Consider the following 72,089-nt stretch of genomic DNA (forward strand, 5'->3'; position numbering starts at 1 on the left):
ATTAGAATGAAAATTAATTTAAGCAATAAGCATTATAAATCTATGGCTGACATACATCGCAGGTTGTAGGAATTTTCAAAAGGTGATACGGTAATGGTTCGGATTCATCCCGAACGAATTCCTTCAGGAAGGGTAAGAAAGCTTCATGCTGAAAAAGATAGGACCATTTAAAGTCCTAAAGAAAATAAGCTCTAATGCATACATGTTAGATATATCTCTTGATTATGGCATAAGTAATGTATTTAATGTTGAGGATCTAACCCCTTTTCTTGAAACCAATTATTTTTCAGAGCCTAGCCATACTCTAACCCTGCAGGTGATATTTCTCCATTTATAGACATAGATACTACTAAAGAGCCAAAGTTGCCTTTGCCACCACCATTAATCCCACCCAATAAACCTAAGCAAATTGAAAAAATTTTGGATGATAAAACAACACACACACAAGATGGATTATATAAAAAATTATTGGTCAAATGGAAAGGCAAATCCCTATCAGAACGAAGTTGGATCTTAAAGGAAGAAGTTCTGTGCCTCAACCCATAACTATTCACCGAGTATCTTCATCAAAATTCTTTAGGGCAGAATTCTTCTCGACCAAGGGGAGATGATGGGGATCAACAATTCCCAAACATAACATTTGCTGAGATGATGTCACATGGATACATTCGCTGGGATAAAGGCAACTGCGCACCTTTACAAAAAAATGCATAACTTCATATACAAAGGCCCAAATAACTCGATTCCAATTGGGATGGAAAGAAGACTCCCATACCTTTCTTTGAGCATAGGGAAACACATGAAGTTCAAAATGTGCACGAGTTGGCAGCCTAATAATAGTAGTCATTCATCTAGAAATTTTGCATCATATGGACAGTTGTGCACCTTCACCAAATGTGCCATAACTTTCTCTTAAAAAATTCAAATGGAGTGGTTCAAAGTGTGTTGCAAAGAAGATTTCCATATTTTAATTTGGTATATGGTAGGTGAGCTAATTCAAAGTATTGAACATCTAAAAGGCTGAAGAATGAGACTATTTGTTTTGAAATTTCAACATTTTTGACTTTTTGGTTTCACTTTATCATATTCCATTCAAAACTTTATTATATTTTATTTACCTATGGTTGGAGGGTTGTTCCAACATCTCTATATATAGTTAGGCATGTAAGTTGTTAGGGACATCAAATATTTTGGATTGAATATTGTCTTGTGCTTAAGCTTTAAGCTTGTTCCCTCTTTGTGAGTGAGTGGTGAGAGACCACATCCCTTCTCCTTTGGAGATTGAGTGGTGAGAGGCCACGAAATTATCATTCTCCATTCTCCATTTTGTCATTCCAGTAGTTGTTGTGTGAGATTATTGCTTCAACAATCAAGCGGATCAATCACATCCCCAACTAGCGTCGAGAATCATCATTCGGGATATCGAGCAAGGTTCGAGTGTGTTGTGTATAATTTCAGTAAGCTCATTTTAAACACTTCCAAAATACGCCCTACATAGTCAATATAATATTCATATTTTCAAAAAAATAAAATAAAATCCATTGCATGTCTTTGAACAATCTTTGTAGACAAACTCTTAAAAGCCAAGAAGATTTCAAACACTTTAATGCTTGATTGTGACTTATTCTGAGGATATATAATTTGCATGTTTAGGCTTAATTTTAAGGTTTAAATCTACCATCTTTCAAGTGATTTTATCTTATCCTACTTGATTAGGTCCTTAAGGACAAGTCTACCTGAATCTCATAACTTTTGAATTTTCCACAACCTGTAGTTTTCGTATATAATTTATATTGTTCATTGTAGTTATAAAAGTCTCATCTTAAAGTGTATCTAGTGTGTGCACATTAATGAGAGGGTCTTTAGTAAGACTAGGGTTCCTAGAATTGTCCTACATCATAGTCAAATACTACTAATTCATTGATTAGGGAACCATTTAGAACCCAATATTATTTAAAGGTTATTAAATGCAAATAATGCCCCCTCAAATAATCAAAATACTTACTCGTTACTTAAAACACTAGATCCTAAAATATATACAAAAAAAGCTACCTTAAGGGCTAAATGAAAATTTAGTTTAGAAACAAAAACAAGCACTTTTGGAACATAAACAATGACAAACTAAAAGATTCCACATATGAAGAATTAAAATTAATCAAGTAGCAAGACAAAAGTAAAATAATATTAAAAGAAATCTTAATAACCAACTAAATTTCCAATAAACACTAAGACTTAACCTAACTCCAATAACAAAAAAGATTGGAAAAAACTAGAATTTAGGAACAATTTTTTCAAATTTTCTAATATTTATTTTCCTAAATTTTCCTTTTTTTTTTTTTTTTTTTGCAGTTTGAAATAAAAATTGTCGTTATTATTTTCTTTGGCTAGTTATTTTTATTATTTTTCCATATCAAACGCAAAGCAAATGAAGGGTCTGCTTGGAATCATTGTTGTTTTCTATTTCTATTTTTTGCACAATGAAGAAAATAGATTATAAAAATGCGTTTGTTTATATTACTAGTTTTCTATTTTTGTTATCGATTTTATGCTATTTGCGAAAAAAAATTGAAAATCTGGTTTTATGATTTTCAATTGTTTTGACAACTTGTTGCCATAAATTTTAATATCTTGAAATAGTTTTTTGATTAAATTATTCATTTTATATATTTTTAAATAAAAATAAAAATAAAAATAAAATGATCATATGAATTTCAATATAATTAAAATTAAAATATACATAAATTTTTTAAAAATAATAGTAAAGTTAATTACAAAATATTTTTACTATTTTTAGTTGTTAAGTCCAATAAAATTTATATTATAAAGTAAAAATTTGAAAGTATAACAATTAAATGAATAAATTATATTAATTTTTTTATTATATTATTTCTTGACGTTTACTTTTTTGTTACTTTATTATTTTAATCATATTTTTGTGATATTATTTAATTTAAAATAAAAATAAATATTTTTTAATTAAAATTTAATTTATTTTAGTTTTATAAATATCAATTAAATAAGTTGCTGATTTTTCGATTTTTAGTTTTAATATTTAATATTTAATATTTAATTTTGATTTTGATTTTTATAATTTTTGACATTCATACCAACAAATAAAAAGTAAGGAAAAAAGGAGAGAAAAAATGAATTAAAATAAAGTAGTAAATGACTGGTTGAACCGGTCCAGCACGGTTCGGATGGTGCGCGGGCGGCTAGTGGCGGGGCCTGCTTGGGGCTCCTTGTCGTTTTAAAAATTCAGAGGGGCAACATTGTAAGTCTACCAAAGGAAATCGACGCTCCTTGGGGCTTTTACTGGCTGCTACTCTCGCATACTGCCGTGAGAAAGAGAGAGAGAAGCAGCGGCGAACATAGATTCCCGGCGACGCGGCGGCGTTACGGTTGCTCAACGCGCGGCGGTTCCGGGTAAGCTTTTCCTTTCTCCGCTTCTCTTTCATTTTCTTTCAGTTTCGTTTTTCTCTTCTCTATTTTCTGTTATTGCCTTTAGAAACAAACAGCCCAGAACAATTTCATTTCTTTTTTACTCTGATCTTTCTTTAATTTCTTGGGAAACAAACAAATAAAGTTTCTAAAATTTTATTTTATTTTCTCTCTTTTCTTTATAGACAAACAGGATTTTTTTTTTCTCTTGTATTCTGTTCTCGCTAACCAAACTCTCTCTCTTTCTCTCTCTCTCTCTCTCTCTCTCTCTGTTTTTATTTTCCCTTATTTTTCCTTGAGTAGTAGCGAGTTAGAGGGTTTCAGACCTCTTACGGTTGCGATCTTTGGCCTGGCCTTTGTTGTAATCTTTTTGCGGATGCTTTGGTATCCATCGCCCATGATTAAGAGACTAGGGAAAAGATTAGAGGAGGGGAATAGGGCTTTTCTTTCTTTAGGGCATAGGATCACTCTAATTAGTGCTTCCTCTTGCTAATATTCCCATTTATTATTTATCCGTTTTTAGAATAACTACTAGCGCCGCTGTTAATTTGCAGAAGATTAAGAGAGAATTTGTTTTGGTTTGTAAGAGGGATAGCCTTGTTAGTTCAGAGGTGATCAGAAGGAAAATATTGGGAAAAGGAAAGAAATATGGGAATGATTCCATTTTTTCATGTTTGGTTATTAAAGAAAGTGAGAAAGAAAATAAAAAAAAAAACCAAAAGTTTTACCATGGGCAGATTGTATCTATTGTGCAAAAGATTTGTTTCTATGGACTGCTGCGTTTGGGAAAGACGAATTGCTTCCAAAAAAAAATTCTATTGATTCTCTCCCAATTGGTTGAGATTGCAAATCCCAAGTTTGTCTATGAGAGCGGATCTAATTGTATTAGTGTCTATAATTGATTTCTTTTGTGTAATACTAATCAATAGGGCCTCATTGGGTTGTTGCGATTACGGGTTGGATGTCTAATTGTCCGGGCGGTAATGATAGTATCTTGTACTTGAACCGGTGGCTCACTTTTTTTAATAAAATTTTAATTTTACACATACTTATTATTTTTTGGTTTTTCTTAATTTTTAATGATGTTAGAACGATTTTTATTTTATTTTAATGGTGTTAGATATAGAAAGAAAATATAGAAAAATGAATTTTTTTTTCGTTACTTTCCCCAAGCAAAATCCTTGATCCAAATTTGCCCTAAGAAATGTGGTTTCTAAGGGGAAACCTTGTTAATTGGAAACTGATTGTGGAGATTTTCCTTTTTTAGAGTCTTTTAACTCTTTATGGCATATGGTTATTACTAGTATGGAATGCATTGGAATGAATTTGGAGCCGGGGCCGGGGCCGGGGCCGGGGCCCGGGGTGGGGACACATGCAAGTCCCTGAAAGTTTGTTTCTTAGGTAGCTTGCCTTTTTCTTTCCCTTGCTCATCTTAAAGTGGTAGAGGTGATAAAATTCATTTGTAGGAGGATATTTAGCTTGGTGAGACATCGTTGGAGCTGTTGGTGCTGCACTTTTTATCTTCTGTTCATAAATTTCAGCTTTCTGTTTTCTGGAGGGGGTCTTTTTCTTGGGATTTCCGCTTCTTTAGAGTTTCAATGAAAAAAGATTGATGATTTTATTTGTTTATTGGATGTGCTGGACTCTTTTTTCCTACTTTGAGAGGGGGATGCAAGGCTTTGGATTGGGGATTCTTTGGCAATCAATTGAGGATTTGGTGACTCTTAAGAATGCTCATGATTTTTTGTTGGTGAAGTTTTGAGGTTTTGTGAAGAATGAAAGATAGAGGATATTTTGGAATTGTAAAGCATATGCTATTGTGGATACTTCGGCTCTAAAGAATTCTGGAATTTTCAAATACGAAATCTTCTCCAATTTTCATTTGAGAAAAAGTTACTTTTTTTCCCCTTTCTTTTCAAGCTTGCTCTTTCAGGGTTCTTTTTTTTTGGTGGGGGGGGGGGGGGGGGTTCCTGTCCAATATTTGAAAGGATTGCAAGGCAGCGTTGACATATATATATATATGTTTTTTTTTTGGAGAATATCTTATCCTCCTTTCCTTGTAATTGTAGGGGGTCTTACTCTACATTATGTGTCTAATATGTGATGTTTAGAGAAATATGGAGCAGCAACTAGACATGTGTTAGGGACCATTTGATATGACATGAAAAATTATAAAAAAAAAAAAATTAACACTAAAAATTTAAAATTACTGAGTGTCCTTTGGTAGGTACTTTCCTTTTGCAAGGCAGGTGAATTTTGTGTCTTGTGCTATTTCCCCCATCCAAGGTTCAAATAAGAGCTAACATATCAAGTGTGATTAATGGGTCATTTCGTATCATTGTTAAAAATTATGAAAGCGAAGATGAGAAAAGTAATTATTTCTTTTATTAATATATTTTTAGGGAAATATGGAACAATAATTAGACATGATCATTTGATATCTCAACGGAAAATTATAAAAATAAAAATAAACACTAAAAACTAAAAATTATTGAGTTCCCTTTTGATAGTTGAATTCCTGTTGCAAGGCAAGTTTTAAAGCAAGGCATGCTTTTTGAATTTTTTGCTTTGTACCAGTTCCCCCTTCCAAGCTTCAAATAAGAGCTAACAATTCAAGAGTAGTTAATGGCTCATTTGGTATCAGTGCCAAAAATTATGGGAAAAAAAACAAAAAAACAAAAAAAGGAATAAGAAGGCAACCTGTTTGACTGCGTTTTCCAAAAAGAAAACAAATAAACCTAATTGAATGCTTGCCCATTTTTGTCCATGGATAAAAGATTAATTAAAAGAAGGATATAATATTGAAAGTGCGTAAGAATACAAATGGAAAATATTATAATAGAATAGCAACAAAAATGACAAGCCTTAAGTCCCCCTAAGTGGGGTCGGCTGCATGAATCTTTCCCCTCCCAATTCACATGATTGAGGGCACTTTCCTTGACCAACTTAAGAGCTATTAAATCCTTCCTCACTATCTTATTTCATGTTAATTTTGTTCTACCTCTACCCCTTCTAATGTGGTAACAATAACTGGTTTAATCCTCCTCATTGGTGCACTATTTAGCCTACATTTCATGTCTAAACCATTTAAACCGCCCCTCTCCTGTCTTATCTTCTACCGGTGCTATGCCTAACTTATTGCGAATATGTTCATTTCTTAATTTATCCTTTAATGTTATATCGCTCATCACACTTTATCATTTGCATTTCGGCAACTTTTACACTTTGGGTGTGTTGTTTCTTAGTTGTCTAACATTTTGACCCATAAAGCATGGCTGACCTTATAGCCATCAAATATAGCTTTCCTCCTTAATTTTAAGGGTATTCTAAAATCATACAGCACACCTAGAGCACTCCTCCATTTTACCCAATCTACTTTAGCTCATCTTATTTGATTTCTTTTTCCGCTTGCATAATAGATCTAGGATATTTAAATCTACTAGTGTTATTAATTTCTTGATCATCAAATTTAGTCTTATCTTCAATATTCCTCCTTGCATGGCATAAATTACTGATGTAGGACAGATATTAGAATTTATATATATATATGTTTCTTGATTGAAGAAGAACAGCAGGAACCTGCGTGAGGGAGGGAGGGAGAGAGAGTCCCAATAAAGCAAGAAATTACAAAATAACCCTAGAGTACTTAAATGCACAAAATAAACCTAAATTGAATAAATTTTTGAAATCATACAGCATGCCTGGAGCACTCCTCCATTTTACCCAATCTACTTTAGCTCTATATATTACATCTTATTTGATTTCTTCCTCCGCTTGCATAATAGATCTAGGATATTGAAATCTACTAGTGCTATTAATTTCTCGATTATCAAATTTAGTCTTATCTTCAATATTCCTCCTTACATGGCATAAATTACTGATGTAGGACAGATATTAGAATTTATATATATATTTCTTGATCGAAGAAGAAGAGCAGCAGGAACCTGCGGGAGGGAGAGTGAGTCCCAATAAAACAAGAAATTACAAAATAACCCTAGAGTACTTAAATACACAAAATAAACCTAAATTGAATAAATTCTTGAAATAACAAGAGTTTTCCCAAATAAAAATATAAAAACTTGTATCAATATGAACGTCTAAAATAACAAGTCCTCCGAACAAGAAATCAATTTAATATTTACAAAAATATAAAAACTTATATCAATATGAACATCTAAAACTACAAGTCGGCTGAACAAGAAATCAATTTAATATCCAAATCTACTGGCAGCTCAAGCAAATATGCAATTTAAGATGATGGATAATGTTTCATTAGATTTGGTTGAGGAAAATGTAGAGGGAGAAGTTGTAGGTGATGGAGGCACAAATTTACTGGATTGAGGAGAAATAATCTCAAGAGAGAGAGAGAGAGAGAGAGGGACTGCAATTGATTTAACTGACTGCAATTGATTCAAACAATAACTCTACAATAACTTACATGTCCAGCACTTATACCCAACTAGAACACATATTTATGTAAAAGCCCCAATAAAACAAGAACTTACAAAATAAACTTACTTAAATACACAAAAGAAACTTAAATTGAATAAACTTTTGAAATAACAAGATTTTTCCCAACAAAAATATATAAACTTATATCAATATGAACATCTAAAATAACAAGTCCCCCCAACAAGAAATCAATTTAATATCCAAATCTACTGGCAGCTCAAGCAAATATGCATTTGGTTCATATTCTAAGATGATGGACAATGTTTCATTAGATTTGGTTTAGGAAAATGTAGAGGGAGAAGTTGTAGGTGATGGAGGCACAAGTTTACTGGATTGAGGAGAAATAATCTCGAGGATTTTCAGCCATAGGTTCCATAATTAAAGAATTTTCGGTAGACTCTGGAGCAACCAATTGCTCCTCACTCTTTGGGTTAGAAATGGAAAATTGAGGTTAAAGAGCAAGGTCATTGGCAGGCATATCTGTCGTAGTAGTTGGCAACTCATCTTGTCGTTCATTTCAAGTCTCAACTCTCAACAACCAAGTATGGTGACAAATCAAGGTCTATCTCTGGCCCAGAGGCCCTAACAATGTTTAGGTTCATTAAAGAGAAGTCTACAACCTCATTTTGAGAAGATTCATAGCTCACACCAACAGAAGGATCAAAAAATTGTGCACTAGCTATATGCATGTCATTTATGTGGTCATGATATTCTATTATGTGACAATTTGGATGGGCACTTTTGGTATTATCAGCAAGTTGAGTTTTCTCTTGAACATCTTCTGTGGGCCTAGGACTACCTTCTGACCATTGAGAAGATCCATGAGTCACGTCTACTGAAGAATCAAAAAATTGTGCACTAGTAATATGCAAAATCATTTATTTAGTCATGATATTCAGTTACACAAGTATTTGGCATTAACACTTTCGATGTTTGATCGTTTATCCTCAGCAATATGAGTTTTCTCTTGAATATCTTGTGAGGATCTAGGAATACTACGTGACCATGGAGAAATTGATCTAGAATGATGAAATTCTTTAAGATAGGAGGTGGTGTTATACGTTGGTGGCTGGAAAAATTTCTCAGCTTCCAAAGTCATGTGGTAAGCCTCAGATAGAGTAGTGGGTATTTTTGAATTTGCGGAATCATAAACTTTTTGATTTTATCCCTCAACCCTTTCTTTAACAAAACTACCATTCTAGGTTCCTTACTAAGAGCACACCAATAAATGAGGTCTCTAAATTTAAGGTAATAATCAGTGACAGTAGAAGAAAGTTGTCTAAGATTATGCAGTTGGTCCAGTAATTGTTGAGAGTTGCCAACAATGTGGGAACCACAGATACAGAATTTATTTACTCTTTTTTTTTCTTTTTTTCCAACCAGAGAGTAAATAGGGACTGGTGCAAACTCAAACAAGTACCAAAGAGATATGCAACATTAAATCAATTCATATGGAGTCCAAGTAGTGTAAGTCCATAAAATGTTACCAAAATGTCCTTGCTTTGACATTGTAGTTTCGAGATTTCAAATATTTCACTTCAACTTCACACAGATTCTTCAAGAACTATGCTAGCACACTGGTATTGTCCTCCAGAAATATGTACTAAGCAATCCACGATTAGTTTCTTCAATTCAACATCAAAAGCTCATGGGGGGAAACCAAGTTTCGCAGTAAAATCTTAAAACACAACAACTAGGCTTCAATTTGGATGTTGTCAGACCTTCAAGACTCTGAAATTTGCTTGAGCGCCGCAAGAATAGGCTGTATTTTGCCTTAGGAATGCGAACCAAGCTTGATACTTCAATATTCACTCAGAAAGCTTCAAAATATCAGGTAAAATCCAAATTCTTGAAGCTGGAAGCAATTTCTTGTGAATCTGAGCAAAACAGAGAAAGTTCAGCAACTTCTCCACGCGCGTGGCTGGCGCATGTGGCGCGTGAGCCGCCGTAAGGGCTCCTCTGGCAATGAGCTTCTGGATCGAAGCAGATCAGAGGATGGGGATTCCAGTGCGGGTGGCTGTGCAGAAAGAAAATTGCAGGAAATGGGGGATTTAAGGGGGAGTTGGCTGGAAAGTTTTCAGCCAGAGCGCGAGGCCACTCCGGTGATCGTATGGCAATGAAATTTGAGTGGTGGTGTTTCGGGGGTGTCCGAATTTGGTGGTAAGGGAGGTGTTGTGGTTTGGTTAGTGGAAATTAGGGTTTCGAAACCTAGTGCTATGACTGTAATTTCCTGGAAAAGTTGCAGGCTAATGAATGCTTCTGTTTTCTGGGATTTTCCTGTGACTACTGAGTTGCTATTGCAGCAAAGCCCGTTAGAGAATGCAGTCATGTGGTGGATGTGGTTTGAGTTTTTGGATGAAGCTTAATGGAGATTGTTGTAGGAGTTCTAAATCTGATGAAAGAACAGCAGTAGGGAAGTCTGGGACTGAACTGAATTTGGCTCTGATACCAATTTGATGTAGGACAGATATTAGAACATATATATAAGAACAGCGGTGAGAGACAGAATTAGAAGAGAGGTAAGAGAAGGAAGAAGAAGAAGAAGAAGAAGAAGAAGAAGAAAGGATGAGGAGAAGAAGAGAAGAAGGCGGGGACCTGTGTGGGAGAGAGAGAGAGAGACAGTGAGACAGAGAGGGAAAATGCAATTGATTCAAACAATAACTTGACAATAACTTACATGCCCAGCAATCATACCCACTACTAACTAGAACACATTTTTGCATAAACGCCCCAATAAAACATGAAATTACAAAATAACCCCTAAGGAACTTAAATACACAAAATAAACCTAAATTGACTAAACTTCTAAAATAACAAGAATTTTGTCAAACTAGAATATAAAAACCTAGATAAAATACGAACATCTAAAATTCTCCATTGGTGGTTCTCCATAAATTACATTTCATTTATTCTGTCTTTATGTTTACTGATCCTAAAACCTCTACACTCTAAAGCTGCTCTCCTGATGCAGTGGCAGCATCAAGGTTCTGCAGCCATGGGAGAGATTAGAAGAAATAGAAGAGAGGAAGGGAGGGGAAGGGAGGAGAGAGGAGATACCGGGAGCTGCCCCAGTAAAATAAGAAATTACAAAATAACCTCTAAAGAACTTAAATACACAAAATAAACCTAAATTGACTAGACTTCTAAAATAACAAGAATTTTGTCAAACTAGAATATAAAAACCTAGATAAAATACGAACATCTAAAATTTTCTATTGGTGGTTTTCCATCCATTACATTTCATTTATTCTTGTCTTTATGTTTACTGATCCTAAAAGCTCTACACTCCAAAGCTACTCTCCTGATGCAGGGGCAGCATCAAGGTTCTACAGCCATGGGAGAGATTAGAAGAAATAGAAGAGAGGAAGGGAGGGGAAGGGAGGAGAGAGGAGATACCGGGGGGGTGGGGGGGAGGAACTCATGTTCAATCAGTTCAAATTCATCAATAACTGCCTACATCATGGCTTTCACACATTATTTATAAGAAAGCCTCTAAACACATGAAATTAGACACATACCCCTAAAGCTACATTGCATTATAAACATACCCATACGTAATACAAATATTACAAACAAGCCCCCAAAATACACATAATATTATACTAATTAAACTAAATACATGATAAACTACTAATTACACCCAACAATTTCTTATCCCAATTCTTCTTAATTTTTCTCCAACATGGCTCTTCCCAAGGTCTTGCTTCTTGACCTACATCATCTCAATAGTTAAAACCTAGATTCTACTTCACTAATTTCATCAATCAAAAAACTATCATCTACAAACAACATACACCATGGGATCTTATTTTGGATATTCCCAATGAGTTCATCAATCACTAAAGTGGAAAGATAAAATCTTAAAGTAGAACCTTGATGTATACCTATTGTGACTGGAAATTCTCTACTCTCCTTCTCAGCCCTAATACTAGTTGTTACCCTATCATACACATCGTTAATAACATTGGTATACTAGGCATACACCCTTCTTTTCTAAAACGCACCATAGGACTTCCCAAGGTACTCTATCATAGGCTTTCTCTAGGTCAATAAAAATCATATGCAAGTCCCTTTTCTTTTCCCTAAACTATTCCATTAATATTCTTAAAAAATATAGCTTCTATTGCCAATCTCCCAAGCATAAAACCAAATTGATTCTCGAAGACCCTTGTTTTTAATCTTATTCTTTGTGCCAATGTTTTAAAAGGCTTAGTCAAGGAGGCAAGCGTGCTTGAAACGCCTTGAGGCTTAATCTAAAATACCAAAACCAAAAAGGCTAACGCATTACATACTGAAGCTTACACATTTTTACAAAAAGCACGCTTTTGCGCCTTTTTAGTTGAGGCTTACGCATTTTGGGTATGTGATTCTTAAGTTAGAATTGGTTAGAAAATTTTAACTAAGTGTTTGTATAAAAGGATTGTCATAATGTGAGTTTATTTCTAAAACTCTTGAACCTCAACCTTTCCAAAATGACTGCGAGTTGTATGATTGTATCTTACATCATGAAAATAGTTTGAACTTTGTAATGTTATAGCTATCTCTTGTCATGATTTATGTCATGTATTCAAGTAGCAATTTTTGAATGTCCAACAAGTATTTTGCGCAAAGTACATCTAGTTTTTCTTTTTTACATTATATTTGTGCTTTTCTTAATTTTTACTTTATTTTTAATATATATAATTTATTTAACATAATTTTGTATTAAAAAACAATTTCTCAAAAGGCTTACGCCCCAATGCCTTAAGGCTTACGCCTCACCTTTTAAGGGTTAAAATGCCTTGCCTTACGCCTTCGCCTTTTAAAACATTGCTTTGTGCAATTAGCCTTTCCCACAGTTTCATTGTAGGACTCATAAATTTAATTCTAGGGCAGTTATTACAATTTTAAATATCACCTTTGTTTTTGTATATAGGTATTAACGTGTTTTTCCTTCATTCATCTAGCATTTTTTTGGTTTTTATAGTAGTGTAGATTAGATAACCATATACTTCCATTATCCCCTCGACCTTGCCAATTTTCTATTGGGATGTTGTCCGGCTCTATAGGTTTCCTATTGTCATCTTTTTTAAAGCCATCTTAACTTCAGCGATTCTAATCTTGCAAATAAATTTCAGATTTTGTCTTTATCCTCTTTTGTTATTTCTAAGTTTAAGCTTCAATTTAGTTTTCATTAAACAACTTATTAAAGTATCTTTGCCACCTCCCTCTGATGTCATCTTCTTGAACCAAGACATTATCATCCTCATCCTTTATATGTTTTACATTACCTAAGTCCTTTCACTTTCTTTCTCTAGAAAGTTTATATATGTTCCCTTCCCCTTCTTTTGTTTTAGCATATAAATTATCATATTTTTAGTTTCACTAATGGCCTTTTTGGCATCTTTTCTTGCCTATTTATATTTCTAAGGTTTTCTATGTTTCTACAATTTTTCCAAGTTTTATACCAAATTCTTTGTCTTTATGGCTTTTTGGACATCTTGATCCCACCATCAATTTTCTTTACTGCTCGTCAATCTTCCTTTGGATTCACCTAAATCTCTTTTGCTATCTTTTTAATAGAGCTAGCTATCTTATTCCATGGAGTGTTCGCATCTATCTTATCCCCTATTGTCTAATCATCCTCTTTGATAATTATATATTTAAATTTTAATTTATTATTATATTTTAAACTCTCTTTTTAGTTTTCAGAGAACAATACTATTGTACATAAAGGTTAAAAAAGGTGAAAAACGTTTTTCTATTATCTTTAGTATTTTTTCAAAACTTAAAAAATTTATGGATACTTTGTTTTTTTTTATGTTAAATTTACACAGCAATTTTTTGTAGTCTTTTGCATTAAAAAGTGTGTACAATATGATTTAATCTACAAAAATGAATTTTGGTGCTATGGCAAAGGTTGGCACAACAATTGAAAACTATAAAATATACTTTTGGTTTTTGCCACAACTGAAAATTGATAATATAAACTGGAAGCTAGAAATGTGAACAGGCATGTTGTTGCTGCCTATATCGTCATGGTATTGCAATGAAAATAGAGCATAAAAGTGATACCAAACAACCTTAAGTTAACAATATTGTGACAATATTTTTCATGATAGAAAAAGAAGAAATATTCATTGATGAGGAAAGAATGTATAGAGAGGAGGAAAAGATTCTCGTATAAAAAAAGAAGGAACTAAACTAGACTAGAAAACAATCATAATGAACTGCCTTAAATCTATGAAGATCTGAGAAAGACAGCCCTTTAAAACTGCTAGCTGCAAAAAATATAGTGACATTTATGGTGGCAAAAAATATAAATAGGTTAAAAAATAAAATTAAAAAAATGCATTTAGAGTAATAAACAACACCTAGCTTCTCTTTTTCTACTTTGTTTTGACATTTATTTGTTGTGTTTCTCTAGATTAATTGAAGCTTGAAATTGGCAGCTAAATATTAGCTTAACTGAGGAGAGTGGGAAGCGAACCAGCTAGAGCTAGAGAGGTAAATAAATTATTCTTTAAATGATGAATTGATATATTGTGGGTTCTGCTTTTGTTTCATTTGTTGCATTTTTGACCATTTTGCTTGTCTAATGCATTATTTTCTGTTGTTGTGAATGGTGAACCTAAGTAGTGGTTTAGGGCATTGCGGAGTTGTTAGACAAAAGTATCCTTCATCACTGTGCTAGTCAAAGGATTCATGTATGGAATGTCAATCGACTTCGATATGTTTCGTGCGCTCATGGAAGACAGGAATAGCGGCGATCTGAATAGCACCGGTATTATCAGCATGAGGAGGAGTGGAATGAAGCTGAGAAAAACCAAGTTCACCCAATAACCCACGAAGCCATGTGATCTCAGAGCATGCGGAAGACATAGCATGATACTCATACTCTATGGAGGACTTGGAAACTCTGTCTTGCTTCTTACTCTTCCAAGAAATGAGTGCATTGCCTAAGAACATGCACTAGCCAGTAACCGAGCGACGAGTATCCGTTCATCCAGCCCAATCAGCATCACTATACCCTACCAATTGTAAGGAAGATTCCTTAGGAAAGAACAACCAGCGTGTAGAGGTGCCCTTCAGATATCGAATAATGCGGCAGACAGTGGCTAAATGAACTTGTCGGAGAGCCTGCATAAATTGAGAAATATTAGGACAAGTTATCGATAAGTAGGTCAAACTAGGGGTGAGCAAACGGTCGGTTCGGTTAAATTCGGGTAATTAACCGAATTAACCGAAAAATTCGGTTAATATAAACCATTAACCGAACCGACCGAATTGGCGAAGGACACCGAACCGACCCCGACCGAATTGCCCATTCGGGTAATTCGGTTAACCGATTTTAACTGAAATTATTTAAAATTAATTGTTAAAAATATAATACAATTATAAATTTTTTTTAAAACCAAATCCAACTTAATCAAATACCTTATTTATTAATTTTACTAATGAAAATAATATTTTACCATAGAACAAAGAATCCAAATAGGTTAATTAAACTCTTTAATGCACTTACATAAGCAAAATTTATAGTCATAAATTATATTTAAAATCTAATTAATTAGTAATTCGGTTAATTCGGTTAACCGAAATTTTTTTTACCCTTAACCGAACCGAAACCGATTAACCGAAATTTTGTAGAATTATAACCGAACCGACCGAACCGGGATTTTTACCCGAACCGAACCGACCAATTTCGGCCGGTTAATTCGGTTAATTCGGTTTTCACCGAATTTTGCTCACCCCTAGGTCAAACTCCCAACAAGCTGCCGATACAAGGATGGATCTGATAGAAGCTCTCCTTCCTTCGGATGAAGCTTAAGATTTACCTCCAAGGGAGTAAGAACAAAGTTAACAGATTGGAGACCAGCCAATGAAATCACTTCTTGCGTGTATTTGTGCTGGTGTAACAACATTCCAGTCGGAGTATGCTGCACCTCAAGGCCAAGAAAGTACTGCAGGGAACCAAGATCTTTTATGTGAAAAGAGGCCTTGGGATGCTGTTGTAATTGCTTTTAATTAACTTAGTATCAGAGCCAGTAATCACAATGTCATTAATATATACCAGAAGCAATACAATTCCTCTAGAAGTCTTGTGAAGAAAAAGAGAGGAATCAAACTGACTCTGAGTAAAATGTAAAGCAAGCAGGGTAGAGCGAAATTATCAAACCATGCACGCGGAGCCTATTTCAGTCCGTACAAGGATCGGTGTAGCTGACAAACCTCTGAGGAAGGTGTAGCAAACATGCTGGGAGGTGGAGACATATAGATTTCTTCCTTCAAATTGCAATGTAGAAAAGCATTCTTCACATCCATCTGCCGGAGAGACCACCCTGCGACGCTGCAAGTGCCAAGATAGTCCGCACAATAGTCATTTTTGGCAACAGGTGCAAAGGTCTCTTCATAATCAATACCATACTTTTGCTGGTTCCCAAGAGCCACGAGACGGGCCTTATATTTGTCTAGTGACCCATCAGACCGAAACTAGACTGAGTACACCCATTTACAACCAATAGGTTTGGCACTAGAGGGACAAGTCACAAGATCCCAAGTGTGATTATCTTGAAGAGCTTGGATTTCTTCTTGCATGGCCTGCTGCCAACATGCTTGGGTGGCTGCCTGGGTATACGAGTGAGGAACAGAAATAGTGTCGATAGTGGCAGTAAGTGAGGTATGAGGAAAACCAAACCTATCTGATGGATGTGTAACCCGAGTGGAGTGCCGAGGAACCGCAGAATTAGATGACGGATCAGTGTCTGGAAGGGGCGTTGAAGAAGGTGGAGGACATCGATGATACACCACACCTGGTTTAAATCGCTCAATAGAAGAAGACTCATCATCAAAAGCGGGAAGAAGAGTAATAGGAGTATCAGAAATACCCGAGACTGAAAGAAATATTGATTTTCAAAGAAAATCACATTACGGGAGATCCGAAATTTGTTTGCATGGTCTTTATAACAAACAAATCCTTTCTGAGTAGGACTATATCCCATAAAGGCACACGTGACAGACTGGGCTGCAAGCTTGTGACGCTCAAAAGGTGGTAGATGAAGAAAACAAACACACCCAAAAGCATGAAAGGATTGATACTCGGGAGATCTGCCAAATAATCGAAAATAGGGACAGTCATAATTTAGAGTGGCAGTAGGCAAATGATTGATCTAATAGACAATAGTAGATAAAGCTTCTACCCAGAATTTAGAAGGTACAGAAGAATCAATTGACAAAGTACGAACGGCATCAAAGGGATGACGATTCTTACGCTCAGCGACTCCATTTTGTTGAGGGGTATAAGGACAAGAACACTGGGAAATAACAGTGTGTAGGTCTAAGTTGGATGGGATTTGGGGTTGGGTTTTGAAAGGAGAAAGTATTTTGAAGATAATTGGGATTTATCTGGTGCCAAACAAAAAAAAAGGAATTCTTAAGAGAGATTCTAAAGTTGTTTAAAGTATATAGTGGAGGAGCCAATTGCTGAGAGGATTAATACTAGTAAGGATAGTAAGAGATTGGGGAATGTTTCAGAGGACGATAGTGTTAGCAGTGAATTTGAATGTGACAAGTTACCTTTTGGGTCAAATTTGGGATTAGCAAGGATTTTTTCCGATTCTTCTAATGATTGTCTTATTGATTTATCTTATGCGTTGCCTCCTCCTTTACAAGGTTTAAATGGAATTAATATTTTTGAGGATGATGCTTATAAAGAGGACCTGAAGGTAAAAGATGGAATTCTGCCTAATCTTCAAGAGTCTGCTGAGAAAGACAACATTCAAACTCAGAATGTGTTGGATAGCTTCGGCCTCACATTGTCTGATCATGGAGGAAATGAGGTTAGTCTCGATGGTGTTAAATCTAAGGCGTAGAAGGGTTAGAGAAAATCAGCAAATTTGAAGTGTTTGGTGAATTATGATGGGAAGGGATCAAAGAGGGCTTTCTTGGATAAGTTCAGCTTTTTATTTTTATTTTTATTTTATTTTTTACCATTTTTATTCTTTTCTGTTTGTTATTTTTCTTTAAGAGAATTTAGTATCCTTGCTCTGATTGTACACTCTCTTTCTTAATATGTATTCATTTATTATCAAAAGAAAAAGGTTGGATGGGATTTGGATCTTGTTAAGTTGAAGTTTAGAACACTGTTTTTATGACTAAATGATTTGGCCGTTTCCCTTAGTAGAGACTTCTCTTTGACATGGTCATTAAAAGCAAATTTGGTTTGCATGTGAATGGGCGGATTGCTAACTGGGGAGCCAGATGTTCTTAGGAGAGTCCTTGAAGGGAGAGAAGTATTGGGAGAAGTGTTGTCGCGGCTGTAAATTAATGCTAGATACTCAGAAAAGCTGCTGGATACAACCTAGAATAGCCCTTTTTTAAGATTCTAGAGTTGATCTAGAAAGAATACCAACAACTTAGCCCTTTATTAAGGGCTAATTTTTTTTAGGGGCTGTAAATCTGTCCAGCAGAAATTAAAACATAAATCTGCCAAAAATACCCTTACATGGTCATATGACTTAAAATAATGCTCACTGACCAAAATTCCCCCTAAAAAGAACATCAAAGATTCACAACTGAAAGAGAATCAGAAACATAGAAATAAAGCTAGAAGTAGGAAATGAAGCTGAGTCAAAAAGCATCAAATAAAAGATCCCTGTAGTCATCAGATCTTCATTGAGTTGATAGCGAGGTTGAATATAAAATTCATTTGACGAGGATAATGATCTTAGCGTATTTTTCAAATGTATTGAATCAGGATTGCAATATATGGGGAATTTTTTTCCCTTCTGCTTAAATGTGATGGCCAATCACATATCACAAACTGAAATATATGTGTGCTAAGTAAAAAAGAATGAAACAAAAGTGTAATGCACATTATTCACTCATGTAGCAGAGTGTGACCTGAATTCCCAAAAAAATCAAAGATAAGCACCTAAGAAATAACATGAAACAAAGTTGTTGAGCAAAAGTTACAGTTGAAACCACATTATTTCGAAAACTATTTGTAGTTCTTTTTTCTCTCAATATATATTTCTTTTTCAAAAATTCAAAAATTCAAAATTCTGTTCCTTCTAAACTGTCGAAGAAGAGAGAGATAATCTTCCTTACTGTATTTCCCCAGTCATAGTATAAAACATGGGTAAATATGGATAGACATGCATTTAATATTAGCTACAGTTTAAGTCATGCATTTATTATAGGTAGCCAAATAGCATCTTTATGTATTTTTCATTTCATGCATTATGATTACTTTCTGAATTTTCTGCAGAGGATTGAATTAATTTTTATTTCATCATTTAGTTTTTGTTGTCAAAAGCTCAAAGCTGAGGTTATCAGTGGGGCAATAGAGTGAAGGGACTTGGACATAGTACAGTTACGATGCTTCAAATTCGTCTTAGCAAGGGTGCATTATCTGAAAGTGGTGGTGGATCCAAGCCCTTGCCCGTGGAAACTGTGACGGTTGCATGCCCTGACCACCTCGTTCTTGCTGATCTTCCTGTAGCCAAAAGCCTGGGTTCAGCAACTGCTGCTTCCCTTGTCAAAATTGTGGGTCGCAGATCTCGTCGCCAGCTTGGTGAAAGAGTCCACTTCTGTGTCCGCTGCGATTTCCCCATTGCTATATATGGGCGCCTGGTAACTCTAAAATATTCACCATCACTAGAACTTATTGCGTTTGATCTCTTGCATTCTTTAAAAGTTTCTTGTTCTTCTGCATTTGATCTGATTCATGGAAATCAATGCAACAGTTCATAGGATATATTATTTCTTTTTCAATTCTGCTAGTTCAATTGTTATAGTCAGTTGTTTTTGTGCCCATAAAGTCACAAATGAACATGAGAAAATTAAGTGAGAATAGTATGGGGAAAATGATGTTTTGCGCTTTCTTTATGAATTTAATTTGCTTTTGCTAGACACTGCCAGAACTTGGAGAATTGGACTTTGATTTGGCTACCAGCCTATAAAGTTTACTGGTATAGATGAGCTCTTTTCCTCTTGCAGTCTTGCCTCTTCCCATGTTATATCTCTGTTGTACTTGTGCAACATAAACAAGCATAGCAGTTCATTGGGAAGGCTATTCAAGCATCAATAATATGCTCAGCAGATGATGTAGTATAAAGAACCATAGTTGATGCTTAACTTTTGAAGTGTGGTTGAGTCTGCTGAGCTCAGTAATGAGAAACCTATTCAATCTGGAAGGGAGTAAGCCTTTAACAATGAGATTCATGTTAATGAATTTGCTTTCAGTATATTGGCACTGTCATCTGCCATTCTTGTAAAACGTGAACTGTCAATTTGGGGTCGGTGTCTGCATTGTAGACTTTTCATGTCAGATCTTGGATATTTCCATACATGTTTTGATATATTTTTTTTTCTATTTGGACTAATTCAATTATTGCAGTTATACCTGGGGTTACGATTTCCTTTGCAATTGAAGGGAAAACCCCTTTGACATCAGGAATCTGATTGCCATTTTCTTTTTCGTGTATATTTTGTTCTCCGAACCATGTCATAACAAGTTCAAGTTCTTGCAGAGCCCTTGTGAGCATGCGTTCTGTCTTGATTGTGCTAGAAGTGATTCTATATGCTATCTGTAAGGCTATCTTTAATCTCAATATACCCATGCTATTAATGATAATTTTTGTTCATTGCTGCAATATATTTCATGCAACTTAAAGTGCTTTTCTTATTAAAGTTTTTTTAGGAATGCAAATCAAGTATGCATGTTATCTTGAGCCATTGTGTAAAATAATCAAGATTGACAACATCCTTTGGATTTTTTTTTTCCCTGTTTTGGTTTTAAATTTTTGGCTGCAATATATTGGAATACATATCAAATTGAATAGAATATACCAAATTAGTGAAGTTAATTACATTACATATGATTCTATGGAGAGGGAAAAAGAAGTGTCGGACACTCTACTTTGAAACATAATTGTCATTGTGCTATTTAGGATATTTGAGTTATATGTACATTATAATTTTTCTATATTTCAATTATCCAGAGTGTTGGCGGGATCATATTTGCTTATGAAAGACAGATCCAAGTGGTGTTGCGAGAAAGTTAAACTTGCATCAAAATGGTGTTAGATTATCACTTTATCTAAAAGCTTAAGCTGTTAGGTTGTGGGGCAACAATGTATATCAAGCTTTAACACTCCCCCTCACTTGCATCCCAATAGCACGTGGAGAGATAAACTCACAATATTAACACTCATCGCAGGGAATACAATAGGCTTTTAAATACCACACAATATATGTGGGCAACAAGACTATAACCCAGGACCTGCTGGTAATCAGCTCTGATGCCATGTTAGATTACCACTTTAACTAAAAGCTTAAGTTGTTAGGTTGTGGGCCAACAATGTATATCAAGCTTTAATAGTTTTAAAGTTTCATAAAAATGTAGATCATCTTTGCTTATGAAAGAAAAGATCCAAGTGGTGTTTCGATAAAGCTAAACATGCATCAAAATGGTTTTAACATTTCATAAAAATGTATTTTTCAAGTGAATATTCTGCTTTCATGCATGTAACTGTATATATTCTCACCGCATGATTTAATGTCTAACATGCTGCTTGGCCAACCATTTGGAATAGATTCTTGATGTCATATGTTATAGGATATAATGTGCACTCAAACTTGCATCTGTTTAACTGAGATGGATGGACCTATGTTCTAATTTGATGACAGACGGTTCAACAGAAAGGCTGGATGATGCATATTTTATGGCAACACAAAAGCTTATGGGTTGTGGGTAAGGATTTGTCTTGGAATTGAAAACAGTTTAAATTGGGATCATAAAGTAATGGGATTAAATACTGTTTCTTTTATTGACCTGAACATCTCAAAAGCTTCAATATCAAACTAGGGTTGGGCCATTAGGGAAAATAAAGGGTTGAAGCAAAATTGAAGTCAGTACATTTTTTATTGGAAAAATAGAGAATTTATTAAAGGAACCAAGGGGTCGCCAGCCAGCTACAAGCAAAAGAGGCCAAAAAAGAAAGGTGTCACCTGTGATACAATGTATAGAATCAGCCAAACCAGCTAGTAAGAGTGGTAAACCATCAATCTTTGAGGATTGTAAGTGATGTAGTTGTCTGTTTGAAAGCTCTTCTCTTCCTTTCCCCCCACAACTTAATGGGAGAGGTCATGCCTTTTTTCCTTTCATTGCTTGAATAAACGTCTCTCCAGGTTTAGATCTCTTTATCCACCATCTCAGCTGTTGTCCCAAACTACTACATTGTTGGGGAGATGAAAATGCATACTTACAAGAGCATACTTATTGCAGGCCAAACTGAAAATGTCAGGTAATTGAGTACTAAGTGGGTTGAGCTTGTCCCAGATCTCATGCCAAAAGAACATTGTCGCCATGACCAATTCCTAATTGAATAAAGGCAAAGAAGTCTTCCCAACCTTTCTTGATCCATTTCTAGGCACCTACATTGCAGGGTTCTGTAGCTTCCTTGAAGCAAGGCCATATGTTGATGTAATGACCTTTCTCTCACTCTGTTCAACTAATCCCTCCTCAGCAAATGGCTTTGGAGATTCATGAATGAGAATATGCGACTATGAGAGGGAGTTTTTATTGGAGTAAACATTAGTTGCTGTTTGCTGTTTCACAGAAACAGAAGATCTTAGGATCTGTTTCACAGAAACAGAAGATCTTAGGATCAGAGTTGCAATTTTGAAGTTTCAGAGATATAGTTGTAATGTTTTATTTTAGAGTTAGTTTCATTAGTTATTTGTAGCCTTGTAGGGTAATGTTGTCAAATTATATGCCCAGAAGTTAGCCACATGTTGGTTTTAGAAGTTCATCGAGTCCCAGTAGGATTTGCAAGTGTGTAGCCTACAGAAGGGTTTTAGCCTTCTGATATTTGATAGATGAATGAATTAGAATTTTTCAGCATATTGCTTTCTCTTGGCCATGTGGATTTCATGGTGGTTGCGAGTGAATTTCTCATAAGCCTTAGGTGGACACTCTTCCTCCTCCTATCATTCTTTTCTTCTCTTGGATTCTGTTCACGCTCACTGTTCACAGTATCCAACTACTACTTTTGTTCTCCTTGCAATAACTATTCCATCCTGTTACCCAATGAAATCCTTCAACTGTTAGAATAATTTCTTGCATTTACTATCATAAAATCCTAATTGCCTAACTGCTTGAGGATTTCTAAGATCTTACTCTCGTTGTTGCAAGAAATTCCAGCTACATGGAACATCTATTCCAGCCCTTTTTGTGATTAATTCTAAATGCAAATTTTTCTTTCTACCATGATTGCAAGCTCTAAAATCCCTTACACAACTCAAGCACTCATAAGCCATGTAGGCAGATATTTCCCTAATGCGTCCTGTGTCAGTTTGCCACAAGACCTATGGTTGAAACCATGTCTTCAAAGAGTGGACAACCTACCGGGGCCAACTGATTAATGCCCTAAAAAGACAAACTCCTTGCCAAGCCAGCTAATTGGGCTGGATCCAGCCGAACAATTGTTTCAGCTGTGGAGTGTGCAGAATAATAATGGAAAATTAAAATCAACGGGTAATTGGAGACTAATGTGAAATTATGTGGGATAGCAACAGAGTGCAGCAGAAACTTCAGCTGTTGGAGAAACAGTTCTTAGACTGCCTTTATGGAACCAATAAGTCAATTACCTGTAGCCTATAACCTACAGGTTTGATGGTAGAAGACGTTTGAGCTATGTTAGAACAAGGAGTGGATGATTGAAACAATGATATTACAGAGAAGGTATGTATTGAATTGCTTTCAGAAGTGATATCCTTAATTTTTCTATAGGATTGTTTTGATTTATATGGCATGATTGAAGAAAGTTGAGGTTAGCCAAGGAAAAACTTGTTGTTCATGCAAAAACTGTGTGGAAAATGCAAGAAAAGAAGCTATGCCATCGGAGAGGAGCAGCAGGTATGCAGGCAGAGAAATAGGTGCTGATGGAGATATATCTATCCCTAGACTTCCAAAATAGACCTACAGTAGTTACATTTTTGGTCATGGAGTATATGGTGAATTTTGATGAGCTTTCTTACCCTTGTGCTGAAGAAGATGAGAATCAAACCCTTTCTTACTTTAAAACTGGATTGATTCTTGAAATTAGGACTCTTCATCCCATAACTTTTTATGATGTTGAATATCCTTTCCAGAAGGTCATGAAAGTGCAGGAAGTTATGTACTTGCCACAACTGAAGAGTTTTGGATTCCGATATAGGGAGTACACTCTTAGAAGAGTTAATGATGCAAATAATCAAAACAAATCAGCAAACTCTTCTGCTGGATAACAAAGCAGCCAATGTGAGGTCTAATGTTGATCATGGTGGTTGTTTGTCCAACTTGAAAAACTGGTGCGGCTATTGATCAAGATGAGATCATGTGATGATTGGATATCTCTAATCCAGTTGAACAAGAATTTGACAATGACAATCCAAATGATAAATTCTATATAACGAAAATGATGGTATATATGTTAATGTAGTACACAGAGAATGTTTGCTCTCAAAGCTTCTGGTAAAGGTTGGTTGCAGACTATATATTCAATACTTGTTTGCATTGTGGAAAATTAGTATGTAAATGGACTTCTAATGTTGTTTCAAAAGGAGTTTGCTGAAAGATTGCAGCATAAATCTGAAAAGAAATCTGCTGATCTTGAATTTTTTTGATTAATGATGCTGTCATAACCCTTAACCATGGATATCTTGTTCATTTAGAGATTGGACGCTACTGGGATGAGGTTTGGTGTGCTGTTATTCTTCTGAAGCTGATACATGTTTTTCTAGGAAGGCCTTGGTTGTTTTATGGGAAGAACATATGCTGCTTCATGCTTAATGGCAGGTATGTCACCTTTAGTCCTCCGAATATTGTGGTCGAGTGTGCTCAATGTGCTGAAACAAAGAAAATCAAAGTTGAGTTGCTCATAGAAGACAGAGGAACTCCAGGGGCATTAGAAAAGGCAATTAAGGTGCTGGCTTTGACCGAAAATCCAAGCTGTTAAATGAAATAGATTTCTTTACTGAAAGTGTCTGTGAGATGGGAGGCGTTAATTTCAGAATACAAGGGATCCACCGACATGGCAACACCCTAGGGTGGCTTTGGTACAAAATGTAATGGTTTCGGCCCAACTCTGGTGAGTTGTTGTCCACTCTGACCCTTTGAGCTGTGCAATTTTTCCTCATAAAAGGCGCCTTCCAAAGTTAAAGCCTAAACCATCCTTATATAGGCGAGATCTCCTCAATACACCTGTTGTGAGATCATGACACTAGGTACTGTGCCACACAATGTGCCAGCAAAGCTATTAACAAGATTGCAATTAAGCAACAATTTCCTATCCCATGATTGGATGATATCCTCGACATGCTTACAGGCTCCACCTTCTTTTCAAAGACAAGATTTTAGGAGTGGATATCATCGAATATGAATCGAAGTAGGTGATTGATGGAAAATAACAAAGTAAAAATTTTGGAAAATAACAAAGTAAAAGATGGTCTATATGAGTGGATGGTCAGTCATTTGGATTAACCAATGTTCCAATTACCTTTTTGAGAGTAACTTAGGCACTTTTTTGTTTTATTGGCAAGCTTGTGTTTTGTTTTCCCAGCAAAGGGACGATTTATTAATGAAGGAAGAAGGCATCAAGGGGACGCTACCCAATTTATTGGCAAGCTTGTTATGATTTACTTTGATGATTTGTTTTATGCATCATAACATAGAGGAGCTTTTATACTATTGCTGTGAAGTGATGGAAGTTTTACAAAGTTTAAAAGCTTTCACCATCCTGTAAAATTAGAATAGTTGGACGTGTGAAGCTTCTACAGCCTAGCTTCATTCGATTGTCATTCCATCATCAATTTTTGCTCTGTTATGGCAACAATCACCTACTGCATGAAAAGGGGATGATTTAATTGGACAAAGGCTGCCACTTAAGTTTTTAAGCAATTGAAGCAGAGTATGAACCAAGCACCAATCTTGCGACTACCAGACTTCAATCAAGTGCTTGAAGTTGCTAGTGATGCCTCACCGATCAGAATTGGTGGTGTTTTAATCTGAGGGAAGCTGGATGCCTGCTACGGTGAAAATTTAATGAAGCTAGCCGAACACGATGTATACCATGAAGATGTTCAATTCATTAAGCATTGGAGGCAATACTTAAATGTAAGGACTTTATTCTATATTCTGATCATGGAGCATTCAAATATCTCCACTGTATGTGGGAAGCTTTCCTAGAAGAGTTACTTCTGTTTTAAAGACAAATCAAGTGCCAAAAACAAGTTGGCTTACAGGCTTATGCTTTTGAGACAGTCCTTACGGAGAGTCCATTCATTGGCTACATTTTTTTGTTGAAGATATTGGTTACAAACAGCTTTAGCAAGAATGTGCAACAGACCTTTATTTCTCCTGTTATTTATGTTGATTTTTTTGCTGGACAGAATGCATTCCATTCTCATTACATCTAACATGAGGGTTAATTATTTATAGGGACTTGTCTGTGTTCCTAAGAGATACATGGAGGAGGCATTGCTGATATTTTCAGGTGTGACAAAGCCATTCACATGATGGAGAAGCATTTTTATTGACCTGGACTTGGGGGATGGCTGCAAAGGTGATTCAATGGTGTTGTGTCTGTCAATTTGCTGAAGATGTCATGAAAAAGTGTTGGGTCTATGCCCATTAGCAATTATCAATTAACCGTGGTAGGATGAGTATGGCTTTTGTTCTGGGCTGCACAAGCACCTAAATGACACAGTTCTAATCTCGTTGCAGTGGCTGGTTTTTTAAAGATGGTATATTTTATTATGTGCAAAAGAATGTTGATGCCTATTTGGTTGCTAAGATTTTCTATCAAGAGGTTCTTTGTTACACTGTACACCACTTCCATTGTTTATGATCAGGATACAAGTTCACTAGCTACTTTTGGAATCATATAGATGTTGATGAGCGCTAATATGCATTCATCAGCTGATATTTTAGACTGCAGTATTCACCTACAACAGTTCTGTCAACTGTTCTACTGGCTCTTCTTCTTCTGAAAATTGTTTTGGGGGAGACTTGTTGATTTGATTGAGCTAGCACCAGAAGCTCACATCTGAAAAGATGCTAATGATATCACTTCACATTACTGAAATTCATGGGGAGGTGAAAACATGAACTACTCTCAGCAATGAAAATTTCAAATATCAAGCCAATTGTCGCCATCGTCATGTTGAGTTTCAAGAAAATGACCTGGTTATGATTCAAATTCAGCTTGAACGATTTCTCAAGGGACAATAGCAAAAGCTACACTCAATTAGCACCTCCCCCTTCAAATTCATGTAGAAAATTAGTGTAAATGCAAATGTTTGAGTTACCAGATGATATGGACATTAACATCTTTAGTGTGGAGGATTTGACAGTGTATCTTGGACATCATTCTGATGAGAGAGATGTTGAGCAATCAATTCGACCTTCTTTTGTTCAATGGTCAAGGAAAAAGTAGAGGATGTTATTGATCATTTTTTCGTTTTTTCTCATCTGCCTATTTTTATTTATTTTTATTTTTATTTTTTTTATTTTGGTTGTTTTTTTGGGGGGGGGGGGGGGTTCACCAGAAGTTCTTAGTCAAGTGGAAAGGTTGCTCATTGTCAGATTCAGCTTGGATAATTGCCTATGATTTGCAGAAATTTTTTTCAGAATTTTGTGCGCATTACATGCCTTTTAGAAATTAGCACATTCGATGGAGACGAAGCTTTCCAGACTGGAAGAATTGAAGGAAAATTAAAGTCAGTGCATGTGAGGAGAAAAAAATTGTTGCTGTTTTCTGTTTCTGGTGCAGATCTTTAGAGGCAGTCATAATTTTTTTTTACTTTCAGGGGAATCATAATTTTATAATCTTAATAATTCTTTTTTTCTCCAGTTATTTTTTGAGTAATTTCTAGGAGTCCTTTGGTGATGGTTTTATAGGTCCTTGCTTTCCAGACATGTTGAGTCCTAGTAGAATTGGCAAGTCTGGTGCATATATTAGTTTACAGTCTTTGGTTGTTTGATTAATGAATGAATAAAATTTTTCCCATATGATGCTTTCTCAGCCATGTGGATTTTGTGGTGGTTGTGAGCAGATTTCCCACAAACTTTAGGTGGATTTCCAAGGTTCTATCCTCCTCTTTTTTCCCCCCCTTGTCTCGGGCTCACTTCTTTTATACTGTTTACAGCATCTGAACTAATCTTTTCTTTCTTCTTGCAACTGTGATGATTTTTCCATTGCCCAATAAAAGCCTTCAAACCCTAGATTTTTTTTTTTTTTTTAAATAGCAAAAGAAATTTCTTTAATAGGGAAAGAATTTTCAAATAAGTAGAATAAGAAATCTCCCAAAAAATATGGTTCAAGCCAGGAAAAAAGCTGAAACGATGATGTTTCCTGGTTTTTCAATTGTAAGGTCATAATATCTATAAACTGCCAGAAGATTTGTAGAGTTCTACTCTCTTTGCTTCCAAATTTTCCAGCTACCTGTTCCATCAATTCCAGCACTTATTGGGATTAGACTCCAGTTAAATCTATCCCTAGTTGGCTTCTAAGCGGCAGTCCTAATTATTCTGCCGTAATTACAAATTTCTTGAATCCATTATTTTCCTTACCTTTAGAACTCCTAAGAAACATAGGCAGAATTTTCCCTGGTGTTCTCTATGACTTCCTTGGAAAAGAAAAAGACTTTCTAGCTTTGGAATTGCAGTTTGTTGGTAAGAGAGGAAAGTATGCATATTCCTAGATTTTGATACACTCTGTGTGGGCACCCAACATGAAAAAGAAACCCAAAATACAACAAGAAAGGGGGAGCAAATTGTTGTAACACTTTCAAAATTCTTTAGATCAGCATCTCAACCTAAAAATTGAGTAATATCAGGATATCTATTCATTCTACCCAAGGCAATTTGAATCAACAAATTGAAAAGTATCTAAAATCAGAAATAAGTTGTCTAAGCCCTTCAAATATGGTTAGATGGAGTGTGGTGTGTTTTGCGTCATGGTACGGGTGCAGGACAAGGTCTGAGCGCCCCTGGATTCCTGGTGGACTTGACAGAACAGCACTCCATCCATCACAAATACAGTTTTTCGGGGGTCTCAAGGCCTCTGCAATGTTGTGAACACTACAAAACAGAAAATATGAGATAAAAAGTTCTTTTTCCCCTTTCCACTGCTTGTGTTTTCTGTGCAGTTGTGAATTTTGTCCATTGTCATCCCTTTTGTAACCCATTATGTAGAAGTTATGGATCTAGCTCCTTCAGCTTCATTCAGATGGAGATACATATCCTGCCAAGATATTTGGTCCAATGTCATTAGAGCATAAAACTCTGTTTACTACCTTGTGAACCTGTGTGCTGCATGGGTTTTGTATTTTATAATTGATTCCTGTTACTGTTTTGATGGAATATAGAAATGTCCATTGGCTTCACTAATAGCTTTGAATCTATGACCCGATTGCTTAGGTTTTTAATCCAAAAAAAAATCTCATTGTTTGAAAGAAGCCTTTCATAGCAGGAATGAAAAGCATATAGCGTACCAATATGATACTCTGTTCACAATCCCAAGTTATAAGATGATTTTAGATGCACATTAATTGAGTACAAAGTTTCAAAGTGTGTTTAAATGTTAATATTGCTGACATATTTGCTTGTACAAATCTGTGTTCTCTCGGAAGTCTGTGGGTGTAGTTTTTGTTTGTCTCCTTGCTGGCAGTTATTTCCGAAAGCTCTCCCCTTGTTTTTAGCTGAACAGGATTGATACTATCAAGTGATTGCCAGCACTAATGATTCCCACATTGAATTGAGCTAGAAGCATGATCTTAAATTTTTGGGCAAAATATACTCAGCTCCCTTGAGGTTTGACAAAGGACAGAGACCTCCCCTAAGATTTCAAAAATTCCAGCAACGTCCCTTGAGGTTTTTAAAAAATGACACAAATATTCCTTGAGGTTTCAAAAATGTCATAGAACGTTTGCCAAAAAGACATAGACATCTCCTTAAAAAAATTGTCTTTTTGCAAAATACAATGGGAGGTTTGTGTCTTTTGCCCTAGATTTTTATGAAATTGTGAAGTTTTCATTGAAATTTCGACTTTTCACCACCCTTGAAATTAAAATGGCTGTCATTTCTGTCTTAGAAAGTTTCCTTCAAAATTTCAACAAATGATCTAAAATTTATTGATATTTCAAAATTTCTAGGAAATTTATTAAAACAGTATGCAATATGGAGCAAATTTTCTTTTGAAATTGAAATTTGAGGTCAAAAATCATCCAATTCTATGAATTATGTAGTTCAATTTTTGTAAAATTTGATGGAAAATTTCATACAAAATCAGAGTTTCATCAGCTAAATGATGGAGAATCATTTGCAGATAATTATAGGTGATCATATTTTGTTTGAAGATTAGGGATTTTGTTTCAAATTAGTAAATCTAGATATTTTAGAAATGCAGCTAATTTAGGGTTATTTTGTGTATTTTAAGTATTTCGGGTTATTTTTTAATTATTTGTTTAGTTATAATGTTGGGTGTAGAAGCCCTTTCCTGTATTGTATTACAGTTATTACATGTGAAATTCAGAATTATTTCTTGCGTTCCCTCTCTTTTTTGCAGCCCTCTCCCTCTTCTTATTCCCCTCTTCCTGTTTCTCTCTGCTGTTTCTCTTATCTTCTCGTCCGCTTTCTGTTTCTCTTCCTTAATTCTTTCTTTCCTTCAGTTTCTCTTACTGTCCTACATCAATATGGTATCAGAGAAAAATTCAATTCATCCCATCTCTTGTTGCAGATCCACCACTCAACTGCCACCATTGTTGTCCCATAGCCATATTTGTCACAATTCCTTCTATTCACTTCCAATTTTAGTCCCCATTGTCTTGTTGCAGTTCCACCACTCAACTGCCACCCTTGTTGTCCCATAACCATATTTGTTGCAATCCCCCTTCTATTCACTTCCAATTTCTGCCAACATCATTTCAGACCAGATAATTCCAACAATTTTTTAGCAAAAAAACCAAGGAAAATTGAAAATTTGAAGCACTGTTCATCATCTGCATCTTCCTCCAAAAATTACAGCTGAGCCCCTCAAACTAGAACACTTACTTCTAGGTATCATTGCACCTCTATCAACATTGAAGGAGACACCACTGAGAGGTATTCCCTAAAATTTCATTGTCATCCAATCACCACAGAACCCGCATGAGCCACCTGAAGCTGTTCCAGCCTTTGACCCTTAAAATCCTTAACTTCCTGGTATTATTTGTTCACACCATCACCACTGGAATCACCATCCCTCAATTGACCATCTTCCAGGAAAATCATAGTCGAAGGGTCACCATCAGCTGCACGCGTCCCTTATGTCGGGACACGCTCGTGAGAAACTGTCAATGCCGTCTGCATCTTTCAGTATTGCGATAAATTTAGGCACGGTATTTTGGATATTTTGTGATATTTTGACATGGCTTTGAGATACTTTGACCTATTCTACTTAAACTATCTATGCAAATTTCAGTGTTTTGAGGGTCTGCCAGCATTCAGATTAAGACCCAGCTGCCACATTTGGAGAGTTACTGTGGCAAATTAGTTTTCCTTCATGAAATTTTGAGAATGATCTGAAAAAATTAAAAAAATGTGATATATATTTTTGGAAGAAAATTAAATACTGGAAATACTGCTTAGAACTTTAATTTGAATTGAGGACATCATTTTTAATTCTTGATAAGACATTTACTTGAGAAAAGATTTATGGGCTTTCATGCCTTGCTTCAAGATTTCCATGTTTCAATACTTTTCCAAGTAAGAAATTCATAGATTGGCTGTTTTATCTTAATATTGTTTTGGTTTAGAATGAATAAAGTAGAGTTTTTCCATGAGTGGTATGCCTGTAAAATTGAGGTTAAAATTCTCTATTTTGCACTTGATTTGATGTAGTTGATAGCTAATATGAAGAAAATTATGTTTTGGGTGGGAAATAAGAAACAAATTTAGAAACAAAAGTATCCCTCCAAAATAAACGTTTTTTCTTGTTCTGCTGTTTCGATCACTAATCATCTGCTTCAGAGGTGAAGAACATTTGCTCTTTCACCCTGATGTGTGTTCTTTGTTTTTGGGCTGGGAAGACCTGTCATTTGTTTTTAGATTTTCCCTTTGACTGAGTTTCTAGAGTAACTTATCTGGTGTTTCTGGTGAAAATTGAGTGTCAATCTTCTTTAGTAATCAGTTGTCTTATTTATTTTAGAAGTGGGAAGGAGAGGAAAGTTCTTTGGGGATGTGCGTTTTTTGCAATTATTTGGTGTCAAAGTATCATATGATTAGGCTTTTAAAATTTACGTACTTAAAGGACTTATGTTTACCTTAATGCTAATCTCTTGGAAATTGACGGTGAGCTGATTATTTTATTGTTTCAAGTTAGCTGCACTGAAATGTCTCGAATGATGGTTAATAAGCTAAGCAATTTTCTCTCATGTTTTATACTTACTACGCAGATGCGATGAACGCATCCAGAAGATTCAGACCATTAAGATGATGGAGGGGATCTTCATTTGTGCAGCGCCCCACTGTCTCAAGTCTTTTCTAAAGAGGATTGAGTTTGAATCCCACATTCACGAGAGCCATGCCGACCTTCTTCACCCAAATGTGGAGAAAGAAGATGGGAATGAGTCAGAGGCTCACAGCGCTAAACAATCCACAGCTTCTGATTCCACAGTAAAAGTTCCACCAAGGCCTGTATTTTCTCCTGGTTCAAATTCCCAGCTCCAAGATCGTGAAGATAGAGCGCGTCGCCAGCAACCTAGAGAACCACCACTTCCCAGGTCAATGATGCAGACAAGGCCGTCACTGCCTTTTGGACAAGTTCAAAATCATCCGTTAGAATTGCAATCTGAAAACCGAGCCCAAGGCTTGGACAGGTCAGGCTCCCAGAACAACTTCCACCAACAAAGCTTTGAGATGCAGGGTGGGCTGCAGCAAGAATCTAGTCATTTTCCTGACAAACAGCAAGGAGTTTCACTAGAAACTGCAATTTCTGAGTACTCCTCTCAGCATCTTCAGCAGCCACTCAATTTTGCAGTGCCTATTAATTCAAATCCCCTATTTAGTTATCCTCCTGTCCCCTCAGAGGGTGTCCAATCATTTTATGGAACTCCCTATGAGATGGCGCGGTCAGACTCAGCCCCTGAGGTTGTCCCAGAGCAGAGTTCATTGTTGGGTTTTCCACCAGGTCCGCCTAGGATTTTGAATTCCTCGGAAAGCTATAGAAGGTCCTGGAATGCGGGATCAACTGTTTCACCTTTTGAAACTCCACTTGAGGGCCAAGCAATTGCTGATGGTTTATCGAACCCACCTGATTCTCAAAGGCCTGCCTTTTTCCAAGGTGATTATGGGCGAAGTCCAGCCAGTGTGTCCATGAACCCTCCCCACCCGTCTAACAAGGGGACTGAATCTGTGCAGGGTAATAATCCTATGGATCCCAGGGATGGCAAGGGTGTATTGGCACCACAGCCCTTGCCATTCCCACCACCACCACCTCCACCGCTTCCTCCTCACTTGTTACCGGCTAAATGGGGCAAGTTTTACTCTGGTGACGCAGGTCATGATGGGCAGGGCTTTGGGTGGGCGCAGCATGAGAAGCGGAATAGCTTTGGGAGTGGTCAGGACCAGTGAGGATGCTGGAGTTCTTGTTACTTAGCCATGTTGTATTAGTTGATCATTGCATTGCCTGTATTGTATATACTTTGTATTTCACTTCGTTGCTTTCTTGTCATGCCTACGTCTACCAAGTAATCTATGGAGATATCTTTTTTGACATGAAATATTATAATGTAGTTGCTATTTATGCATACATAAAACTTTTTCCTGCCTTGAGTTGGAGCCAACAAAAACAATAGAACTCAGACATGGGTATTTTTTCTTCACTTGCATATTTGCACCTCAATGCCATTCAAGGAGCTTTTTGCAATGCCATTTGCAGCTACGCAGCTGCTTTTGATACTGGAAAGTTGTTTTTTTTTATTGTTTTTGTCTTGGGGATCGCTTTAAACTATTTATGAAGAGGCGCTAAATTGAGAAAATATTTTAATTAATATGTAATAATGACGCTAAACTGGGAAATTATTTTAATTACAATGTTAATAAGTAATGAAATAACAAAGTGTTGAAAAATGTACAGATCATTTTGTGTATAAAATAAGGGTTGATTATTAATTTAATCCGTTACTATAATTTATCACTATAATGTTTTTATAAGATATCTCACCTAAAATGGTTTAGACCTAAAGCTATTTAATCTACAAGAGTGTATCGAATTGTCTTTTCACCAGGTAGGAGTATTCAGGGCAGTTTGCTTTTGGCTTAGGAACTGTAGTATAACTATCATGAAGGTTAGAAACCTCTAGATTGGTTTTATGAAGGCTTTTAATTTAGTGGATTGACATTGTCCTCTTCAATTGCTTGATTGCATTGAAACTCCAATGGCTGCTACTACTACTTCCAAAGGTGATATTGATTGTGCTGTTAGCATTAAAAACTCTCTTTTACTAATCTATAACTTGACTATCTGAAGTGTAATTCTATAAGAGATCTACTATGCTGACATTTCTGAAGAGGCTATGGAAGCTCTTATGTAAGTTTTGTCATTCTTAAAAGGGCATCTTACTATGAAACATTTGGGTTTATCTCTAGTCACTAAAAGAATCCTAAAAGCTAATTGTGAGATGTTAGTTGAAAGAATCTCAATTAGGATTCATTCTTGGCCTTATAAATATTGATCTTATGTTAGAAGAATTCAGCTAATTAAATTTGTTTTGCAGAGCATTTATGGCTATTGAAGAACTGCTTGTTTCCTTCCTAAGGCAGTTATTGCTGAATTGGAAAGGAAATTTAAAAGTTTTCTTTAGAGAGACGATGAGTGGAATTTTTATGGTTCAAAAGTTAAATGCGAAAATGTTTGCAAACCTTTAGATGAAGCTAGTTTGGGAATCAAATCGATTGATGACCAAGAAGATCTTTAGTTAATGTAATGGATCTCAAGTTTAATATTGATTTCTTTCCAATCATAGGAATTGAGGAAAGAATTTGTTGGAACCTAACTTCAAATGGAAAGTTCTCTTTTGCATTTTCTTGGGAAATTATGAGGAAAAAAATGAAGACAAAGTTATCTAGTCTAAAGCTATTTGGTTTAAATACCATTTTCCCAAGTTCTCATTTGTATCCTGGTTGGTAGTAATCTAGTAGACTCAACACTCTTGAGAAGGTTGGAAAATGAGGTGGAACAAATGATTTAAATTGTAGAGCTTGTTTAGTTGATATAGAGACAACAAATCATATATATATTTTTTTCTGCTAGTAGTGTTTTGTAAAAATTTACTTAACAACTAATTCTGGGTTTAACATTAATAGGTGGCGCAAGGTATTTTAGGGTAGACTTCTTTTAGGGTAAAAAAGATTCGAATAAAAGACATTTATCTTCCCTAAGATTTGGCAAAAAGATAAGAACCTTCCTCAAGGTTTCAAAACTGTCATAAACCTCCCCTAGTGTTTGTCAACAAAGCCATAGATCTCCTCTCAAAATACTTATTACAAAAAATTTATTTTTTAACAAAATAAAAGGAGAAGTGTCTTTTTGGCAAATCTCAGGGACGATTTCTGGAATTCTTGAAATTTTAAGGGAGGTCTCTGAGATTTTTGAAATCTCGGGGAAGGTCATTGTTTTTTTTGCCAAACCTGATAGAAGCGTGTCTTTTGCCCGAAAGATTTTGTTTTACAAAAGTCTACCTTATATTTAGTAGTCATTTGCAATGCCAAAAGGCCTAGAACGTGAGATCTTGATTAACATGCTGTATGTTCCCATAAATTTTTTTTTTACCTTAATACATTTAATATAAAAATTGCACAAGTGACCAAATTTCTATCCCATTTTTTTGTGGTTGAGGGATCGCACTTAAAAAATTTTACAATTTTGGGGATCGTCATTTCACAAGTAATAGATACTTTATAAGAAAATTTGTTTCTTCAAGGTACGTTACAGTGTCGTTTTCCTTAAAATGTTATTTGCCCCCACTAGATCGGTGTGTATTAAGTCATCAAATACGTTTTCAGGATACAATGAAATCCAAAATATAATATGATATCAGTTGGTGTCATACACAAATGAAAAATTGATCACAAACACATGTGAGCGAAATTCAATTCAATATTTCTTGTTATTATGTATATCCCAATCTTACATTATAAAATACAATCAATTATTCTAAGGAAATAATCCCCCTATAGAATAATATATAATCTTTCTACATTTATCCACTTTCCTAATTTACTCATCATTCACAAAGATACTTGGAATTTTAACACTGCCCCTCAAGGGATCATAGATATTAATCATCTCCAACTTGTTAATGAGATCATCGAAGTTCTATCGTGCCAACCTTTTATTAAAGATATCTGCAGTTTGTTCCTTGGTAGGTACATAAGTCATACAGATAGTTCCTTCTTCAACTTTCTCTTTGATAAAATGTTGGTCCACTTCTACATGTTTAGTCCTGTCATGTTGAATTAGATTGAGAGAGATACTGATGGTTGCTTTGTTGTCACAATAGAGTTTGATAGGAAATTTCACCGGGACCTGTAGTTTATCTAAGAGTTTTCGTCACCACAATCCTTCACATATTCCTTGAGCAACTGCCTTGAACTCAACTTCAGCACTACTATGAGCCACTACATTCTATTATTTACTTCTCCAAGTTACCAGATTTCCCCAGATGAATGTGCAATAACCGGTGGTGGACCTTCGATTTTCCACTGATCCTGCCCAACCTGCATCTGTAAAGATCTCTACTTCCTTACTTTCACATTTCTTGAAGAAGAGTCCTTTGACCGGGGAGCAATTGAGATGTCGAAGGATCTTGTACACAACATCTGAATGAGTTTCTTTTGGTGAATGCATGTGTTGGCTTACCACACTAACCGCAAATGCAATATTGGGTCTGATATATGATAAGTAGATTAGCTTACCAACCAATCTCTGATACCTCTCCTCTTTTGAAATTGAATCTTTTCCTAGTTTTGGTTCAAAATTATAGCTATGTACTAAGACTATCTGAGATAAATATATAATAAAAAGGGACCAATCCCAGAAATAGGAATGAAGTGTATAACCCTATTGGCGCAATTGCTTGATACTGATGTGTGCACATTAGATTTCCATGGTCCAATGGTCATCCCTAGTCTTCCATATGTCTTGTTGATGTCACATTCACCAATGCAATTGCTTCTTACTTAAATAATTAATGCAAAATTATTATTATTATTTTAATCATATTGTGTATTCTGCAGTAAAAAAACTGTGTGCTTAATTGGAATACCAAAAAGGTTAGTTTGATTTTTCACTCTAATTTAATGTTTTGTACAGTGAATTGGAATGAAATGAAGTAGGATGCCAGTAGAATGGAATGAAAAATAAACACCTAAAATTATAAATATCAAGTCCATTTAATTGCATTGCATTCTTGCATACCAATCAAGGGAAATTAATATGCGTGAGTTATTTTCCATTCTATTGCATTCTTGTTTATCAAACAAATCATAAGAGAAAATGCTGTCAAATTTAGCTTAGAACAGGATGGCGACTATTAAGTACCTATTTTTAGAAGATTAAGAATCAATAATACATTATTGATCGATTTTGTTAGTTGGAATAGGCATGATGAGATGCTAACTTTGACAAACCAAAATGTGTTTTTACCCAATTTTATTATACAAATTATCTGCGGAATCAAAAGTTGGAATGGCATTGCAGTTTTGAGAGCCAAGACATATCTTACTAGCATAAATGTTCAGGGGGACAAGCTTACACAACCGCCATCACAAAATCAACACTCTCCTAATTTCCCCTCTAAGCACGGCGCAGGGATGGACTCCTTCAGGTTCTCCAGCTAAAAATCCAAAACTTTGGGCATCCAAGCGATATATCACAAAAGGGAAGAAAAGTATTTCAAAATTTGCAATCTCCACTCTTCCACACCTCACAACGGCTGTATCAGGCCAACTCTATACCCACTTTCCAACAGCAAATAGATAATAAAGGGGTCAGCTTAGTTTTCTTTTTTCCAAGATCCACTTTCTAATCTTGCCGAAACACTCCACGTCTAATCTCACATACAGTTGCTGTAGTTTGCAGTAACCCAGCATCACATGTCTGTCAATATGATCTTCATACCTCTCATAGAGTGCTGGAACTGTGAGAACAATGACAAGGCCTGCCACCAAGCAAACAATGGATATCTGAACATTAGGGTTGCATCCTGGAAAATCCCCTGAAATCCACCCCTACTCATAATATGATTGAAAATAAGGTGCCATTTGGAACTCCAAAAACATGAAAAAAAGAGAGAGGAAAATATGAAGGAATTTGGGAAAACGAGCAAGTAAAAGATACAGCAAACTAATGAACAAAAGTTTTGTTGTATATGACATTAGCCTTTGAACTTTCTTAATTTTCATGAATAATTGAATAAATTTGAGATAAAGAGAGAATACAATTGAAACTTGATTTCCATATAATTATCTTTTCCTTTTCTTTTCTCACAAAATCCTTTACCCAAATGGAGACCGAAAAAGAATGAGTTTATTACTCAAATTTGTCCACTTCCAATGTCCAAGGACTACTCCTATCTTTGCACCATCTAAGAAAATGAGCACTAAATTCAGTGAATATTGAAACTTACCGGTGTAGCCCAAAGTAAGGAAGTCAGTCAAGCCACCAACAAAAGAAATCAGCCACAGGCATGCAGCTACTTTACAGAACATCTTTGAATCCTTACCCAGGGCAATATCCTGGGAGACTGAGAGAAAGGCATTTGTGCGATTTCGGATGAAAGCTGCAACTTCATTTACAATTTCTTCTGGCAGATACAAATCTGGTAGAGGTGGAGCAGGTCTGTTCACGCACATTTACAGGAAAAGATAGCTATTAAAGATTTAAGGTGAAGCTACTGCTGATATCTTTTGGCATAAATTTCCTTCAAGGATCCATATCATAGCGATCCAACAATAACCAATACTATTAGATATCTAATGCAACCCTTCCATCTACCAGGAATCACCCTAGACTAACCCATGAAAATCACATCTTGCAAGGGTAACAGCTCAGAATTGTACTAATACCCTCTTAAACATCAAGTACTTCACATTACATTGGATGAAGGGGGAAAAGAAACATTAAGTTTCGAGCAGATCGGTTCAAAGCTCCTACAATATCATTTACACATTCACTATTAATGAGAGGGATGAGTATCCATCTCTAAGCTTGTTTCTTTAAAATGCGTCATGGGCACAAACATTCTTCAGCAAATTATAGTGCTTCAATATTATGGTAAACTGTAAGACTTCTTATAATGCAAAGTTTTTACCGAACAATATCACCAAGACAGAAAATGTCACACATTTTTCAATCAATTCTTGATGCACTACCAAAATCCCACAGGGCACACTAGAATCTTAAAGTGAGCATACAAAAGCAAAGCCTAATGAACAACAATCAATATCAAATCCTTAAAGAAAGAAAAATGAATGAATAATGAATATTTACATCCTAAAGCATTACTGTGTTTTGCTAACACTGTGTTCGTAAGCATGGAGTTTGTCTTCTTAATTTGGAATTATGTGATTTGGAAAAAATGCAATACAAAAAAATATTGGGATCTTTCGAATTCCACACAATTCCACACCCGAGGCTTGAGCCCCATGCTCCCAAACACAGCACTAGAAGTAATTCAAAACAGATTTATCTTGAATAGAAAAAATTGTCAACCACATGAGAATCAACATAAGGCGTTTAAAAGGATACCTATTAAGAATGGCTGCGGATTTGGCCCAAAGAAAAAGAATGACAACTAAGAGCAGGAGAACTCTAGAAATCAGTGACAGCAGGGTATAACCAGATCTCTCGAACACCACCCAAGCAGCGAGTGTTACTAGTAGTATACCCAGAGTCAGATTCTTTCTCCTCCACAGCATCACATCTGCAACTGTATCAACAACAAACAAGCATCAATCTCTTAAACCCCATAAACCCCAAATCCATTCCGCTATTAAATCACAAATAGTCATCGGATCGAAGAGAGTTCCGCCGCGAATCAGCAGAATGAAATTTTTCTTTAAGAAGAAAAAGCTCCATAAAACCCCCCACATACACTAAATTAAATCAAATCAAATCCAGCATTATATAATCTCGACAAAACCAATTCCATTGACAAAATTGAAAACCCAGAACATATCTTATGAACTGAAGTTACTTATTCAATCCAACCTCCCCAATTTACTAATAAACTTGAGTTTGATAGCTCAAACTCGGATTCAAACAAAATAACCAGCATCGAAAATGCGAGAAAATTTCAGACAAATTACTAATTGATCATACCAATTCCACCTCCGAGGAGCTCATGAATAGTTCTCTGCCTGTTAAACAAACGATCCGATGAACCCATATTGAAGAATACGAGAACAGAGTCTGCAAGAACTCAAACTAAGATCTCTTCCACCATCAAAACCTCTGCAGATTTGAGATGATCCGACGAAAATAAAGCATTAGCCTTTCCGCTGGCCTTCGTCCATATAATGTAGTTGCTTGAATGTAAAGAATGGATGCATTGAAAGTTGAGTTTGGTGGTCTCAGGTTCCAGCCTAAAAGGTAAAACCACTCATTGCCGTCTCTTCTCTTCTTTCTCTCTCTTGTGTTTTCTCTCCCCCACCCAAAAAAAAGTGAATAAAATAGAGAGGAGAAGGAAAAAGAGTGAAAATAATAAGAAATTCATTCATTCATTTCCTGGTTATTCCATGGCTGACTGCTCCTCCCCTGCACGTCTGCACGTGTGTGGACTGTTTTTTTTTTAATTATTATTATTGTTATAATTCCTGGCTTCAATTTCAATGGGCTGCAGCATGGATTTGTTCTTTCATTTATTACAAGATAGTCATCTGCCTGTTCGAATTCATGATCATCGCACGTTTACAAAGTTGGACTAGGATTGTGTTGGAATATTTTCTAAAATAATTATAAGGAGCATTTAATATTAAGTGAATTTGTTCGAAAAAGTCATTAATAAATAATAAAATAAAATAATCTCTTAAAATTGATTAAAAGATAGTATTATTGTATACTTTAGTGCTCCTTGACATGGGTTGTAGGGCGCTAGTGGCGCATTTATTTGACACATAAGTACTTATCATGTTTGCACCTTTGCAAGATCATGACTGTGGATTATGATCGAATGACTTAAAAATAAATCAAAACCGTATAAATAATCTAACGGTCAGGGCGCGACCAAGAGACCTTGGAAATGCGACCAGGTCTTCTGAACATGAAGAAATAATTGGTTTTCCAAAATGTGCTGACCAATGCTCGACCAGGGCCCAACCAGGTCGATGCCTGGTGCGATTTCAGAAATCTGTTTTGCGAATGAACAGATGCAACCTTTCGGAAAAGGTATAATTCTATCTATTTAAAGACAGAATTCACTCCAAGAATAACATAAAAAATTCGTCACTCTCCCCTTCTCTTTTCTCACATAAAATTTCCACAATTTATATCTTTTTCAAATCTGGGTTCTATTTTCTATAAAAATAGAATTCCAGAAATTTATTTTAGATTCTTCTAATGGTGTTTGTGATCAGTTTTCGTTTGTGTATAACACAAATTGATATTAGAATTATATTCTAGGCTTCATTGTATCCTGAAAACGTATTTGCTGACTCAATATACACTGATCTGATGGGGACAAATAACGTTTTAAGGAAATCGATATTGTAACGAGTCTTTGAAGCGTTTTCTATTCTGCAAGATTTCTCTAATTAATTCATACAACTTTTTCTTATTTGTCACGCCAATCCATTACATTACAAACATACCACAAATAGCATTTTTTCATTATCTTTTTTCTTCAACCTTCAATTTTAATAGGGGGTTGGTTTTTCTTTCTTCCTTCGAACGTGTAATTGCTTTCCGACAATAGACCCTTCAACATGATATTTATAACTCATCAATTACAAAATACAATTTAACATTTTGATCTATACAAGAAAATGTTCAAATATGAATTTTGGTCAAATGGATCTTATACTATTTTAACATGACATATTCTGATTAGTAGATTGCAAATCTTATATCGTTTCTCTTAAATATTTTTTGATTTGATTAATCATTCAACTTACCCGTTTTGCGCATGATTTTTGAAACGTATTCTTATCATTTAATTTGAATATTACAATGCATTTATTTTATAAAAATGATATTGACATTCTAAAAATACCAATTGCACTCCATCACTTTTTGCTCATATAATGAAATGATGAAATTGTTTTCCCTTTTTTTTGGCCTTTTCACTTGAAAGTGAAAATTAAAGGATAAAAATAAAACTTAAGTGATATAATTATTATTTATTATTTCAATTATAAATGTAGAGTATTAATAATAATTTTTGGAGTGTCAATAATGTCTCTTTTTTTAATGGGTGAACCAACTCACTTGAGAACATATAATTTCTCAAACCAAAAACAATGCTGTCAAAAGGACAAACATGCGTTGTTTATATTGATTAGGCAAATCAACTCAGCATGATGAAGGCCAAAAATGTTTAACATTATTATAATTTAATTAAATTTTTATTAGTTCTATTCTACTTTCGCCTCGATGTTTTGGGTTTATTTAGAATCTTAACTAAGCAGTAATAAAATCTCCCCATTTATTTCAAAATTAGAATCTAATGTGTAGTAGCAAACTAAGTTATAAGACCCCAATAAAATTAAAAATATCCTACAAAAGATGTTTATGCTTTTATTTCATTACTCTTTCATGTTGCATCAAATAATAAATCCTTAATCCTTAACTGGATCCCAAAATACCATTTTCTTCAACTTTTCATTTCACCAAACATTTATTGTAACGACCCGAAGAACAATGATATTTAAATAATAAAGAGGGAGGAAAATGGAAACAGTAATAGAAGGAGGCAGTCGACTTCATTGACGAACGCTTTGCGTTCATCGACGACATTGCATTTTGGAGGTGATAATTCTAAGAAATTTCCTAAACCTCATCGACGAACACAGGGGTTTCGTCAACAAGGGTTCTTCAGGATCTCGTTAACAAAGTTCCATATCGTCGACGAGAAGATATCGAGAGAGGATTTTTGGAAGCTTGAAATTCGTTGACGAGGGTGCAGATTCGTCGACGAACTTTCTATAGGACTCGTTGACGAGGTGACGTGTCTCGTCGACGAATCCGACTCTATAAATAGCTGAAAGTTAGATTTTTATGTAGAAAATTTATAGAAATTCACTCCCCCTCTCTCTCTCTCCTATGGCTCCACCTCCATCTCTCTTCGATTTCGGCCTCGTCGTTCGCCGAATCGACGATTTGAGGCCACCACGACGCTCCTGAGGAAGTTCTCTCCAAGTTTGCTGGAGCGGATCGTCGATGGGACAAAGTTGAATTTCATCCCAAATTCAGGGTAAGGTCTTTTAAGCAAAATTTGGTTTAGTAGTAGCTGTAGGAAATGTAATAGACGTAGAAATAATGATATTTTGTTTTGAAATTTATGGTTTTCAAGGTGTTGAGTGGAGAACCCTGCAACTGTAGGACCCTTCATAGTAGGAAGATTTTAGCAGAAATCGGGTAAGGGAAATATGCTATGCTAGATAGTACTAGTATGATTACAATATGAAATATATGTTTTTATCAGATTATTATTTCACAGCAGGAATTTATATGGTGTATCAAATATGTTTAAAATGTTTTAAATTACTGTGTGGCATGAGAATATGGATATAGTACAGAAATATGTTTTACAGTCTTTTTAGAATTATGTTTTACAGATTATACAGACAGGGAATATGTTTTATAGTATTTTCAGAATACCTTGATTATACAGTTTTTAGTACCATGACATACAGTTTTACATTTTATTTCAAAAATACAATTGATACAGATATAGTTTATCACAGCGTCATAGTTAATACAGATATTACAGAATCATGGTAAAATATATAGATTGAATATAGTAATGTATTATTTAGTATTTGACCCTGATGGATCAGATAGTAGAGCACGGTATCGTTGCTATATACAGATATTTAGTATAGAGTGCAACCACCTATTCAGATAATACGTGGTATGTAGGTCGATCAAATGCCCAGGAGCGGACTGGCTCTCCATTAGATATGGGTTGAGGAAGGTTGATCAGACTGATGGAGTATAGTGGTTTATTCCTAGTTGGCCAGCTAGGATAGATCCCGTCTTCGGGCCGCACAACCCTATCATGAGGGGTTAAATCATAACATACAGCCATCGAGGGAAGTTTTCAGCTATTATATGTATATACAGTTTTACAGTAATAGAGGGCGTACTTATGTATAGTAGAAGTATTATGTATAGAAACCTAAAAATGCAGTTATGTTAAGCAACATGGGATGATGGTTATTATATTATTTGTACTATATTTTCAGATTTAGTTATATGTGTTTATATAGAAACAGATCTTCTCAGTATTGTAACTCATTTGCCACACACTAGCAATAGCATATATCGTCTTATTGAGCGTTGACTCATCCCATTACTTTAATATTTTTAAAATGATCCAAGTAGGCGAGCAGATCAGACTCGCAGATAGAGGGGCTTTAGTACTACCCTATTAGTAGAGTGAGTATTTTTTAGAGTAATAATGTTTAGCCCTAGCCTAATTGAGGGCATTTTGGGTAACAGTCTTATATGTATATTTTGAGGAACCTTTTACCACTTTGGTATTGTATATTTCCTGGATGATGTTTATAGGGATTTCGCTTCTCGTTGCTTAGGTTGATGGTTTGGTTTATTTAGTAGGTATCAGAGCATTATAAATCTTACAGTATATATATATATATATAAAAGGCCAGAATTGGAAAAGAATAGCAGGTCATTACAATTTGGTATCAGAGCCAGGTTGTTAGGTTCTATAGACTTTAGAGTGCAGCAGAAGCAATACCAGAGTATAGGAAAAGGATTTGAGGCTTGTTTTGTGTCTGGGTACATGATTACCGTGGTGGTTTCTGTGTTTTTCTTGGGGTGATGATTTTAGGAAAACCATAGTAAACTATTGTCGGATCACGTGTCTAGGTGACAGAACTGGATATTAAGTTAAGGTCAGGGAAGGTAGTTAATTTTGAATTCGTATAGGATAGGTCTATGTAGGAGATAAGGTGCTTACGTGTGTTTCTTGTTCCAGGATGGACCCAAGAAGCAGCGACACGAATGCTGGGGAGGACAGGCCAAGACCTTCCAGCATGGGTGGTGATACAGATGCTGTACTGCGCAGCGTCACCCAGCATATGATGGCTGAGATGGCCAGGAGCTCTGAGGAGCGTGACTGTTCGATCGAGTAGTTTACGCGGATGAAGTCCCCATCCTTTGCTAGAGGAGATGACCCGATTATAGTTGAGAATTGGGTCTAGGACATCGAAAAAACGTTGGTTGTGCTTCCTTGTTCGGATGAGAAGAAGGTAGTATTTGCAGCATTTAAGCTGACAGGGGAGGCGAAACGCTAGTGGAGATCAGCGCGATTGATAGAGGAGCAGAGGCTAATTCTAGTACCAGTGACATGGGATCAATTCAAGGAGTTGTTTTTCGAGCAGTATTTCCCTGCTATTGTTCGAAGTGCGAAGACAGCAGAGTTTATGCATCTGGTACAGGGGCAGATGACTGTATCCCAGTACGCAGCTCGGTTTATCGAATTGTTGCGTTTTGCTCCACATCTGGTACCAGATGAAGAGAAAAAGGCAAGGAAGTTTGAGGAGGGACTGAGGCATAATTTGTTTTAGAAGGTGATTGGCTTCAGAGCTCAAACATTTACGGAGGTTGTAGACAGAGCTGCAATTATTAAGAGTGGTATACTGAGGGGTATAGCGACTCAGAGTTAGAGGAAGAGGCCTGCGCCTCAGGGCTTTCGGGCTGACTCTAGTAGGGGTCCATGGAGAGGAGGTCGTGACAGGGGAGGTCAGAGGCAGATGACAGGACCTCGTGGGAATTAGGGTGCCCCGAATGTCCCGGTATGTCAGACGTGCGAGAGACATCATTCGTGAGAGTGCCTGGCAGGAAGAGGCGTATGCTACCGTTGTGGGAGACCCGACCATATGACACGTGCATGCCCAGGGCTGCAGGACCAGGGTTCCAGCTCCTAGGCCCTATCAGGGAGGACATTAGGTAGCTCAGGGAGGATATCAGATGCCTCGTGGAGGCCAACAAAGGAATGTAACCCCAACACGAGTTTACGCTTTAACACTGGGTGATGCTGAGACTGCTACGGATGTGGTGACAGGTACTTATACTGTTTTATCACATTCCGTTATTGTTTTATTTTATTCAGGTGCTACTCATTCCTTTGTCTCTGCATCGTATGTTAAATTATATGAAAGTGAGACTCAGTTATTAGATAGAGGACTGTCAGTAGCTACACCATCTGGGTCAGTGTTGAGATGTTAGAGGGTGCTCAGAGGGTATCCTATAGAAATTCAAGGGAAAGTGCTACCAGTAGACCTGGTTGTGTTTGAGATGTGTGGGTTTGATGTAATACTGGGTATGGATTGGATGGCAACTAATCACGCTAGTATTGATTGTCATAAGAAAGAAGTAGTTTTCAGACCCCCTTGGTGAGTAAGAATTCAGGTTTGTTGGTTCGCGTGTACATGCTCCATTACAAATAGTATTAGCTGTACAGGTAAGCAGATTACTCTAAGATGGAAGTCAGGGGTTTGTGGCTTTTGTAAAGGAAGCATTAGAGAATGAATTGAAGCTTGATAGTACCCAGATCGTACGAGAATTTCTACATGTTTTCCAGAGGAGCTATCATGGTTGCCTCTCGAACGCGAGGTGGACTTTCCTATAGATTTGCCTTTAGGGACAACATCGATTTCTAAGGTTCCCTATCGTATGGCTCCAACTGAATTAGGAGAATTGAAGAATCAGTTGCAAGACTTGCTGTATAGGGGATTTATAGGACCCAGTGTATCGCCATGGGGAGCTCCAGTATTGTTTGTAAAGAAGAAAGACGAGTCTATGAGGATGTGTATTGATTACAAAGAAATCAACAAGGTTACTATTAAGAATAAATATCCTCTACCCCGTATAGATGATTTGTTTGATCAGTTCTAGGGTACACGGGTGTATTCCAAGATCAACCTTAGATAAGGTTATCATCAAGTGAGAGTAAAGGTAGAGGACGTTGTAAAGATAGCCTTTAGGACCAGGTATGGGCACTATGAATTTCTCGTTATGTCTTTTGGTCTGACGAATGCCCTAACTATGTTCATGGATTTGATGAATAGAGTTTTTCACCAGTATCTAGATCAGTTTGTAGTAGTTTTTATTGATGATATATTGATGTATTTAAGAAATTTTGAGGATTATGAGGTGCATTTGAGGCAGGTTCTGCAAACACTCAAGGAAGACAAACTCTATGCCAAGTTTAGTAAGTATGAGTTTTGGCTTGAGAAAGTTGCATTTTTAGGCCACGTGTAACGATCTGCTTATATACTCATATAATATTAGTAAAATAAATAAAACAGTCAACCCGAACCCGTGGGTAATGAGGACACCTGCCATTCACAGCAGAAACCTAAGCAGCAGTAAATATAAATCACATTCTCAAAACCATAGAATATATATAATACCAGAGTTAATTATAATCCATCACGTTCTGTATTTATATACAATCTCCAAATTACCCAAAAACACCAAAAATTATTTCCTAGGATCCTACAACAAAAACCATTGATCCTAGCACAACACCTACCCTCCTAACGGGGTAACTCAATAGACTCAACGGCGGCCACGACTCGTCGGTCCTTCTGGGTTTCCTAAAATCATTTAATATTCGGGGGTGAGACACTTTGTAAAGACCCGAAAATTTAAAAGGATTAAAATAATTTAGAAAAAAATAATAAATAAAATAACAGATAAATAAATAAAAGGAATGACGTGGGAAAAGAGAAAAAAAAATTAAAAATAAAGAAATTAAATTAAATTAAGATAAATTAAATAATTAAATAACTAGTTGTTAAATTAAATATTATTGTATTGGATTTATAAAAAAAATAATTAAAATAAGATATATATATATATATATAAGTAAGTTAATATATATATATATATATATATATATATGATAAGTATAAGTTTAATATATATATATAAAGTTGCTACAGAAGAAAGGTAAAAGAAGAAGAACAAAGAAGTAAGAAGAAGAAAGAAGAAGGAATAAGAAGAATCAGCGGCCGCCCCCCCGCTGAATGTTTTATTTCCTGCGTGCGGCCGCTCCGTCTCCATCTCTCTTCTTCTCTCAATTACTCGGTGAATTAGTAGCGGATCGAAAAATGGAAGGTGCCGTTGGATTCCTGGTTCCGCTGCCGACATTTCTACTGGAGCAGATTTTTCATTGGAACGGCTTAGGCACTGCTCCTGGGAAAAGGTAATTTTTCTCCATTTTCTCAATTTCGCCGTTAATATGTGGTTAAATTGACGAACGGATACCACCACGGGGTCCTAGTCGTCGTTATCGTCATTTTGACGTAGGTAATTTGTCAATTGGGGTTTTCTAGACCCTACTCCAAAGCTAGAGTGGGATTTGAGAATTTGGCTAAATTTAAGGATATTATTATTTATTTAGGAATTATGGCCCTAGGAAGTATTAAATTAATATTTTATTCATGAATAATTTATTGGAACTAGGAATTTAATTTCAGGGTCCAGGTGAGCGCCGCAGGTATTTTTCAGAGTTCCTGTTGGCGTAGTTCAAGAAACCAGGTAAGGGGAAAAATATATATTAAATCAAAATTTTTATGAATTTAATGGAAAAATAAATTGTGTTATATGTACGTGTATATGTTTCGGTATGGGTAAAATGCCAGCCATTTAAATCATATTTCTTTCGAGTTTAGGGTTGTTTATTAGATATGTATATGCGAAAATGAACTGATGAAAGTGGGAAATATTTTCAGGATAATTAAGTAAGAAATGAAAGGTATTTTCAGCATATAAACATTAAATGTTGGTTGGTTTATTTTATAGGTATTGTGAATTTTATGGTTAAATTGTGTGGCATGAGTAAAATAGAATTTTGTGTGGAATTATGATATATATATACGAGATGCAAGATATACAGAAAATGAAATGAGCATGAAAATGATATATGAAATTGCTGCATGTGAGTGTAAATGCAGTTATGGAACCAATCACGGCTGAAAAGATGCCGACCACAGCTGAAAGGATCCCGAAGCTAACAAACCACGGCTGAAAGGATGCCGAAGCTAACCAATCACGGTCGAAAAGATGCTGACCACCGCTGAAAGGATGCCGAAGCTAACCAATCACGGTCGAAAAGATGCTGACCACGGCTGAAAGGATGCCGAAGCTAACCAATCACGACTGAAAAGATGCCGATCACGGCTGAAAGGATGCTGAAGCTAACCAACCACGGCTGGAAAGATGTCGAGTATTTATGAATTAAAATAAAAATGAGTATGAAATGAAAAGGGAAATGAATGGAATAGAAATGAAATGTGAAATGTGAACAATGTAAAATGGGAAAGAGTCACTTAAAGTGAAATGCAATGCAATGTTAAGTCATGAATATGAACATATGTGTATGCTTGAATAATGATAGAAAAGAATGATGTATTATGATATTAGAAGTATCTATGTACGTAGAACATGTTATGATTGGGCGAGGCGTACCTTTTACCTGAGGGCTTGCTAAGTAAGGCGAGCGTACTAGTAGCTACAGATGTGGTAGTAGCCGCATAACGTACTAGGGTAGAGGGAACCTACTTTTATGGGCGGGTAGATTTCCCTATCCTTAGGGCCTTTGCCGGTAAACTTTTGTATGAACTGTTTGAGTACGAGATCAATTTAATACTTGAGAGCTTACTGAGTAAGGTGAGTGCCCTAGTATGCTTAATTGTGACCTTTGGGTTGCCTAAGTATCAGAGCAGAGGGGTGCTACTTGTATGGGCGGGTAATCACCCTTATCCTCGGGTAATCTCGTGGGTTAAATATTTGCATGTGTTTGATTAGGATCAGGAAATGATTTCAGAAATTATGTTAAGGATTTTCAAATGTTAAATATTATGTTATATATAAACTCATGTTGGCCACACACTGCTTTAATATATGGTTTCTTCCCTTACTGAGATGTGTCTCACCCGAATATAAATTTATCTTTTTTTCAGGATTTCATTGAGATCGAGCTTAGAGAGCTCGAGGTTCTATAACATTATTGGTAAATAGTAAAAGAAAATGGTATATTTTTATTTTAATTATGGGATGCAAATATATATGTTATACGTCCTTATATTTTAAGTCTATGGAGAAAAGAAAGTTGTGAACATACTGAAATGTTTTGGAGATGTATGTAATTATGGAAATGCAGGTGTTGGATGATTTATTATAGATTATAGTTAGAATTAGTAAACTCTGGTATTATGTTATATGGAGGTTATGATCATGTTTTTCCGCTGCGTATGTTTTGGAATATGATTTATGAGGATGTGATCAGGTATAACGCACCGGACCCGGGTTTAAGGGTTCGGGGCTTTTCATTTGGTATCAAAGCAATGGGGTAGTTACCCCCGATCCTTAGGAACTCTCGCTTATGAATGATTGTGGCAAAGTAAGACTCTCTGTCTAGGGGCTTGCTGAATTGAGGGACGGCGATACGTAATGCCTCAATCTCAGTAAGTGCTCTGATAGGTACCCGTAGTTGTCACGGGCGCAAGGCCCCTAAGGGAAAGTGACAACGCCCGAAAGGGGGATGTTGCACACTTCTCAATAAGGGAAAATAAACTAAATACAGTTTTGTGACAACATGAATACTTAATGATAATATAGGTATACAGTACAATCTTCATACCAGAAAACATTCATCATTTAATAATTGCAAAAATGCATACTTTCATATTTCTAATACATCATACTAATCATAACTGTCTGGTATAGCTAATAATACTGAAAACATACCTAGGATGAATAGCTAACTGATGTCATGTATTACCCCTTATGACAGGTTGTGCAGCCCGAAGGTGGGACTCGACAATGGTTGGCCGGCCACTGCCAAGTCAAAAATGTCTGTAAGTACGATGGGCTCGCCGCACCCTGGTCCGGACTGTTAGGTGGACGTCTACACTTTACGCTGAAAGTCACATCAAATATCCATCTCCCACCCCCTTGTGGGGTGGTTAGCACCAATCTGAACATAGATATTTGATCTATAAGCTACGGTACCGTGCTCATGAACTGAACTAAACTAACATTTGGATTCTAATAACATATAATACATGATAATATAACATTTAACATAAATAGATTGATAACATTTCTATAATTTCATAAATCCGGCCTCGTGCCAAACATTTCATAAATACGGTCTCGTGCAGAGCATTTCATAAATACGGCCTCGTGCCGAATATTTCATAAATACGGCCTCGCGCCGAATACCTCATATATATCATTTTGAATAATAAATCATTATCATGTATTTTCAACATCATTTAGTACTATAATAATTCATATTCCTGAAAACATGCTTCATTCATAACATTGTCATATCATAATACCTTTCATGTAAAGTAATATTCATGCCACACATTTGCTGTATAAAAACCATACTTCATATTCTAAAATCATAATTTCTGGAATCTCATATATATATATATATATATATATATATATATATATATATATATATATTTATTTATTTCAACATAATAGCAGTATTTTCGCAAATGTGCATTTTCCTTCGTAATATACATATACAATACATGATTTCCTGGAAATAAATTTACTGATAAATAATAATATTTAGCATGGAAAGTAACTGCTTTAGTTTATTCCCTTACCTGACACAAAAAGAAACCCCCTAAATTTTCCAGTGCTACACTTGCAGGATTTCTCGTTCAACTCCCTAAAAATAATAACTTGCAGAACTAAACTTCAGTATTTTCACATGAATATCATTTCCTATAACTACCGTAAGATCAAATTTGACATAAAAAGCCTTACCTCAACTCAGGGATGAATTTCGATTAGCTTCCACCAACGATCTGCTCCGGTAGATTTAGAGAGAACTTCCCCAGGAGCGTCGTGGTGGCCTCAAATCGTCGATTCGGTGAGCGACGGAGCTGAAATCGAAGAGAGAAGAGAGAGAAACAAGAGAGAGAGAGAGAGAGAGAGAGAGAGAGAGAGAGAGAGAGAGATTTTTCTTAAATTGTGCGTTTAAATCCGGGTTTTTGATATTTATAGGGTCGGATTCATCGATGAGACACATCACCTTGTAGATGAGTCCTGTAGAAAGTTCGTCGGAGAACCTGCACCTTCGTTGACGAATTTCAGACTTCTCAAAACCCTCTCTCGGTATCTTCTTGTTGACAAAACTTGCCTTCGTTGACGAGACCCTTTTATACCCTCGTTGACGAATCCCTTGTGTTCGTCGACGAGGACTTGATAAATTCCCTCAGTTATTACATCCAAAGTGCAATGTCGTTGACTGCCTCTTTCTGTTTTTGTCTCCATTTCCCTCTCTTTTTATTATTTAAATACCATTATTATTCAGGTCATCACATTCTCCCCTCCTTATAAAATTTCGTCCTCGAAATTTACTATTCATATAATCCATCATCCCTTAAGGCAAAATGGTCTACTTATTTTATCACTTACCCTCACTTATGCCGAAGGAATATCGTGGTTACATTTCAAGTCCTAGGAGATTACATATACCAAAAGAAAATTCTCCCAAAACTAAAATACCACTTACTACTAGAATATTACATGTACCTGCAAAAGAAACATTACATATTTACTCACATTTCTTAATTACATATGGATTTCTTGGAATAATTGTGGGTATTTCTGTCTGATCTGTTCCTTGAGCTCCCAAGAAGCCTTTTCTATTGCATGATTCCTCCATAGAACCTTTACTAGAGGAATTTTCTTATTACATAGTTCCTGTTCCTTCCTGTCCAGAATCTGCACTGGTACCTCCTCATAGACTAGTGAATCACTGAGCTCCAACTCACCATAGCTTATAATATAAGAAGGATCTGGGATGTATTTCCTCAACATAGATACTTGGAATACGTTGTGCATCCTAGATAGTGTAGGTGGAAAAACTAGCTTATAGGCAATTGGCCTTACTTTCTCTAAAATTTCAAACGAACCGATAAACCTAGGGTTAAGTTTATCCTTTCTACCAAACCTCATAGCCCCTTTTAACGGAGCTATCTTTAAAAATACATGATCACCCACATCGAACTCCAAATTCTTGTGGCGATTGTCGGCATAACTCTTTTGTTGGCTCTGAGCTGCACTGATTCTATCCCTGATGAGCCGAACTTTATCGTACGCCTACTGTACCAGCTCTAGTCCCACAACTCGCCGCTCACCCATCTCATCCCAATATAAAGGAGATCGACATCTCCTACCGTACAATGCCTCAAATGGTGCCATACCAATGCTGGCCTGAAAACTGTTATTTTACGCGAATTCCACCAGCGGCGTGAACTGAGTCCAACTATCCCCAAAATCTAATATACATGTTCGGAGCATATCTTCTAGTATCTGTATCATCCTCTTAGTCTACCCATCCGACTAAGGATGGAATGCCCCCTAGAGCTTCCTGCAAGCTTCTTTAGAATCGTGACGTAAAATGCGGGTCTCGATCTGACACAATAGATATGGGCACTCCATGAGAACGAACTATCTCCTGAACGTAAATCTTCGCTAAAAGGTTGAGGGAATAACTGATCTTGATAGGGAGAAAATGGGCAATCTTAGTCAACCAGACTACTATCACCCAAATCGCATTATGGCCATGCGATGTCGACGGCAGCCCTGAAACAAAGTCCATGGATATATGACCCCATTTCCACTCTGGGATAAATAACGGCTGCAACTGACCCGCTGACCTCTGGTGCTCGGCTTTTACCTGCTGGCACGTCAAGCACTGGGCTACATACTCGGTCATCTCTCTTTTCATACCACTCCACCAATAAATTCTCGCAGATCCCTATACATTTTTGTACTGTCAGGATGAACTGTATACAAAGATTTGCGAGCCTCCTCCGAAATAGTCTTCCTGATTCCAGCATCATTAGGAACACATAGTCTAGAATGTAACCATAAGACCCCGTTATCTGAAATGCAGAATTCCTTACCCTGACCAGTCTACACTCTATCCATCACCTCTGCTAATTCTGAATCTTCCTTCTGAGCAGCTTTAATTCTTTCCTACAGAGTAGACTGTACCTGTTATACCCCAACTCCGAAGGGTCTGGGATATTTACTTTTTACCATTGATTTACAGTGGAAGTAAATAAACTCAATTATTATTAAACGAGAGTGCTAATTATCCATATTACAATATTTCAAAAGAAGAAAAATTACATAAGCCTAAATATCTGGCATTATACTAATGTTTATAATCAAGCTTTATTTTTTCTATTCTATTCCCACCCGCATGCTTGCTATGCCTAATTTTGGATATGTCTTTCAGAGTTATCTGAAATGTAAAAATATGATTGGGGCGAGACGAAACTCAGTAAGTAAATAAGATTATTATTAGTGTGTGGCCAAAATGAGCTTTTTAAAAATTTCGTAAAACAATATTTAATACCATAACTTCAAAAATGCTTCTAAAATAAATGTAAATTTAAAAATTTTTGCATAAAACTTTTACCATAAACTATAACAGTAAAATTTAATAACCATATACCGTAACTGTTAAATTTAACTTTTAACTTTAAAACTATAAAAATATTTAATTATATATATATGTATATATACACATACTTTTCCTTATACATTTCCTTTAGATCGTCATTTAGGCACAAGAATGACCATTTTCATATAAACATATACTTTTCCTTCAAATCATCAATAACTTTGTACACGTAATTAAATATGTATAAACATATATTGTAAAAACCACCCTTAGGTCTATTTGTCATAAGTCATGTTTATCCCCATAACTGGGTTGTGCGGTCCGAAAACTGGACTTAGCTGGCTGGCCGACCAAACTAAATCAACATACGTAAACATTAAGTGAGATTTTCCTTATTAAGTTTTGGTCCGGAACTAGGTGTGCACTCAGGAGAAATCCATTAACATAAATAACCACTCACTCTGTAAACAGTGTGGTTGCACTTTGATCCGTTTAAACTTTAAGTTGCGGTACCGAACATTTGTAATTTTGAACTTCCTTTGCTATAAGGGGTTTTAAAATTATCTTATTATAATTTATGCAATTTAAAATAATATCGTGAAAATCTTATCTTTACTCATATTTTCATGAAACATGTAACGTAAAAATAAACTCATGCCACACAATTTTTGTGTTAAAAATATATATATATATAATTTTTTTTATGAAAAGAAATGCTGAAAAATTACCCGAGTATATTAGAACATTTCTTAACCCAGAAATAAATGCAAGTATATTAAAGATAGAACTGGTATAATTAAATATGCTTTAAAAAAAAACTAATGGAAATTTTATATAACTAACATAATTGAAATTTTACTTACAAAATAAACTCGGGTATGAATTAAAAAAAAAAAAAACTAACATAGTAAAATTTTACTTACCTCTTTTTTTATTTTGTGCTACGAACACAATGACTATCTCTAAGAAATGAGATTGGAAAGAGTGAGTGAGTTAGAACTTACTCAAAAATTCTCTCTTCACTACTAATTTTTTCACTCACTAATCATTCTCTTCCTTTGAAATTTTTTGTGAAAAATGAATGTTGAAAGCTTCCTATTTATAGGAAAATTTTGGGAAAGAAGTGAAATTTGTAAAAGTGTGGGGAAGGGGTGAAATTATAATTTTTTTAAAATTAAAGAATGGGCAAGGGATGGGCTAGGTATGAGTTGAGTATGGGATAGGGATGGAGGTCATGTGGGAGTGTTTGCCACTACTCCCATTTAATTAATTAATTAATTATTTTATTTTTTTAAAATTATTATTATTATTATTATTAAGCCATGTTTTAGGTTTTTTTTTTTTAAAGAATTAAATTCAAAATTTGAAAACTCATGTGGCCCTCCCATGGTCTTGTGGGCCCCACACCACTTCGAGACCCAAGTGGGTCCTACGTAACTCCCATAGTTTTCATACGATTTTATGAGTCCTAAACAGTTTCGAGACTCATGTAAACCCCCACACGGCTTCATAACTCATGTGGGCCCCGCATAGAATACCTTTATTATTATTATTATTATTATTATTATTATTATTATTATTATTATTATTATATATTTCTACAAATTATGTCAGTCAAAACATTATTTTATGTACTTATTTACTTATACAAATAGTGTCTACCCTATTTTATCATATGAAATTCCATTTTGACTAGGGCGACCTCTAGGGAGTGACTGAGCCGCAATGGTCTCTGAGCACTCGCTTAGACAAGGTCTTTCTTAGGCATCAAACATGGAATCAAGGATCCTAACAGAGAAACACTTTTGTTTTGATACTGACTAAATGACCATTATTATTATTCTACTTTTTTTTTTTTGGGTTATTACATCCTCCCCTCCTTATAAAAATTTCGTCATCAAAATTTACCAAAATTTAAATGAGTACCTTGTATAATGTTGTGCTTTTATCCGATCCTGCTATCGTCGAAAAGATGTGGGTATTTCTGGCATATTTATGCTTCTAGTTCCCATGATGCTTCCTTAATGTCATGGTTGTGCCAGAGCACTTTTACCAATGAAATATTCTTTGTGCGCAATTCCTGATTCTTTTTGTCTAAAATATGGATTGGTACTTCTTCATATGATAGAGTGTCACTAACTTCTAACAACTCATAACTTATCACATGAGAATGGTCTGGAACGTATTTCTTTAACATTGAGACATGGAATACATCACGAATTCTCGATAGTGCAGGAGGTATGGCAATTTTGTAAGCAACTGGACCAATCTTCTCCAATACCTGGAATGGTCCAATATACCTGGGGCTTAGTTTGCCATTCTTCCCAAACCTCATGATTCTTTTCATTGGAGCAAATTTTAAAAATATATTATCCCCCACTTCAAACTCCAACTCACGTCAATGGGTATTCGCGTAGCTCCTTTGCCAACTTTGAGCGGTTTTATTTTGTCCCAGATGAGCTTAATTTTCTTAGAGGTCCTTTGTATAATCTCAAGACCTAAAATTTGTCATTCTCCAACCTCATCCCAATATAATGGGGATCGGCACTTTTGACCATATAACGCTTCATAGGGTGCCATCTCTATGCTGGACTGATAACTGTTGTTATAGGCGAACTCAACTAATGGAAGATACTGAATCCAACTTCCTTTGAAATCCAGTACACAAGCTCTCAACATATCCTCCAATATTTGAATGGTTCTCTCCGATTGTCCATCAGTTTGAGGATGCAATGCTGTGTTGAAAGTAAGTCGTGATCTTAAGGCTCTTTGCAAACTCTTCCAGAATTGTGATGTGAATTGTGGATCTCAATCTGATATGATAGACATGGGCACGCCATGTAGTCTAACTATCTTTTGAACATATAACTCTACAAGCTTGGTCATAGAGTAGTTAACTTTGATTGAAATAAAGTAAGCGGTCTTCTTTAGATGATCAATAACCACCCAGATGGCGTTCTGTCCATGAAGTGCTGGAGGTAGCCCAATTACAAAATCCATGGAGATGTGCTCCCATTTCCACTCGGGAATGTGGAGTGGTTGCAGTGGTCCTGCTGGTCTCTGATGCTCAGCCTTTACTTGCTAACAAGTAAGACACTGTTCCACAAATTGTGCAATCTCCTTCTTCATGTTATTCCACCAAAAAGATTCTCTCAAGTCCCGATACATCTTCGTGCTTCCTGGATGCATTGTATAAAGAGATCAATGAGCTTCTTCCAAGATTATTCTTTTGATATATTTGTCATTGGGCACACAAAATCTATTTTGGAATCTCAAAACTCCATCGTTAGAGATGTTAAAGTCTCCCTTTAGTCCACTCTGTACCTTACCTATAATTTTCACTAGCTTTGCATCTTCCATCTATGCAGCCTTAATCTTTTCCGGTAAGGTCTGTTGGATTACCAGATTAGCATTGAGAGCTTGATGATTTCCTTCCACTATTTCCACACCAAATCTTTCCAGGTCCATCATAATTTGATGTTGGGTCACCATTGTTGAGACTGAGGCATTCATTGACTTTCGACTTAATGCATCTGCTATCATGTTGGCTTTTCCCGAGTGATAGTTGATGGTGCAATCATAATCTTTAATTAATTCTAACTATATTCTCTGTCTCATGTTTAATTCCTTTTGAGTGAAAAAGTATTTGAGACTTTTATGGTATGTGAATATCTCACACCTTTCACCATAAAGATGGTGTCTTTAGATCTTTAGTGCGAATACCACAGCTGCCAGTTCCAAATCGTGTGTTGGATAATTCTTCTCGTACTCCTTAAGTTGTCGAGAAGCATATGCAATGACCTTCCCTTGTTGCATTAATATACACCCGAGAACTTTCCAAGATGCATCACTGTAAATCACAAAACCATCTTCTCCTGATGGAATTGTCAACACCGGGACAGTGATGAGTCGTTGCTTTAATTCTTGAAAGCTTTGCTCACATTTATCAATCCACTCATACTTCACATTCTTTCTTGTCAATCTCATCAGAGGACCAGATATTTTAGAAAACTTTTCCAAAAATCGACGATAATATCCTACCAAACCTAAGAAACTCATAATCTTATGAATATTCTTCGGTCTCGCCCAATCCACTACTGCCTCTATTTTAATTGGGTCCATAGAAACACCATCCTTAGATATCATGTGTTCTAAGAATGCAACTCTTTCTAGCCAGAACTCACATTTCGTAAGTTTGGCATAGAGTTTCTTTTCTCTTAGTAATTTGAGTACTAGCCTCAAATGGTTCTCATGTTCCTAGGGGCTTTTTGAATAAATCAAAATATTATCAATGAAGACCACCACAAATTGATCTAGATATTCACGAAAGACCCTATTCATAAGGTTTATAAAGGCAGCAGGGGCATTGGTCAGTCCAAATGGCATGACTAAGAATTCATAGTGACCATATCTGGTTCGGAATGCAGTCTTTGGAACATCTTCTGATTTGATTTTCACTTGATGGTACCCTGATCGGAGGTCAGTTTTAGAGAAGACTTGTGTTCCTTGGAGTTGATCAAACAAGTCATCTATGCAAGGTATTGGGTACTTGTTCTTAATGGTCACTTTATTTATTTCCTGATAATCAATACACATTCTCATCGATCCATCTTTCTTTTTAACGAATAGTACCGGTGCTCCCCATGGTGACACGCTGGGTCTGATGAATCCTTTGTCTAGAAAATCTTGTAATTGTTCCTTCAGTTCTTTCAATTCTACCGGTGCCACTCTGTATGGAGCTTTAGATATCGATGTCGTCCCTAGTAGTAGGTTGATAACAAACTTGATTTCACGGTCAGGAGGTAGCCTAGGTAAATCCTTAGGGAATACATCCGAGAATTCCCTTACTATTGGGATATCCTCGAACTTCAATTCTTCCTTTGGTGCCTCCACCACACATGCTAGGTACCCCTGACATCTATTCAAGAGTAATCTCTTTTCCTGGATAGCCGACAATATTTGTGGTGAAGGGCATACACGAGTTCCATTGAACTTGTATTTTTTCTCTCCAGGAGGTCTAAAAATCACCTCCTTATTATAACAATTTATACTAGCATAGCTAGAAGCTAGCCAATCCATCTCAAGAACTACGTCAAACCCGTGCATACTAAATACTACCAAGTTAGCCGGTAGTATTCTTTCCTCAATACAAATTGGGTAACCTTTAAGTATTTTTCTACATACTACCAAAGTTCCCATTGGTGTAACCACAGATAACTCAGTTTCTAATGGCTGAGTCTCTACCCCACATATTTTAACATAAGCTGTAGATATAAAGGAGTGTGTGGCTCCAGAATCAAATAATACTACTGCTTTCTTGGAGAATATGGGAATAATACCTGTCACCACATCATTAGTATTTTCGGCATCTCCTGGAGTGAGGGCATAGACACGCGCCTGAGCGGTATTCTGTTGGTTGTTGTTTCGAGGTGCCTGGTTGCCTTCTCTTTGTTGATTTGGGTTGCAGTTTTTTTGTGGGCATTCTCGTTGCATGTGACCAAGTTTACCGCACCGATAACAGACCCCTAATCCGGCCGGACACTCACCCCCTTGTATTTTTTTGCATTTTGGACAAGGGGTTCTTTATGCATTATTTGGATTTCTTGCTGTTTGCCTTTGCCCCACATTGTTGTTATTGTTGCTCCTTTTCCAAGGTCCTTGATTCCTACCAGAGTGAAACCCTTGTGGCATGGGCCTTTTTCTCTGGTCGAATATTTCTGCACTCCTTTGTAGACTTTCTTCAGCCTTCGTTGTTTTGTTTACCAATTGGGAGAAGTCTTCGAGCTTGAATACTGTTACCATTTCATAGATCCTCAAGCCTTCTTCAAATTTTTGTGCTTTCTTTGATTCATACGGAATCAAATATGATGCAAATCGGGATAATTCAATGAATTTTGCTGCATATTGTTGTACGTTCATGTTTTCCTGTTTTAACTCCAAAAACTCCCTTGCGTTAGCATCTCTAGTGGTTTTGGGGAAAAATCGTTCAAAGAAGACTTCCTTAAAACGCTCCCATGTAAGGATTGTTGGATTTGGTCCTTCCTCTAGGAGTAACTTTTTCGAATTCCACCAGCGTTTGGCCTCACCAGTCATTTTATAGGCAGCATATAACACCTTTTGTTCATCTGTGAAGCGAAGGATTTGTAGTATTTTTTCCATTGATTGCATCCAATCTTTTGTAGCAATTGGATCAGTTTTTCCCTCAAAAGTCGGAGGGTGCATTCGATTGAATTGTTCCATCGAACAACCTTCATGGGTTGGTGGACCGTTCCATTCCTTGGAGTTCCGCCATAACTTGTGCCATATCACTCAATACTGTAGTAGCATTGATGTCTTCTCCATTGCAAGTCCCCATATTATTCTCGTTTCTTTCAACACTCACGTTGTTGTTCCTCGGGTCCATTCTCAAGGAAAAGACTAGAATTATTTTAAAATCATAACCTTGTCTTTAAAGTTTAATCAAAGTTATAGGCAAAATAAAAATATCCTCGTTTACCCGATCTTACCCACATCTTGGTTTATGCCTATACTCTGGTAAAATTATTTCTTAAAGTCTATAGAACTTATAACCTATTGCTCTGATACCAAATGTAATACCCAAACCCTGAAGGGTCTGAGATATTTACTTTTTGCCATTGATTTACAGCGGAAGTAAATAAACTCAATTATTATTAAATCAGAGCGCTAATTATCCATATTACAATATTTCAAAAGAAGAAAAATTACGTAAGCCTAAATATCTGGCATCATACTAATATTTATAATCAAGCTTTATTTTTTCTATTCTATTCCCACCCACATGCTTCCTATGCTTGATTTCTAATTTGTCCTTCAGAGTTATCTGAAATGTAAAAATATGATTAGGGTGAGACGACACTCAGTAAGTAAATAAGATTATTATTAGTGTGTGGTCAAAATGAGCTTTTTAAAAATTTCATAAAACAATATTTAATACCATAACTTCAAAAATGCTTCTAAAATAAATATAAATTTAAAAATTTTTGTACAAAACTTTTACCATAAACTATAACAGTAAAATTTAATAACCATATACTGTGACTGTTAAATTTAACTTTTAACTTTTAACTTTAAAACTGTAAAAATATTTAATTATATATATACTTTTCCTTATACGTTTCCTTTAGATCGTCCTTTAGGCACAAGAATGACCATTTTCATATAAACATATATTTTTCCTTCAACTCATCAATAACTTTGTACACGTAATTAAATATGTATAAATATATATTGTAAAATCCATCCTTAGGCCTGTTTGCTGTAAGTCATGTTTACCTCCATGACTGGGTTGTGCGGTCCGAAAACTGGACTTAGTTGGCTGGCCAACCAAACTAAATCAACGTACCTAAACATTAAGTGAGATTTTCCTTATTAAGTCCTGGTCCGGAACCAGATGTGTACTCACGAGAAATCTACTAACATAAATAACCACTCTGTAAACAGTGTGGGTGTACTCTGATCCATTTAAACTTTAAGCTGTGGTACCGAGCATTTGTAATTTTGAACTTCCTTTTGCCATAAGAGGTTTTAAAATTATCTTATTATAATTTATGCAATTTAAAATAATATCGTGAAAATTTTATCTTTACTCATATTTTCATGAAACATGCAATGTAAAAATAAATCATGCCACACAATTTTTGTGTTAAAAATATATATATAAATTTTTTTGTAGAAAGAAATGCTAAAAAATTACCCGAGTAGATTAGAACATTTTTTAACCCAAAATTAAATACATGTATATTAAAGATAGAATTGGTATAATTAAATATGCGTAAAAAAAAAATAAAATAAACTCATGGAAATTTTATGGAACTAACTAACATAATTGAATTTTACTTACAGAATAAACTCGAGTATGAATTTAAAAAAAAAAAAATAACATAATCATAATTTACTTACCTCTTCTTTTACTTTGTGCTACGAACATAATAACTATCTCTAAGAAATGAGATCGGAAAGAGTGGGCGAGTGAGAACTTACTCAAAAATTCTCTCTCCACCACTAATTCTTTCACTCACTAATGCTTCTCTTCTTTTGAAATATTTTGTGAAAAATGAAGGTTGAGAAGAAGTGAAATTTGTAAAAGTGTGGGGAGATGGGTGAAATTATAATTTTTTTAAAATTAAAGAATGGGCAAGGGATGAGTTAGGTATGGGTTGAGTATGAGATAGGGATAGAGGTTATGTGGGAGTGTTTGCCACCACTCCCATTTAATTAATTACTTAAGTAATTAATTAATTAATCAATTATTTTATTATTTTTATTTTTTTAAATTCATCATTATTATTATTATTATTATTATTATTATTATTATTATTATTAAGCCATGTTTTAGTTTTTTTAAAAGAATTAAATTCAAAATTCAAAAACTCATGTGGGCCCACATGGTCTTGTGGGTCCCACATAACTTCGAGACTCAAGTGGGTTCTACGTAATTCCCATAGTCTTCATACGATTTTATGAGCCTTACACAGCTTTGAGACTCATGTGGACCCCACATGGTCTTGTGGGCCCCGCATAGAATACCTATATTATTATTATTATTATTATTATTATTATTATTATTATTATTATTATTATATATTTCTACATATTATGTTAGTCAAAACATTATTTTATGTACTTATTTACGTATACAGTGTCTACCCAGTTTTATCCTATGAAATTTCATTTTGACCAAGCTGACCTCTAGGGAGCGATTGAGCCGCAATGGTCTCTGAGCACTCGCTTAGACAAGGTCTTTCTTAGGAATCAAACATGGAATCAAGGATCTTAATAGAGAAACATTTTCGTTTTGATACTAACTAAATGACCATTATTATTATTCTACTTTTTTTTGGGTTATTACAGTACCACTAGGCTGGCGATACATACTGGAGGATTACTCTCTATCAATTCAATGCCGAGTCTCTCTAGATCTATCATGATCGGACGCTGGATCTCCATAGCTGCCAATGCTGATTCCCCAGACTTCCTGCTCAGTGCATTAGCTACCACGTTTGCTTTCCCTGGATGGTAACTAATAGTATAGTCAAAATGCTTAATTAACTCTAACCACCTTCTCTACCTCATATTCAATTTCTTCTGGGTGAAGAAATACTTTAAGCTCTTGTGGTTGGAGAAAATCTCACATTGCTTACCGTATAGGCAATGCCTCCAAATTTTCAATGCGTGTACCACTGCAACCATTTCAAGATCATGGATAGGGTAATTCTTTTCGTATTCCTTCAACTGTCTGGATGCATACGCCACTATCCTGTTATGTTGCATCAATACACAGTCAAGTCCCTTCAAGGACGCATCACTGTAGATAGTATAACCCTCACCCTCAGACGGGATGATCAACACTAGTGCTGTGACTAACCTCTGCTTCAAATCTTGAAAACTGTGCTCGCAGCTGTCGTCCCATTCAAATCTGACATTCTTTCTTATCAGTCATGTCAGAGGCCTTGATAAAGCTGAGAATCCCTCAACAAAATGACGGTGATATCCGGCTAACCCCAAGAAACTTTTGATCTCCTGTATGTTCCTCGGTTTAGCCCAATTCACTACCGCCTCAATCTTACTAGGATCCATAGAAATTCCATCTCCTGAGATAACATGCCCCCAAAACATAACTTTCTCGAGTCAGAAGTCGCATTTACTGAACTTTGCATACAACTTCTTCTCCCTGAGCATCTGCAAAACTTGCCTCAAATACATCTCATGCTCCTCATAGCTCCTCGAATAGACTAATACATCATCAATAAAAACAACAACAAAATGATCTAAATATGGATGAAAAATCCTATTAATCAAATCCATAAATATCATAGGAGCATTCGTCAGACCAAATGGCATAGCAAGGAACTCATAATGCCCATATCTAGTCCTAAAAGCCGTCTTCGATACATCTTCTGCTATTACCTTTACCTGATGGTAACCTGATATGAGGTCGATCTTAGAGTATATCCGTGTCCCCTGAAGCTGGTCAAACAAGTCATCTATATGGGGTAGAGGATACTTGTTCTTGATGGTCACTTTATTAATCTCCCTGTAGTTTATGCATATCCTCATAGACTCATTTTTCTTCTTCATGAACAGCATTGGAGCTCCCCACGAAGATACACTAGGTCGTATGAAGCCCTTATCAAGCAAATCTTGTAATTGATCTTTCAATTCTACCAACTTTGCTGGCGACATTCGGTACGGCGCTTTAGAGATCGGCGCTGTACCTGGAAGTAGATCAATAGAAAAATATACCTTTCGATCAGGTGGCAAACCCGACAATTTGTCTAGAAACACATTAATAAACTCCTTTACTACTGGCGTACTGGTGGGCTTCATTTCATTGCCTGTTATTTCCTTCACGAAGGCCACAAATCCCTGACAACCATTCAAAAGCAGTCTCCTCACCTGGATAGTTGAAACCTTCTGAGGTAGATATTGCACTCGTGACCCTGTAAAATTGAATTCTGGTCTTCTTGGCAGTCTAAAAATCACTTCTCTCGCATGGTAGTCTATGCTGGCAAAATTAACTGCTAGACAATCCATGCCGAAAATAATATCAAACCCATGCATGTCCAGCACTACCAAATTAGAAGATAGAATCCTCCCCTGAACATCAACTGGACAACCACAGAGCACCCTACTACATCTCACTGCTGACCCGATCGGCGTAGCTACTAATAATTCAACATCTAATGTTTGTGTTTTAGCCCAATGCAATTTAACACACCCCAAAGATACAAACGTGTGTGTGGACCTCGAGTCAAAAAGTGCAATAACTTTAAATGAAAGCATATTAACTGTACCTGTCACCACGTCACCAGCCACCTCAGCATCACTTGACGTTAGAGCAAAGACCCTAGCTGGAGCCAAATTCCTCTGTTGGCCTCCACGTGGTGCCTGCTAGCCTCCTCGAGCAGGTCTAGGAGCAAGAGCAGCACCAATCTAAGCCTGACACTCCCTCATCATATGTCCTGGCTCCCTACACCGATAGTAGACACCTCGCTCGGGACGACACTCCTCCAGGTGTCTCTTCTCGCAAGATGGGCAAGCTGGAGATGGCTACACACCCTGAAAATCGTGATTCCCAGTCTCTTGTCTTTGGTCTCTGTAATAGCCACCTCTCTTCCATGAACCACGGCCGACTCCCTACCGAGAACCGGAAGGTGCGGATCTCTTCTTCTATCTCTGCTCCTCAGCCTCCAACAGCTCCCCAATCTTCGCTATAGTGGCTCTATCCACTAGCTCAGCAAATATTGCAACTTCAATATCGATACAAATTTTGCCTCAGTCCCTCCTCAAACCTCCTTGCCTTATTCTCTTCATCAGGTGCTAGATATGGAGCAAAACGCGACAACTCGATAAATCGAGCTGCATACTAGGATACGGTCATTTGTCCCTGTACCAGATGCAGAAACTCTGCTACCTTCGCGCTCTGAATGACAGAAGGAAAATATTGCTCGAAGAATAGCTCCTTGAATCAATCCCAAGTCACTAGTATTGGAACCGGCCTCTGCTCCTCTATCAGTCGTGCTGCTCTCCACCAATGATTCGCCTCCCCTGTCAACTTAAATGCTGCAAATACTACCTTCTGCTCATTTGTACATGGAAGCACCGCCAATGTCTTTTCGAAATCCTGGACCCAATTCTCAGCTACAATCGGGTCATCTCCTCTAGCAAGGGATGGGGGCCTCATTCGTGTAAATTGCTAGATCGAACAGGTACGCTCCCCAGAGCTCTTGGCCATTTCAGCCATCACCTGCTGAGTGACGCTATACAGTACAACATCTATATCTCCTCCACCTATGCTGGAAGGTCCTGGCCTATCCTCCCTAGCATTCGTGCCACTGGTTCCTAGGTCCATCTTGAAAACAAGAAACATACTTAAGCACATTATCTCCTATATGGACCTATCCTGTACTAATTAAAAATTAATTACCTTCCTTGACCTTAACCCAATATCTAGTTCTATCACCTAGACACACAACCTGACATTAGTTTACTATGGTTTTCTTGAAATCGTCACCCTAGGAAAAACACAGAGCCACCACAAAAATACTGTATCCAGACAACCGAACAAACCTCAAATCCTTTTCCTACACTCTGGTATTGCTTCTGCTGCACTCTAAAGTCTACAGAACCTACCAATTTAGGCTTTGATACCAAATTGTAACGACCTGTTATTTAACTGGGTCTTTTTATTTTATTTTATTTTATTTTTTATATACTATAACATTTAAAATGCTCTGATACCACACTGGATTAAACCCAACCATCAATCTAAGCAACGAGAAGCAGAAATCAAATAAACATAACCATATGTAATTATATACAATACTAGAGTGCTAAAGTGTTTCCCAAAATATACATATATGTCAGTTTTCCAGAATACTCTCAACTGGCTAGGGCTATACAAAAATACTCACACTATTGTCAGGGCAATACCAAGGCCCTCTATTTGCGAGCCTAATATGCTCGCCTACCTGGATCACTTGAAAAATGTTAAAGTAATTAGGATGAGCCAACGCTCAGTAAGACGAAATATGCTATTTCTAGTGTGTGGCAAATGAGTTACAATACTTGTGAAAATCTATTACTATATAGTCATGTATCACTGAATCTGTAAAGTAGAATACCAATAATATAATCTTCATCTTTTACCTGTTGCTTAACATTTCTGTGCTTTAGGTTTCTACTCAAAATACTACTAATATATAAATATATATATATATATATATATAAATTCTGTTTCTGTAAACCTGTATAAACATAGTAATAACTGTAAATTTCCCTGTGGAACTGTGTGTCATGATTTAACCCCTTATGACAGGGTTATGCGGTCCGTAGGTGGGATTTACCCTGGCTGGCCAACTAGGAATAAATCACTATACTCCATAGTCTGATCAGCCCTCCTCAACCCATATCTGATGGTGAGCCCATCCACTCGTGGGCACTATACGATCGACCTTTATACCACATATTATCTGAATAGGTGGTTGCACTCTATATACTGTATATAGCTATGGTACCGTGCTCTGTAAGTTGTATGGTCCAACAGGGTCTGATACTATATAATACATCTCTATATACAACTATTTTTTTTACCATGATTCTGTAATAACTATATAAATCATGACGCTATGGAAAACTGTATCTATATCAACTATGTTTCTGTAATTAATTGTAAATCTATATGTCATGGTACTGTAAAACTGTATGATCATGGTATTTCTGTAATTACTGTAAAATATATTCACAATCTGTATATTCTGTAAAACATAACTCAGGAAAATACTATAAAACATATTTCTGTACTATATCTATATTCTCAAGCCACACAGTAATTCTAAAACATATTAATCATACTTGATAAACTGTATAAATCTCTATTGTGAATAATACTCTGGTAGAACATTTATAATTTTATACTGAAATCATACTCAAATAACCTAACATAGCATATTTCCCTTACCTGTTTCCTGCTAAAAATCCCCTACTATAACGGGTCCAACACCCGCAGGGTTCTCCACTCAACACCTTGAAAACCATAAATCCAAGAAAAAAACATTGCTATTTCTATGTCTATTACATATCTTACAACAGCTGGAAACTCAAATTCCAAATAAAAGACCTTACCCTGGATTTGAGATGAATCCCAACTTCGTTTCACCAACAATTCACTCTGGCAGACTTGAAGAGAACTCCGCCAGGAACTTCATGGTGGCCTCAGATCGTCGATCCGGCAACTGACGAGGCCAGAATTGAAGAGAGAAGAGGGAGAGGCCGTAGGAGAGAGAGAGAGAGGGACGAGAGCGACGCTGATTTTTTGTGATTAAAATAAGTTTAGGGCTATTTATATTGCGGGCTTCATCGACGAGCCATGTCATCTTGTCGACGAGTCCTTAAGTAATTTCGTCGACGAACCTTACCCTTTATCGACGAAATTCAGAGTAGCTCAAATTCTTCTCTTGATATTTTCTCGTCGACGAGGTCTTGAAAAACCCTCGTCGAAGAAACACCTCTATTCGTTGACGAGGTCTAGAAATTTCTTGAAATTATTATTATCTCCAAAGTGCGATGTTATCGAAGAACGCTAAGTCTACTGCCTAATTCGGTTCCTGTTTCCATTTTCCTCCCTCCTTATTATTAAAATACTATTATTCTTTGGGTCACTACATTCTCCTCCTTATAAAATTTCATCTTTGAAATTTACTATTCATATAATTCATCATCCCTTAAAGGAAAATGGTTTACTTATTTTATTACCTGCCCTCACTTATAGCGGAGGAATACCGTGGTTACATGGGTAGTTCTGGAAGATTACAACCACAAAAGAAAATTTCTCCCAAAACCAAAATACTTCCTAACCTATTCTCTACATTATAATTATACTAGACTCAATAAAATAAAATTACCATCCTAACATATACATCAATATTATAATTCATCGAACAAATGGGGATATTTCTGTCTGATTTCATTTTCAAGCTCCCATGAGGCTTCTTTAATCACGTGGTTTCTCCATAGAACTTTTACTAGAGGTATCTTCTTGTTGCGCAATTGTTGTTCTTTTCTATCTAAAATTTGTACCGGAGCTTCTTCATATGCTAAAGTCTCACTGACTTCCAGTTCTGCATGGTTGATGATATGGGAAGGATCTGAGATATATTTCCTTAACATGGAAACATGAAATACGTCATGAACTCGAAATAAAGATGGCGGTAAGGCTAACTGATAGGCTACTGACCCAATCTTCTCAAGTATCTCAAATGGGCCAATAAAACTATGGCTCAACTTACCCTTCTTCCCAAATCTCAAGATCCCCTTCAGTGGAGTTATTCTTTGAAACACATGATCACCCACTTCAAATTTTAGTTTTTGGCGGTGAGTATCCACCTAGCTTTTGTGCCGACTCTGCGCTGCACTGATCCTATCTCAAATAAGTTAGACTTTATCACACGCTTTCTGAATTATCTCTGGACCCAAAACTCGCATTTCACCTACTTTATCCCATAAAAGAGGAGATCGACATCTCCTACCATATAATGCCTCGTAGGGTGTCATGCCAATGCTAGTCTGATAACTGTTATTATAAGCAAATTCAACTAGCGGCAAAAACTGAATCCAGCTACCTCCAAAGTCTAGCACACAGGTACAAAGCATATCTTCTAATACCTGGATTGTTCTCTCAGTCTGACCATCAATCTGAGGCTGGAAAGTAGTGTTGAATGTTAACTGAGATCCCAAAGCCTCCTGCAGACTCTTCCAAAACCATGATGTAAAACGAGGGTCACAGTTTGAGACTACGGATACCGGCACTCCATGGGGTCGAAAAATCTCTTGTATATAAATCTCTGTTAACTTGTTCATAGGGTAGCTGACTTTAATAGGCAGAAAGTGCGTTGTCTTCGTCAACCTATCAACCACCGCCCAAATGGCATTCTGACCATGCGGCGCTGGCGGCAACCCAGTAAAAAAATCCATGGATACGTGGTCCCACTTCCACTCAGGAATGAATAATGACTGCAATTGACCAGCCGGTCTCTGGTGCTCAACCTTAACCTGCAGCATGTCAAACACTGTTGCATAAATTCTGCTATTTCTCTCTTCATGCCACTCCACCAGAAATAATCTCGTAGATCCCTATACATTTTCGTACTACCAGAATGAATAGTGTATAAAGATCTGTGTGCCTCTTCTAGAATTGTTCTTCTAATGCCGACATCCGCAGGCACACAAAATCTAGTGTGAAATCTAAGAGTCCCATCATCGGCAATACTGAATTCCTCTCCCTGACCATCCTGTATTCTGGAAAGCACATCCACTAACTCTGGATCATCTCTCTGAGCATCTTTAATTATTTCATATAGTACAGGTTGTATCACTAAATTGGCAATAAGCACCTGAGGATCATCCTTCACTAATTCCACACCGAGCCTTTCTAAGTCCATCTGAATCGGGTGCTGAATTGCTATTGCTAATTGCACCGTATCCTCTCACTTACGGCTCAAAGCATCAGCCACCATATTTGCTTTACCTAGGTGGTAACTGATGGTACAATCGTAATCCTTAATGAGTTCCAACCATCTCCTCTGCAGCATATTCAACTTTTTTTGTGTGATGAAATACTTTAGACTCTTGTGGTCAGAGAATATTTCACATTTCTCACCATATAAGTAATGTCTCTAGATCTTCAGTGCATATACAACCGCAGCTAATTCCAGATCGTGAGTAGGGTAGTTCTTTTCATACTCCTTCAACTTCCTGGACGCATACGCCACCACCCTACCATGCTACATCAGTACACACCCAAGCCCTTTCAAAGACGTGTCACTGTAGATAACATAACCATCACCTCCCGATGGAATCATCAGTACTAGTGTAGTGATGAGCCGTTGCTTTAATTCCTGGAAGCTCTGCTCACATTCTTCATCCTACAAAAATATGGCATTTTTCCTATTTAGTCGTGTGAGTGGTCCTGACAAAGCCGAAAACCCCTCAATAAAACAATGGTAATAACCTGCCAGTCCTAAGAAACTCCAAACATCCTGCACATTCCTTGGCCTCGCCCAACTTATCACTGCATCGATTTTGCTGGGATCCACTGAAATACCGTACCCTGAGATCACGTGGCCTTAAAATGCTACCTTCTCAGGCTAGAACTCACACTTGCTAAAATTGGCATAGAGCTTCTCTTCTCTGAGTGTATGTAGCACCTGCCTCAAATGCACCTCAAGATCCTCAAAACTCCTCGAGTACACCAGTATTTCATCAATGAAAACTACTACAAACTGATCTAGATACTAGTGGAAAACTCTGTTTATCAAGTCCATGAACATGGTTGGGGCATTCGTTAGATCAAACGGCATAACGAGGAACTTGTAATGCCCATACCTGGTCCTGAAGGCTGTCTTCGCGATGTCTTATGCTTTTACTCTCACTTGATGATACCCGAATCTGAGGTCGATCTTGAAATATACCCGTGTACCCTGGAGCTGATCAAACAAATCGTCTATACGGGGTAGAGGATATTTATTCTTAATAGTAACCTTGTTGATTTCTCTGTAATCGATACATATCCTCATAGACCCATATTTCTTCTTTACGAACAACACTGGAGCTCCCCATGATGATACACTGGGTCATATAAACCCCTTGTCCAGCAAGCCTTGCAACTGTTCCTTTAATTCTCCCAATTCGGCTGGAGCCATACGGTAAGGAACCTTAGAAATCGGTGTGGTCCCTGGACGTAAATCTATAGGAAAATCCACCTCGCGCACAGAAGGCAACCCAGGTAACTCCTTTGGAAAAACATCTAGAAATTCTCGTATCACTGGGGTGCTATCAATCTTCAATTCATTTTTGGGTACTTCTTTCAAAAATGCTATAAACCCTTGGCCTTCGTTTAGGAGTAATCTTCTTGCCTGCATGGCTGACACCAACTGTGTTGGAGCACGTACCTGTGAACCAACGAATCTGAATTCCTG

The 72,089-nt window shown here is 36.4% G+C and overlaps 2 protein-coding genes across 7 annotated transcripts; one reads left to right on the forward strand and one right to left on the reverse strand.

The window, feature by feature from the left end:
- Nucleotides 1-3,261: 3,261 nt before the first annotated feature.
- LOC131168276 (E3 ubiquitin-protein ligase HAKAI homolog) lies at nt 3,262-33,777 on the forward strand. 6 transcript variants are annotated; one of them, XM_058127588.1, is made up of 5 exons: nt 3,262-3,423; nt 14,297-14,376; nt 19,171-19,503; nt 20,403-20,461; nt 32,350-33,777. In XM_058127588.1, the coding sequence occupies exons 3-5, from the start codon at nt 19,249-19,251 to the stop codon at nt 33,524-33,526; spliced, it is 1,491 nt and encodes a 496-aa protein (XP_057983571.1). In that variant the 5' UTR covers nt 3,262-3,423; nt 14,297-14,376; nt 19,171-19,248; the 3' UTR covers nt 33,527-33,777. The 6 variants fall into 6 exon arrangements, with proteins under 6 accessions (XP_057983571.1, XP_057983572.1, XP_057983573.1 ...); XM_058127589.1 differs by having other exon boundaries at nt 14,322-14,376; XM_058127590.1 differs by having other exon boundaries at nt 3,280-3,423; nt 19,187-19,503.
- Nucleotides 33,778-37,575: 3,798 nt separating this feature from the next.
- LOC131168047 (reticulon-like protein B12) lies at nt 37,576-40,719 on the reverse strand. The gene is made up of 4 exons (XM_058127219.1): nt 40,278-40,719; nt 39,705-39,885; nt 38,584-38,795; nt 37,576-38,115 (listed from the first exon to the last, which is right to left on the reverse strand). The coding sequence occupies exons 1-4, from the start codon at nt 40,342-40,344 to the stop codon at nt 37,946-37,948; spliced, it is 630 nt and encodes a 209-aa protein (XP_057983202.1). The 5' UTR covers nt 40,345-40,719; the 3' UTR covers nt 37,576-37,945.
- Between the last annotated feature and the right edge of the window lie 31,370 nt (nt 40,720-72,089).

This window comes from Malania oleifera, chromosome 11 (assembly GCF_029873635.1).
Source record: "Malania oleifera isolate guangnan ecotype guangnan chromosome 11, ASM2987363v1, whole genome shotgun sequence".
NCBI lineage: Eukaryota > Viridiplantae > Streptophyta > Magnoliopsida > Santalales > Ximeniaceae > Malania > Malania oleifera.

Coding starts and splice junctions, on each gene's coding strand:
- LOC131168276 (XM_058127588.1), top strand. CDS start 19,249: ATGCTTCAAATTCGTCTTAGCAAGGGTGCATTATCTGAAAGTGGTGGT. Junction 19,504..20,402: donor TTGCTATATATGGGCGCCTG/GTAACTCTAAAA, acceptor AAGTTCTTGCAG/AGCCCTTGTGAGCATGCGTT. Junction 20,462..32,349: donor AGTGATTCTATATGCTATCT/GTAAGGCTATCT, acceptor CTTACTACGCAG/ATGCGATGAACGCATCCAGA.
- LOC131168047 (XM_058127219.1), bottom strand. CDS start 40,344: ATGGGTTCATCGGATCGTTTGTTTAACAGGCAGAGAACTATTCATGAG. Junction 38,796..39,704: donor TCCGCAGCCATTCTTAATAG/GTATCCTTTTAA, acceptor GTGCGTGAACAG/ACCTGCTCCACCTCTACCAG. Junction 38,116..38,583: donor CCTTACTTTGGGCTACACCG/GTAAGTTTCAAT, acceptor GCTTGGTGGCAG/GCCTTGTCATTGTTCTCACA.